The 72,089-nt window shown below is 46.0% G+C and overlaps 1 protein-coding gene and 1 pseudogene across 1 annotated transcript; one reads left to right on the top strand and one right to left on the bottom strand.

The window, feature by feature from the left end:
- Positions 1-29,307: 29,307 nt before the first annotated feature.
- LOC146170833 (uncharacterized) lies at positions 29,308-60,558 on the bottom strand. Its single transcript, XM_084586749.1, has 8 exons — positions 60,448-60,558; positions 59,279-59,370; positions 58,031-58,229; positions 52,618-52,669; positions 36,030-36,127; positions 32,875-32,966; positions 32,466-32,697; positions 29,308-29,331 (listed from the first exon to the last, which is right to left on the bottom strand). The coding sequence occupies exons 1-8, from the start codon at positions 60,556-60,558 to the stop codon at positions 29,308-29,310; spliced, it is 900 nt and encodes a 299-aa protein (XP_084442875.1).
- LOC146170834 (uncharacterized) lies at positions 54,800-55,458 on the top strand (annotated as a pseudogene).
- Positions 60,559-72,089: the final 11,531 nt, after the last annotated feature.

The raw sequence follows: 72,089 nt of genomic DNA, 5'->3' as shown, positions 1-72,089 counted from the left end.
GTTAATCCGCTAACCTTAGGAATCTTACAGGTAGTCCTGAGAGAAAGCAGTCCTGCATTCCATGCCACAGGTGAATAAAAAGACCCGCCATAGTTTCTGTCTAGCGATCGTACGTCTCTGGTTTGGTAGTTTAATTGTAAAGGTTCTAGAAAATAAGATTGACATTTTTACGCAAATAATGACAAGATTATTTGAGTACAGTCTTCGAGAAGGTAAGAACTTTGTTGCAGGCTCCTATACATCTTCCTTAAGTGGGGTAAGGCGAAAGTCTTTACTGCTGTTTTTGCGTTTATTTGCTTTTTTCACTCATTTCCTACCTATTTTGTCTTTATTTTATGCTCCTTTTTCTCTTTCGTGTCTTTTACACTTTTTTTTTCTCTCATAGGCTGTTTTCTCTTTTTTACTTTTCTTTTGCTTTTTCCTCTTTTACTCTTGACTGCATCTTTTCGATGTTGTAACGCAATAGCCAATCCTGATATTAAAGCTTTGCAACGCTTTTGCGCGTTTTTTCCACAGTTTTGACATATTTCGCTCAACTTCGACGTTCGTAGCTGTTTTATTGTATGCACACTATATCGACGTCCTTGGCTACTTTAACGCTGAATTGAATTTTGACGCTGAGGGTTTCACATCGTCATTGTCGAAAAATGAATTGATTGACGAGTTAAAGAATTTATTTATTTATGTATTGCTACCTCAAATGCCCACTAGGGCCGTTACATGAGGGGTGGGCTAACAAATCAAATAATGAATTTTGTGATGAATGACTTGAAAAATTCATGGTCAGGATGGGTTATTTGATATCGCGAGGCCTGACAATAAAGTTTGTGGGCGATTCCTCTACCCACAAGACGCACAGAAAGGCCAAGGTTGGACATAAAATCAAAGGGCGTTTATTCGTCATTCGCTGTCCGTGGCTGAGGTCAGCGGGATTCCGGTCGGCAGCAGCTAGCTCGAAGACCGAAGCGTAGAATAGACCCTTAAGGCGACAGTAGAGAGTTTTAGAATAGGGGGCCCCAAGCTTTGGGGCCCCCAAGGAGCTTGGGGCGTCGAAATGCGCATGCGCAGAACGTAAGGCGCGCTTGGGGTCTTGGGTTAACGCTTGGGGCGGCCCTTATTTTTCCAAAATAGCGTTCGCCCCAAGCCGCCGTTGGGTCGCTTGGGTTACGGCAACATGGCGGCGCTCGGCCAAGCGGCGGCCGCTCGCCTCGGCACACATTCGTCGCCACCGCTTCATGGTGTCACGCGTTCATGGAAAACGAAAGGCCAACGAAGCTTATGCTATGTCTCATGATGCCCGCACAACCAAATTTTAGCGATAAAACGCACTATATTTTCAGATTGCTTCCGGATTTACCGAGCTGTTAGGCTTAGCGAGTTCGCCTCCTTTGGTTGCCATGGGGACCAGACGGCGGAAAGCGAGGAAGGTTCAAATGAGGTTTCCCGGTCTCGGCATGGATTGACAATTGGCCGATTTCGTCTTGTCTGACGAAAACAGTTTATATAACCGGTAGTCTTAAGATAGTTTTTGCACAATAATAGTACTTTTTGATGAATAATATAACGTTATTTGCTTTTATATAATAAAATGCTTTTTCTTGGCTACCATCGTGGCGCTGCAATCGACGAACGCAAGCCCGGCTCCGCTGCGTCGGGAAAACCCCTATTCTAAAACTCGCCGCTCGGCTAGCACGTTGTGCTGCCGCGCGCTATTTCCTTGGGGGCCCAAAGCCTTGGGTCCCCCTATTCTAAAACTCCCTATTTGTGTCTCGCTTTTGTACCCCGCGTGAGGACCGGCTCTCCCAACCCGCGCGGGAGGATGAAGGGGTATTCGGGGGCCGCAATGGGGGGAAGTCCAGGAAATGCGTGCGGGATTTGAATGGGTTTGGCGCGGCCCCACACGCCTTGCAACGTTGTTGCACGTCTTTCGCACCCTTTTCACGTATTTTACACAACTTCGACGTCCGTGGCTGTTTTGACGTCTGCAACACTATATCAACATCCTTGGCTATTTTGACATCGAATTCACTGTTTGCTTCTAATTAACTAATCACTCCAAATGAAGGCAATTTTGCACATAGACACATTTTTGCCCTCTACCTCATAACACCCTTATTTTACTCATCAATAAATTAATTTCTCGACAGGAACGTTGTCATACCCTATACGGAAGCAGAAATCCTGACCACCCCCATCAGCCTACGTGCAATGGTTAAGGCTCTCGGCTACTGTGCCCAAGGATGCGGGATCTAGTCATGGCCGCGGCGACTGATTTTCGATGGAGGCGAAAAGAAAGGTGCCCGCGAGCTGCGCGATGTCAGTGCACTTTAGGGAACGCAAGGTGGTCAAACTTTCCGTCGCCCTCTACTACGGCGTCTCTGAGCCGCTTTGGAAATTTAAACCCTATAAAGTAACCAAACCAACATGAACCTAAAAAGGCTTTCCCCTTAATAGCCGAGTATCTTGAAGAAAGCAGTTGCCCAGGCCTACAATGCGGAGGGTTTGAACCGCCCTGGCAGTTAGGAAGCAATATTTGTGCTAAGCGCTGTAAACATGTTCTTCAAAAAAAATTATTTAAATGAACACACCATAAATAAGTCCTCACAGCATGGCTGCCGGTCTTACGGGTCAATATCGACCGTGGTAATAGAACTAACTTAGTACATCCATTCTTCCTTACACAACTGGACCACAACAATAGTTTCATTCGTGGACTTTAACAAGGCTTTTTGATACAGTTGCATATCCAGCTTTGTTGTAAAGAATGAACTCTAGAGTTCATTTTTTACGACAAAGCTGGATATGCAAAAACAATGATAGCTATGATTATTTTGGCTGGTGGTAATTTAGCATTTTTCGCTAGGCACCTATAACTGCCAGTAGATTGTTCATTTTAACAACGTTTTATCTCGCGCCTAGCATTTTTGACAGGGATTCCCCATGGCATTATGTTTTCACTATACATTAAATACATACCAATAATATCCTGTGTATGCGAAATTAGTATGTACGCTTGTGACGCTGCTATAATTTTTGCTAGAGGAGGAGTGAGAAATGTAAGAGCCATCGTCAATAATGAACGAATACATCTGCATATTTCCGTAATAAATATACACTCACACTTAATAGCTCAAAAGAAATACATGTTTGGCGCTGCATATAATTGTATTCACCTCTAGTTAATAAAAAAGAATTTCAACAACTGCAGATTTGAAGAAGACAGTATATATTTACCTTGTGTTAGATTATAGGATGAATTGGGACGCACGCAATAAAAGCACATATACTCAGTTAGCATTATTATGTTGCGAATTTCTCAGAAGAGACCACTTAGATATACTTATTTTCGGAATGATTTAGTACTCCGTATTTCACTGTGATTTCACATATGATTCGGACTCATGAACTTCGAATTTCAAACCCATTTGAACGCAATCATTCGTCTCCTGACAAGCGTTTTACGCATTATGCCTTTTTGTAACAGAAGACAGAAACGCCATCCACTCTTTCGAGAATTAAAAACAGTTACATTTATGCTTTCGGTATGACTAATGGTGTCTATCACAGTCAGTATCAGTATTTGCAACAATTAGCCCTTAACAGTTGATCTGTTTACTCTGCCAATGAGTAACACCAAATATGCTAACAACCTGAATTTCAGCCTTCCTTTAACACGCAGTGTTTACGGCGAACGGTTATTGCAGCTATAGGGTGCCAAAATGTGAAATAATAATCAGAGTGAAGTCAATGCGTCCAAAAAAACTACGCTATAAATTTTTGTCTTGATAGCGTATAATTATGTGAATTGTTCCCAACTTCACCTTTCCTACCTGAACACAAAAAAGTTCCTTTATTAAATTTTGTAGCGAGAGCTACATTAGCGACCTTCTCGACATTTCGCCGTGCCTGTCCGTGCCTGTCGGGTGCTGGTCCGGTGCCTGTCCGCGCCTGTTCGAAGAGCGAAGAAAGAAGTCGTGGGAGGTGCTAGCTGGAAGCTGACATGGCCAAGCACTAACTGGACGTAGGGCTTTCTGAAGCTACGTTTGGCAGGAGCTGTCAACTTGGGTCTCTCTTTTCATATGGGAAGATGATATCACAATCATCCTGCCAAAACCCTTGCATTCACGTTATCCCTACGCCACGCAGGCACGTTCAGGTAGCTCGGTTGGCTGGTAGCTTACGCTATCGCGTCATCGCAAAGGTGGGAATGAAAACAGAGAGAAAGAGGCGCCGTAGTGAAAGGCTTCGGACCACCGCACGATAGAGGATTTTGCCTCATCGCACTTAGGTGGTCAAAAGTGCCCCTTATGGCATAAATAAAAATGAAACCATAGAGTAAACTACTATGTGTAAAAGCCATGCCTTTACTTTCAAGCCGAACCTAAGCGTAGCCATGCAGATAGCTCTCGCGTAACTCCAAGTTTAACCACAAGCTAAACGACAACTAATTCTTTTCCTTCGGCGTTTTATTCTGCTGCTGAGCGCGTAGGAATTGAGCCCCTACTAGGCTCGGCTATGGTTCTAAAATATTGTGATGTATAGTATAAATTGGGAGCTAATAAAACTGGAAAGAAAGGGAGTGGTCATAAAGCTGGCAGCAAATGTTTACGCATGTACGTGTGCACAATAAACACTACTTCGCTCTTATTACAGAAACTGGCCCCTTGAGACTTCTGTGAGTATGGTGGTCAGCAAATGAAGATATGAAAGAATATGGACGGCTCATTATGAGATAAATACGAAGGGAGCCAACAGCAGCTGACATAAAAAAAAAAAGATTTTTTTAATGAAATAAACCGTTTATGATATCCCTGATGCCAGTCGCTTTCATGGCTCAGTTCATAGGTATGGGATAGCATGCGGGCATCATCGTCTGTTGCCATTAAGGGCTACTGTGTCAATAGGCAGCCCTGGAATAACTTGATTCCAGATCCTTTGCATTTCCCAATAAGTCTGGTAGAGACTTCACCACTACTGCCTGTGGCCGGAGAGTAAACTGAATCCAGTTGGGTGCGTGTTCTTATGGACATGACAACGAGAAAGAGATGGTGTGGATTTTCGATAAATGTACGCAGTGATTGCTCCTTCCTGCTGCTGCCGTTACATTTTGTCCAGCCAAGCCTACATAGTTCGCTGAAGTGATAATATAGCAACGTGCAGATGTGCGTCCTGATGTTTAAATAGGGCCACATTATCGCCTTCATAATCGCGGTGTGTTGTTGGACAATGTTCTTTGTGCTTACCACTGAGTACTGTTCCTATTAAAAGGATACATAACATAGCTTAAAGAGGTATCGATCGGTGAGTACGGACGAAAAAAAATCAACAGCTAGGCTTGTAACGTGTGTAAATCATATCAATGCAACTAACATCAATAACGTAATGCCACTCAATTATAGCAACTCAGGATTCATAGGGATGCAGTGATACTAAGGTTGCTCCCGGACCCATCTGCCCAGAAAATTTATGTGATAGTTGCAATACTTCTCTAACAAATGGTGGACAAAGTATCATAATTCTCATGTTAGTTCATTTATGCCCTATTCGAGATACGGAATGTGCTGGCTTTCGTCAAAGTGAGAGCAGATCGCTTCAGGGCAAGTTGACGTTTTTTCGCTCACTCTCTCGCTGTCCACCATGCAAAAATCAAAAGAAAAGTGCGTCAGTCTTTTATTGTGCCCTATTTCATCTGCACAAAACGTTTTCGGCCCGATATTATTTTTGTAATAGTAAGTACTCGCTTATCCATGCTTGAAAAGATAATTAGACGGTAATCATTGCCGTCATGAGACTATTACATCAAACGATATGAATGTTCAGACGGCAGTAGATTATTTTGTAAAAGTGGAAGCTTCATTCGAGCACTGAGGCCCTTGTCCTCGAAAATTTAACGAGATACATGAGAGGGTGACTTGCATTTTCAACAGTGTTATTGGCACGGTTCGTTCATTGCAAAGAGGAACCCAGCGATCCAGTTTTGGTCAAATGAACTATAGTAGGAAAAAGCAGTAAGCGACTCATGCGTGAGGCTGCTACTCAAGAGGGAGAACTGGGATACCTAATTCAGCAATCGAGGCCGCAGTTCACGCCCCACTTCCTTATCGGAAGAGGAGCCAGCCTTCGTGCAAGTACATTTAAAAATGGTCTTTTGCTCTGTCTTTATTCATTTTACATCATGCTGCCCACATCAGGATATTTGCTTATAGGGCCTTTTAACCCAGTAAAATAATTGGAAGTAACTTTCATTAGTGCCAAATCGTGTTTTTCTTTTCGTCCCTTGTAGAGCTGCTGTGACATCAACTGAGGGCAAAGTGTTCACTGTACTATATTTGCCACATTAGAACTTATTTTATTTCAAGTTTATTCATATACAGCTTCAAATAGGCACGATGTTGTCTCCCATGTCGCCTAGAATGACAGTTTCTTCGTTCAAAAGAGGCCTTTTTCTGGCATGAGTGCGTAGGTGGCGTCATCGCGCGGATTCGGCGCGAACCTACACTCTGATCATAAACGGTTTCGACACGAGGCGGCGCACAGTACTCATAGCATGTCAACCTGTCGGTTCCGTTAAGTATACCTTACGCACGCACATTAGCGCGTAAGTTGACTTTATTAGCAGAGAGGAATTATGAAGAATGACTCTGGTAACAGCTAAAAGCAGCGCATGCTGTTTAAGGCGTTCAACAGGGGAGTTCTGCTGCTCAGAGCAATGTTAAGGAATCGAATCCAGGTTCCTGCGGCTGCCTTTTCAGGGAAGCGAAATACTGAAGCCGATTTTGTGTTGCGCAATACCTGTGAGACATAAGTGGCCGAACTTCGTAAAGAGGCTGCAACTACAGTAACTGTTTATTTTTTAACTCTTCCTTGTAAGCCTTTCTGAAGTAGAGGCAGATTAATCACTGAAAGGGGTTGTTAGTACAGGAAGTCCAACGTGGGTAAGGAGGTTAGGCAACGCTACGTGGCTCATTATGGAAGCCTCGCATATTAATGCTCACAGTGAATTAAGTGTCACTTTCGCTGCTGTTTGCTTCAGAACACTGTTCTCATAGGACGTCGTCGTCCTGGGCCATCCTTTTCATGCACTATCTGAAGCTCCTCACAAAACTCCCAGAATTCAAGGCCACTTCACTGCCATATTCCTAGCACTTTATCGATGATGGTGATGGTGGTTAGTTGAATAGTTGCATTTCCGCCGGCACTAACGTTGTAGCTGGGGTGTACTACTGAGTGAGTCAATTATTGTGAATCAGTTAGTCAATGACTCGTTTGTAGTATTCTTGGATAGGACCTATAAGACTGGGAGCATAATTCGTACAATAATTAGCTTCATCTATGCAGCCAAACTATTTCGTGCTATCTTAAAGGGTCCGGATCAATGCGAACACATCGTCCTACTATAGTGCCTAGAATATACTGGCTAGTGTGCTGAGCGCGCGCCCCGCGCTATGCGAGAGGGTGGCTCCTTCCGTGATGCCTGCCCGCTACTGTCAATAGAGGGCGCTGCTCGTCGGGAGGGTGACACAGTCGCAGCTGCGCTGGCTGCGCAGACTGGTCGCCGCCGGTTTTGACGTGTGTTGCAGCTTTCCACGTGCTTCTTCAGTGATTGTTTTGTAGCTTTGCTACTTTTGTGCTTGTCTTGTGGCTGCTCTGTCATTGGGCGTGAAGTTTCGAGAATTGTTTCGGAAGTTCGCGAAACAAATGCCAGTGGCGCAGGACGATGTCAAAAGCAAAGCGGCAGTGCAAGGAACGAAGTGTTTTGTGCCGCTTTGTCGGAGTGGTTACAAGTCTAGCAAAGGGCGTGTCTCGATGTTTACTGCTCCAACCGACCCTGTGCGGCTCGCGGATTGGGAAAGGAAAATCAAGAGAGCGGACAGAAAGTTGACGCCGTCAGCTGTGGTGTGCGAAAAACACTTCGAAGACATCTGCATCGAGCGCTCGTTCAAGGTAACAGTCAACGGCGTTGTTAATGAGATTCTCCGAGAGAAACCCCGTCTAAAGCCCGATGCTGTCCCGGCTGTTTTTGAGAACTACTCTCCACACCTTGTGCCGAAGACGGCACCAAAAAGGAAGGAAAGAAACATATGCGAGCAGCAACCAGCTCGTAAACGCCATAAGCGGGACGCAGGGACTGGACCCGGCGATTCGGGCTCGGAAATCAACGAGGGCTCCTGTTTTCTCGAAGCTGGCTTTCAAGACTGCAACGACTCCTCCGGCTCCAGTGAAGCGGGCATTGTGGGTGAACAGAGTGCCAGCCAGGCTACACTGCAGGCACCTAACCACCACGGAGGCCGTCATCCGTTTGAGGACATTCTCATTCCGGTTACATGGATGTGGATACCTTCCGTGGATGACAGCCTAGCTTATGCTTGCTGCGAAGCACAAGCAAATAATTTTTTCAAATTTGTTCATGGAAAGAGTGGTCAGCTTTGGAAAGCCTTCAGCTGATGAAAGCTCGGTCGTGGCCACTGTTTATTTGAGAGGCCGAGAGGATGGCAAGAAAGCTGTCAGGACACGGAATGAGGCGGAATCTTTGATTGGAGATGTTAATATGAAATACCTGTGCGGTGGCTGCGGTATGAAGATAACCTCAACAAAGTATGCTTCATACCGGGAAATGTATTTTGCCGAGAGGTGCCTCCTCACAACTGAGTCCAGAGGAGAATCTTGTGCGCAATGCAAATACCAACGCAAGCTTGCCCAAAACCAAATGCGCAGAACAAAGAAAAAAAGTGCGTGCAATGAAAAGAAAAAGTCTAAGAACATCATTCGCAATTTGGCCAGAACAAGAAGGATGCTTACCAGTGCACAGGCACAAATTTCCCAAATGAAAGAACGAAACGAAGCACTAAGTGAACAGGAATTTCAGAAAAGAATCCAGGCACTTCCTCGCAAGCAGCAGCTGGCTGTGAAGAACTGTTTTCTTGCTGCTAATGATAATGGCGGGCTCATTTACCCAAGTCAAGCCTTATCAAGTGCTGTAAAGCTCATGGAAAATAGCTTTACATCATTTTTCAGCAAGAACAAGTTGCATATGGAAAGCTTACTTGAGTTGGCCAGCCTTTTACATTCCCTAACGTTTCCAACTCTTGGGTGCCCCGAGCATCAGAAGCAGACACTGTCAGCTGTGCTAAAGTTTTATGTTCTGTTGAGATTTAGATTCTTTGTCAAGGGACTTAACAAGGAACGAGACGGACAGCGAGAGCGACTGAAACTGTTGAAGTTGCGCCACTGCAATTGAACGCACTTTTCGTAGCTTCTGTTCGCCATAAAAGAATTGCCTTCCACTCGCACTGTCACCTTCGAATAAACATGCTGCCTTCGTCCTATTAAACCGAATCTGTGTTTCGTGACTTGTATTCTTTGAGTTTGAAATCCTCCAAACGCGAAAGCTCTCATGTGCGTTTACCGGGTTAGCCTGTGGCTCATATAAAGATCGAGCTTTCAAGTTCGAGTAATCTGCACAAAGCAATTCGATATTATCATTAGCATGTTAAAACGTTATATCAATCCTAAGCTCCTGAAATAGCTGTAAAACAAAGTATTAAACGTGAGCCAAAGCAACGCGCAGCTCCCTTTCAAACTCTCAGCAGCGCGGCGCAATGTGCGCGAGAAACCGGCTCACACCCTCTCGCACCACAGCGCCGCTATGCGGCCGCCGCCGGCAGGCATCAACTCTGGTGCCACCGCGCCGCCCGCGCTCAGCACACTAGTCAGTATATTCTAGGCGCTATATTTCTACACCCAGGACACACACTTCCGCCAGAACAAGACTTTCCGTCAGTCTGTCTAACGACCATTGATGGTTTTTGCCTGGCCAGGTTGGCTATTTGTGTTGGCGATTTGTTGGCGACATACATCTGGCCACGGTTAGGTCAGTGTGTACCCCTTCAAATACGTTGCACCCGGCTCAACAGGCAACTCATATAGGACCTTTAGCACAACTTGCGAGCTGCGAGGGGTTCATTTATCTTGACCATTTTCATCCGCGTCACAAACTAAAAATTAATGCGAGACTTAATAATAGGTTAAAATAGAAGATAGCGATTACTATTGTAAGCGGTAAGCTGGACTCATGTTTCCATGCAAGTTATGTACGGAAATGCATGCATATTTGACAGGAAGTTATGCATGCATATTGAGCAGGATACTAAAAGGAACAGCGCAAACAAACGGGGACGACAGGAAGAAACAACAGGAACAGGCGCTGATGTTTCTTCCTGTCGTCCCCGTTTGTTTGCGCTGTTTTTTTTGGATGATGTATCACCAACTCGCCCGCTTAACTATCCTACTAAAAGGAACAACGCATAAAAACACCGTGCGCATGCGCCTTGTGGAGAGGACAACGTATGGATGATATTTAATTCAGCAATGGGCGCTTCATTTTCAAGGCTCGCAACTAGCCCGCACCTAGTCAGTTGGCTCTCTCTCAAGATTTTGATCTCTCTTTACCACGCGCTAAAAGCTAACCATATGTGATGCTTTTTTTCCTTACTTAAATTTCTGCCATCTAGTTTATGGAACAACCTCAAAAACGACGAAGCTTCACAAATTATTTTTGCAACAAAAAAAAAGGCAAAAAGACACATTGGTAGATTTCGTTTCAAGGCTGATACCTGTCCTTTCCTGCTTGAGCATAAAACTGTGTCAGTTAATATTATGTACGAGTATCGACTAATGTCTAATCTGAGGTTTTCATCTCCTGTGCTTACTTTGTTTCTCAAATACCTTGTCAAACTGATACTGAAGGGCAAACTTGTACCACAAGATTAGGAGAACAACGATCTGTTACAAGAAACCGAGTATACTATGGAAATGAGTGCATTTCCTCATGCCAACCATTTTAAACAAACATAACCTATGGAACACATATGGTCCCACGTTGAGCCTAAATAATGTAAAATGTATTTTGTTCAGATGAAGAAGTAGAAGTCTACGTATGCGAATTTAAACAATCTGTTGACTCCAAGTGGAGCCATATATATATATATATATATATATATTCATTTCATAGAACTGTCTCAAGCGTGTTTATTGTTTTCATTTCAAGCCCAGTGCTAATGCTTGGTCCGCGTGCCTGGCCACGCACTGTATGCCACGTCTACGTGCGGGACCTCAGGCACTCTCAAGCTGCTGCATTCCAGGTTTTCGTGTGGGGTCCCTTTCCGCTGTATTAGAATGGGAATAAGGTTGCCTTATTAGTATTATTTGCAGTAATGTGTTCATTAAAATATCTTGCAATATCCTGCAGTTGGCTCACAATTAAATGGTATTCCAGAAATCTGGACGTGTTCGAAAGCGCATCAGCTGTTCAAATTTCAAATGCCGTTGGTACATTTGTGAATAAGTTGATTTGATGAGAAGCTTGTGGTTGCCAAAATGGGCAGGAATTCTCGCGCTCAGGTGCGGGCCATGTAAACCAGGCCTGGGTTTGAAAATGACCTTCTCACCTTCTCTCGCTGTACCTAAAGACGTTGAAAAGCATGAATCTCACTGTATGAAGGTGTGTTGAATGTACGATTGAGGAGCAGGTAATGAAAAAAGTAAACCTAAATAAGCTTGTAAGCTTCATGTGTGACAGGGAGCGAATGTATGAAAAGAAATGCCATTTACCTTCGTCAGAGATAAGACATTTCGCACTGCTTTCGGTTCAACGGTTCTTAAGGGATGTTAAATTTCGCTCATGAATTGTCGTAATCAAGGTGGGTCTATGTAAATGTGCTCTAGTCTTTACAAAGTAAAACAGAAGACAAGTAGTACAGCTGGAAACAATTTTAACACATGATGCTGTACCCTTTGTAGATTTCCCAATTAGCTTTTTGCAGTATAAGTTGTCTAAACGCGAGGATCGTTCCTCATGCAGGTCTCTTGGCAAGCTGCCATGGTTTGATACCGGTTGGGACCGGTCAGGCAGCGGCGGTCGAAGTGGTTAACGGCCGAAACCCTCAAGCACTGCACCTCGGCTTCGGCGACGGCGAAGTAAGGAAACCTTAGGTTGTCGCTGTAACAGACCTCAGGAGTGGCCGCCCGGCAAAGCAGCTTTCCAGTCCTGGCACCGCACTTGGCTAAACAGTCTTGCTGGGACTTGAAAACGTCGCTGCGATACGAAGGACACAGGCCGGAGGCGAAATTCCAGGAGCGACACGCATGGCCATCGAAGTGCCACCACTCACTGCGGACGTCTTCCCTGCGTACACAGCGCGCGGCCGCGTTAAACACGAGCAGATGCTGGGATTCAAGCGGTGAGCTGCGCTTCTGCAAATGACCTCACTTAACTGCAGCCTCAGTCACAAGGATCTAATGGCTTTTGGGTGCTCCAACACAAGTCGCATATCTGGAGGATTTGCTATGGCGTGATCATGGATATAAGAGCCACTTAATCTCTATTAGGTTGAGGTAGAATGAAGTTCGCAAAAGTTCCGGGCACATTGTCTAACATAAAATGCCGTTGTTTGAAAAGTCGAGTGGCGCGACAGCCTTCGTTTTAATAATATAACGTAATGCTCATTTTGCATTCTGGAAATATTGGTCAGAGATAAGGACAGCGACAAAAACAAGGAAAAGAGAGCTAGAAGGAAGCACAACATGGTTGGCGGCCGCCATTTGAGAGATAGTTTTATCAAGCACAAAACATGTTCAAGATATGTAACTAGTATCAGATTTTTGTATACCTTGTATTGTGTAAGAAAATAAACTTATACTCGGCTTCGATCAGCGCTCTTGTTCGCTGTCCTTTCGTGCAGCGTCCTTTTCGGTCTGTTTCCAGTGTGTTTACGCCAACACTTTAAACCTGAACCGTCCCGAACGCAGTCTTGTATTTTGTTAAATAGTCTTTACCTATCCAACGGATTAAGGTTAAGAATACCTGTAATTACCTATCCAACGGATTAAGGTTAAGAATACCTGTAATACAAAGCCTCGCTGATGTACCATCCATCTTCGTTGCTTTGGTTAGGGAAATAGGAAGCGCACATTAGGGAAAAACAAAACTCACTGATGTCATTACTGGAGGATGAATGATACTCTCGCTCGCAGTGTGCAAAAGAAATCTCGGCAGCGCAATGCACATGCTGATGGCGCTAACGATTTTTTGCGCTTTCTGCATCTTATATAGCACCTCTCTGACGGGCCTGGTGTTCAGGCGGGGGGGGGGGGGGGGGAAACGCGGGGTAGAGCAAAAGACACGAGTTTGAACCCGTTCTGTTTTTCTCTCTTGGTTCAGGGTTCTTTTATGTCGAATAAATAGCTACACTGACTCTCGTTGCGTCGCATTCAGCTTCGGAAACAGCATACGGCGGTCACGTTGCAAGTTTTCGATGGACAATCGCCCAGCATTTTTGTGGTTCCGGCACAAAGCTGGGCCATTTCTTCATTTTTATGGTGATAAAATAATCTCCACGGTACTTTTTAAGATTATTACACATCTATCACTTATGAAAATGCACTTTACAGACCGCTGCCTTCCTCATAGATCGAACTATTAGGCTACATTCATTGAAATCAACACTAAATCAAGGAATTTATTCCCGTAACTTCATTATTATTGCCCCAAGAAAGGAACAACTTTAAACCGAAACGATGTGCTCACAAAACGACCAAAAGCCAACACTGAGCACCATCCTTTTTTTGTAACGAAATACTCCAATGCCCTGCCAAACATAAACAACATTCTGCGGAAAGACCCCTGCATGCTAACGCGTAATGAACGCCTGAAGAAAATGTTCCCAGAGTAACCAAAGGTAGCATACAAACGTAGCATTACCTAACCTAAGAGATATTTTAGTACATTCTAAACTCGACAACAGGTATCCAACACAACCACATTCTTGGTTTCGCTCGGATGTAAGACGTGCAAACATTTACAAAAAAAAAAGAAAATTGCGGTTAAAATACTGCAAGCGATTTCACTTTTCACATACAATCGGACTTGAGCCTTAAGTTCGAAAAAAAAATATTTATTCTCCAGTCAGGCTTTAAATCGTCAAGAGACAGAAAATATAGAGAAGCATATCTAATTAATAAATTTAGAACATTGGAACCAGCAGAAATAAATATCTCAAAAGGAACAATAGAATCTCTTACATATATTCCCTCTGCGCCATAACTAGTCGGGAAAGCAATCACATATAGCATTAATTGCACAGTTAAGAACGCAGCATGGTTTGTTCAAAGCACATGTACACTCTATTCTCCCTCTGCAATAGCATACGCTGCACGTGGTTTTCCAAGCATGTTTCCGCCTTGTTACTTCCTACTTTGGTTTACCCTTGAACCCTTTTCTTCAGTACCTGGCAGGTGTGCTTCAGTTGACCTGTTATTATTCGGTTTCTTCGTCCTTCTACACTCCTTGTAGAAAGCTTTTGAGAATTGTTCCCCTGCATCTGTACTCTTTATCAGATTGCTTTGGAATGCCTGTCCCCTTTAATAAAAGGCGTGTCAACGTCGAATCTGCTTTAGGTGGTGACTCATCACCGACTACGCATTGTAGTTTTCCTGCTCCTGCCGCTTTTTATTTTCTTTTTCAGGCCACGGGATCACAGGTTCCAGGCTAAGAAATACACACCAGATGAACATTTTTTCACTCATCGCCCTACTTCTGTCTCTCCCACCCAACTCTCTCCCCCCTCCCTAGCTTTTCTTCTTCGGGAGCAAAAGCATATAAAATCCCCGCCAGTGATGATCGCGCCGACGAGACGAAGACAAGGGAGCTTGTCGAAACGATGACTCTGCTTGCGAACTGACGCTTCCCCTCTACCCTTATTCAGTGCTCTTTCAACCTATTCGGTTTCGTCAAAGACACATTTGGCGTGATAGGCATTTTGAATATCAAATTCTTTACTCACCTACCACATTTTTGGAACACAGGTCCCGCCAGACAGTGCTCAGGGCGGATTTTCGTCTCTACGCACGCCTCCCGGCAGCTTCTCTTTGAGGTGAACTTATTGTTCCCGCGACTGCAAAGGCCCACGTGATCGGCAGCCACCGATACGCAGGCGTTCACTGCTTGTTTGTAGTAAAATTCCACCCTTGGAGTCTGGCAGTAGGTGAACACGAATCCACCGCAAGGCGACTGTTCCTGAAGAAGGAAAAAGCTGCCCTTTTAGAGTTCTGACGGTTGTGGTTTCGAGGTTTTCTTGCTATCGTTTTGGCCGATGTTCTTGTTTCGATGGTTTTTCGAGGTGGCATATCTGTTCTCTAGGTTGGCTTAACGTTAAGATGCTACAAATGATCATGGAGCTAATATGACGCCCTGAAAACAGTAAACGAAAAGCTACAAATTGTCTGCTCAGCACAGCTCAGCGCAGTGATTTCTGCATTGTTCAAACCGATACGGCCTTACACTATTGTCGTTAAGTTTAGTGAAGAAAAATAGGCCAATATTTTCGCTGTGCATTCATTCACCGAGAATAAGACCATGGGTTCAAAGTGAGCTATTAAGAATGCAGCTTTTGAAATAAAGGTACCACGCTCAAGTTACGTGTTCTCAAAGGCTGGATCTACGCTAATGTCAAAAAAGAGCTGCTCGAAACATAACTGTGGGTTTGAGAATTGCGCGCAGCTTGAATACCTTTGCCTCGAACCGGCATGCAGATGGCAGCGAAGTTCACCTGCCCAGTAGTGAAGCGACAGCGTGTTTCTCCAAACTGCCGCGTGGGACTTACTCCGCACGCTTATTTGTCATGTCGCCTGAGATGAACAGCACAATGATCTTGTCCAGAATTAAGTAGCCAAAGTACTCGAGTTGTCAACTAGGACAACATAAACTTTATAGTGCCTGTAATACTGTCAAAGCTTCCCAACACGAAAAATGTCACCGTATACCAGACTAGCGTGTGTTCAGGCGATACGGCGTTGCTGTTGAAGAGTCCCTCTCCTAAGTAAGCTCCACCTTAGTGTGCCTAGTGCACGAGAGTAAATTTCATCTAGCGGTTTCTGTAGTCAAACAACTAAAAATGCGTGGTTACAGAAATTGTACTCACAGGAACATTGCTTATGTTAGCCAAGGGTGCGCCGGACCAGTGCTTCAAGCTCCCTGCCATCTTTTCTTGAGTGCGAGGCTTTGCTGGTAAACCTTCGTCTTGAAGAATACCCGCAGTGTCCTCGTTGAGTAATATCTCTCCTTCTTGCATCGGTGCATGTAAAGGGGGCCAATGTGTGCGCATCCCCACCTGTCCCTCCACAGTTCCTGTCGGTTGTGTGGAGACCTCAATGCCCTCCGCTTTTATTCCTGAAAGCCCACTTTTCCCTTCAGGTGATACAGCCCCAGCCGGTTGAGCAGCGGCCCTTCCTGCAGCTTGGGCCTTGTCCTTCTGAAGTATAATTGATGATATTTCTCCATCGCTGCCTCCCAGCGTTTTGCCGACGTCGGCGGCAATGCCCACCAAAAGCGGCACTACTGAGACAGCCAGTACAGCAAGCACCGTGTTTCGAGCTAGGACGATACGACGGAATTCGCGCTCCGTCGATTTGTCCTTGCAATTTGCTGTGGCACTATAAGGCGACAAGGACGGGCCTGCGGATTTGCAGCCGTGGTTGAGGAAGTAGCGCTTGATTTCATCCGGAACCCAGTACAAGGCCATGCTGCTAATGCTGTGCGCTGAAGAGTCATCGTCACTTTTTGCTGTACCGCTGTTGCTGCTATCCATGGCGGTCGCGCAAGAAGCGTCACTGTTCGCGTCGGCATCTTTACGACTTTTGTAGGCCCGGGACGTCGAACATCGCGCACCACGATTGCCGCTTTTGACACTATCTCGCTCATTTTCGGATAGCGAGGCGAGTGCTGACACAGGCATCGGGCAATTAATCTCGCCTGCGTTGTCCGCCCAGGAACTTTGCACATCATAAACCGGCTGCTGCAGTCCATGCACTTGGTAGAAAGGTACCAGGGTAACGAACCTGGAGGTGCCTGGAGGATGTGTTGACAGCTGTGATGGGGGCTGTAGAGAGGCGCTCATGCCATGCTGTTGCCGATTTTCACGGTAGTAATAATCCATGACGAACTGTTCCGATTTCGGATGAAAGCAGGGCGCTATGACTGCTCGTTTTCTTCTCTTCCTGTTGCCTATAGGCACGTGAAAGAGCGCAGAAATGGAATGTTCGAATAGCGTTGGTGAAAAAAAAGAAACAGATTTTGAGGGTATCGTTCGGGCATTGACATAGGTAGAAAACATCTACGCACATAAACTGGTGTTACCTGTAGAGGCATATTTAATTAGGTAGTCATTTTCTTTCGGTAAAACGTACTATGATAATTAGGTTAGGTGATGACACGCTGACTTGTACAATGAATTGTGGCCGCCAGATATGCGTTCAAAGAGTATCGGCACTTAACTATACATGGTGGTTTGCATGATAAGGAGAGCTAGCAGTGAGGCAAACACTAGTAAGTCGTGTTCGCGCTCTGAAGGAACATTCGGTGGCTCTTCGAAAGAATGGGGAGCTTTTTGGGGATTCGTGGAGGCGCTAATGCAGATGGGGTGATTGTTTTTATTACTTAGAAAGGTGTTTTTTATTAGACACCTTCAGTATGCTGTGTACCGCGCTAGCGTTAACGTTATCCGGGTACCGTGAGCAGGCCCGCCATTTGTATCTACGCGCTGTTTGATCTCGATGTACGGCAAAGCTCATTGAAGGTGGCAGATGGCGCCAGGCGCCCGTCAACTCCGGGTACATCTGCCGAGTTGGAACCAATGAGCTCTTGCGCATTGAAGGTGGACCGGCTCCCAGTGGTGCGGTAACGCTAACCATGTACACGCCCTGCTAAAGGTGTCTACTCTCCATACCTGCTATAGGGGAGTGGCCGAAAATTGGGCGTTAACGAAATAGTCTCAGTGAAAATTTAAACCTAAGGCCAAATTAAAGTCTGTGTCAATCGCTGACTGCTACATGCTTACTGCCCGACTCCTATTTATAACACCTATAGTCGCTACTTCTTTCTCATTCTTTTTACTTAGCTGCCGTGAAGCAAAGAGCTCAATTAACTAAGAAGTTCTAGGTATAGCTTATAAAGAAAGTATAATTATGCTTTGTTGGAGACAAAAATCCTTCAGAATCTGAGCGCCTGCTGAATATCGGTAAACGTGCCGCCTGCAAGTCTGCGACCACGGCTGTGCAGGTTACATCAACTTTTCGTGCATTGGTGTCAGCCGACAAAGCCTGAAGTTTTGCTACAATTGTACCAAATGGAAAAGAAAAAGAATAGTAGCACTAGTGAATATCGCTTATCCATCCTTATCCACCCCTTCCATCACGAATCGGCGTACCAAGTCGAATTTGCAGAACACAGCACGAAGCGGCCAGGTCCCACAGTGGTGCACTTTTGTGCGCGAGCGCTCATTCCGGAGATGTTTTGGTTGAAAATCGTACAGGTAATAAACACGGAAGGTTTATTCAGTTTTATTAACGAAACAAATAATGGCAATGATGCTGATGGGAGCCGGGCTCTTTGAAACGATGATGATGACGAGCAGGACGATGATGTACTGTAGCGTGTCATTCTTAACTGGCTGCCGCTGAAGACCTGCGCCCTAGTCGCGGTAAGCTAGAAGGGATAAAAGAAGAGGCTGTAATTCTAAAGCTCAAGAATCAATAAATATTTCACCGCCACCACAAAAGAGCGAGTGAAATATGGAGAAGAAGGGAAACAGATTGCATGCTCAGTACGCGTCGGATCACAGCAGATCACATTCGAAGCCGGGTCTTTGGATGACGACGACGATGGACTGTGTAAGTTAGCCATTTTAACGGTCGCATATAAATGCGTCCTGACCGGTTGATATATAAAGGAAAAACAGGGGATTCCAATTCCAGTCTCAACTGTAATTTAGTACCTCAACTGCTTTCTCCATTCTAGTTTGTCTGTCTATATTTTAAACAGCGATTTCGGCTCAAAAGTACCTCTTAGTACAAATTCTACCCTATTGATTACGACTCGGAATGTACAGTAAGTGGTGAAATAGCCGATTATGATCACATACTGCGGAATAGTAAAGAGGAGCCACACCCGTAATCGCTAACACAAGTTCCTACCCGACAATGGGAGGCCGTGGTGGTTATCCCCGTTAGCCCAGACCAGGGAGTTCAAACCCGGGTTATTGAATAGGCTACTCAGGTCGCTGTCAGTAGTAGAATGATAACCATCCAGGTTGGACCATCTGAACTTTGCCTCTTCTGAGGAAACAATTATTTTTCGCTCTAATATCTCTCCGTATAACCTGAGAAGTGACAGCCACCTAGGAAAGCGCAGGAAACAGGATAATTTAGGCGCTGCTAACTGCGTCTTAATAAAGTGCTGTGCGCCAACATTTGAAATCACCTCTGGGACCTGCTCCAAACTGTTTTGAAGTCTTGAACATCATCATCACCATTATGTGTGCGGCTGTAGTGCTGAGAGAAGAAAATCAAGCCCATCGCAGGGCAAGATTCTGTTCCCTCAGTCACGATGAGAATTGCTCCGACTGCACGGCGGGCTGTCGTGTTGTGGCAAGAGAACGGCTGCTTACTACTTGGTCGGTCTGGAGGCGAGCTAGCGCTTCCTCCCAGACCTGGCGTGGTTTCTTGACAGAAGGGGACCGGCGTCGCCGGGGGCAACACGTGCTGAAGGGGCCATTCTCTCCGCTGATTCTGCTGTTGTTACTAAAGCAACGTCACTCAAGCCGACACTTTGCCACAGAATTCATCATTCTAACACCGCAACCTTAATACATTCCTTTTTTCTCTATTTCGGTTGGTAGAGTCTTGTATGCTTTTTCCAGGGAAAGTAACTTTATTTTCGATCCCAGAGAAGCGCGTCGTCGTCGCAGGGAAAGATTGGTTGTGCACGATGATTCAGTGCAGGCATTCATAGGAGTCGCATTCGATGCTATGTTGTATAGTATGGCCAATCAGAGGCCATTTTGCGATACCACGAGGCCGACAAGAGTCCCTGTATATGTGACTGGTAGTTCGTCTAACGGGCATGGGGGTGTGCGCAAGCATCTCGCGCGTTCCTTTCGGATGAATCAAGATGCATGGTTTTAACCGCAGTTTTAATTATCAGTCTATTACTGTAAAAAACTCCATAACAAACTCCACAATTTAGAAGGCCCTTTCGAGATCCCGAGAACGACACTAGAAAAAGCATAGAGAAAGTTTATTATTCGGAACAACCAGCCCTCCAGTTTGTTTATTATGTGTATGGAATTTATTTCGAGACTGGATGTGGCAGCGGAAGCAGTTTTACATTTGTAAAAATGAGCTGCAGAGCCTTATCAGCAACACAGCACCGCAGGCGAGATTCTATACTCGGGGAGAACTTTCTGTGGCAATGTGGTGGAAGCTACGGAGCCGGAACGCACCAGCTCACTCCGCACAAGCATATAGTGCCTCCAGAAATTTCGCAGTGGATGCTCTAGAATGTTAAACCATTACGGAACTATTAAGCTTATTATTGTATCAGGCTTAAACTACAGTACTGGCCAGTACAGTGGGAGTTTAATAGACAGCGTTCATGTTGATGGCTGTGCGGCCTGTCGACAATCTCGTAAAGCGCAAGAGCGTAGGCGGGTCCGGGTGGGATGCGTCGGCCGCTTTTCTCCGCCCATTTCTGCGCGCGTTCGTATCGCTCGTCTGCTTTTGAGAGCGTACGTCGTGCGCGTTGCCGAAACCGCAGCCGAAGCCAGGTACTTGGAACTGCATGGCGTAGTAATACAGTTAGGAAAGCCCCGCCCTCGTAGCTTTGGCTCCATTGCCACAGAAAGTTGACCCCGGGTATAGTAAACACCACATTGCAATTCCACACCCTGATTCCAAAGGGCATATACCATGGCATCTTCTCTACAATTATGTGGCGTTGAATACGGCACACTCAAGTATCTGGCAGCAGCAAATCGTGTAAATTTAAAACGCTCACGAAGGTACTTTTCTGGCAGCTTAGGTGAAAATATTAACGACAGTGTTGGTTCAAAGGTGATCGCATGAAAGCCAGACCATTTCTTAAGGATTCCACTATCCACATGATATTACAAAACCGACCAAATACGGAGCTGTTTACCGACAGCGTATGCTCGTTGATAGTTGATACGGTATTAGCTTCAAAACCAAATGCTTGCGCACTCTTTCTGATTGTAAAGCCTTGTTCATGGCTGCTTGCTTCTTGCACTGGAGCAATTGAAGCCGTGGCTTGAGGAACACCCTTCGTCTGCTTGACTTTTTCACGCACGACGTCCGCGAGCCTCGCCACCTGGGGGTGTTGGGATGGTGGCAGCAACCGGCGGAGTTCTCGGACAACCTCTCCGTTGCGGTCTGACTGAAAAGTTGGTACGTTGACACTTTGGGCCCTACAGAATCCTTCGCCGCATCGGACAGCTCGACTATGAACTCATTCCCGACGATATACGACAGCATCACAATGACGACGCGTACGCCAAGAAATCCTACATGTTGTTTGTCTGAAGCCATATTACCCGCGTTAAATAATCCGAGGTGTTTACGCTCCTTAATGTTTATGCTTAAGTTGCTTTTTCAAGGGGGGAGTAATGCTGAAAACCATTCAGATGTTTATTGGTTCTTTTTTGACAGCCGCAGGCATGCGGCGTTATCATTGTCAATTTAGCGCGTGAATCACTTCTGTATTCTTGGTTTGTTCGTTGTCGTGGGACACGGCTTCATCATTTCCTTTTTTGCTCTAGATCAAGATGTATCTCGAAGGATTATAGCCACGCGCTTGTATTTCTATAATGTTCCCGCTTATGCTAGTAACTGTCCGCGGCCTTATCTAGATGTGTCTATGCCGCTTTTAAACTGAACGCTGACGACTGAAACCGGCATTTTTTTTTTTCGTCGACGCTGAGCGCGATTTTTGCTATCGCCGAGCCGAGTTGTTCAGTTCTTTTGCGGGCGCAAGTCAGCCCAACAACAATTTGATTCCCGTGACTCATTTGTTGCCAACGCTACTGTCCTCACCACGTGACATTATGCATTCGCGGCGAAGAGCGCTTGCCTGTTAGTTCCGAGCCCTCTCGTGTTTTGGTAACACAGCTTATTTTCATCTGCCATTTTCTAATGAAGTCATAGCACCGTTAGGATAACCTTGCCCGTGAGTACAACAGATTTCAATGGAGAGTGCGAAATACGCAACCTTCAGGCCACACTTCAGGTTTGCGCACAAGTTCATATAAATACTCATCCAGAGAAACGTGGAAGGACAAATGTGTATCTTACTTAGTTTTCCGTTCTGTGCACGTAACACCTTGTCACCCGCCGGGATGGCGCAGTGGCTAGGGCGCTCGACCACTGTGCCCAAGGACGCGGGATCGAATCCCGGTCTCGGCGGCCGCTTTTCGATGGAGGCGAAGACCTAGGCGCCTGAGTGCTGTGCGATGTCAGTGCACGTTAAAGGACCCCAGGTGGTCGAAATTTCCGGAGTCCATCACTACGGCGTCTCTCATAGCCTGAGTCACTTTGGGACACTAAACCCCAAAACCAAACCAAACCAAACCACCTATTTCCGCCAAAGTTCCTGTTTGTCTTACACTATTGTCGTCGGGTACAGGAGAGAAACAAATAGGAGTTTTTTCGCCGGCAGTTTGGACGCTACTTCAAGGCGGTAATATACTCCGACGTACCGCGCGCGCGCGTGCGCGCCGGCACGGCGACGTCACTTCGGCCAAAACGCGACCTGCTACACTCCGGCGGCGCTCGACGCCGGCGCGTTGGGCGGCTTCCGGCGTGGTCCGACTGCGCCCGGCGCCGAATGCATCCGGATGCATCTCGCTCGGGTGTTGCTCGGGGAAGGCCGCACGTGCACCCTCTCCCCTCGGTGCTTCTCGCCTTCTGCGCATGCGCCTGTCCAGCCGCAGGCGTCTCTTCGCGGTGGAACCGGTTTCACTGTAGGGAGCCGGTTTCGTGCCTGGTGCGGCGTCGCCGACTTGACGTATCCGACTTCGACAGGTGCTTGCCTGCGCGCCGAAGACGTCGGAGTATAACTCCGCCTTAAGCATGGACTATGTTGCTCGAGGCCGAAGTGGTTGGATAAGGGCTTTCGCATCGGCCGCCATCTTGGTAGTCCGAGATCTGCAGCCGTGCTAAAGGTTTACCTGCTCTAGCGTAAATCGTTGAACGAAAACAGGTAACGATTTCTTGAAGTTCGAAAACTTGTTAGATTTGGTTTGGTTTGGTTTGTGGGGTTTAACGTCCCAAAGCGACTTAGGCTATGAGAGACGCCTAATTGGAGGACTCCACAAATCTCGACCACCTGGAGTTATTTAACGTGCATTGAGTTTGCACAGCACACGGGCGCCTTGCCTTTCGCCTCCACAAAAATCTGCCGCCGAGGCCGGGATTCGATTCCGCGTCCTTGGACGCAGTAGTTGAGCGCCCTAACCACTGAGTCATTCCGGCGGTACGAATACTTACTATACTCGGGGACAACTTTCTGTGGCATGGCGCGAAAGCTACGAGGGCGGGGATTTCTTCACTGTGTTACTGCACCATATAGGTCCGAGTACCTGGCCTGAAAATTTTACAGTCGCGACCAATCAATACCGCGCACGACAATGTACGCTGTCAAAAATAGACGCCTGTTACGAACGCGTGTTACGAACGCGCATCTGTCACAAACTAACGTGGGTTACGAACGCGCGCAGAAATGGGCGGAGAAAAGCGACAGACGCATCCCACCCGGTCGCGCGTACGCTGCTTGCGCTTTGCGAGATTGTCGGCAGGCCGCGCAGCCATCGACATGAGCGCTACGTATTAAACTGCCGCTGTAATGGCTATTACTGTGGTAGAAGCCCGATACAATAATAAGGTTAATAGTTTCGTAATGGTATAACATTCCAGAGCATCACTTGCGAAATTTCTGGACGCACTATATTCTTGTGCGGAGCTAGCTGGTGTGTTTTGGGTCCGTAGCTTCCACCACATTGCCTCAGAAAGTTGTCCCCGAATATAGATGCCTTCGCCAGAGCATATGGGAGCTGTGGGTATTGTCAGGCTGATGATGATGATAGTTTCCTTCGCCAGAGCATAGGTGCATTTTCCCTGAGCAGGATGTTGCCTTTGAAATAAAAAGCCATGTTATACTTTGTTAGAATGCAGTGAAATATGCCCGTTACTAACGCCAAAGCTACGGTATCCGCTAAAACCAAATACAATGCTTACACTGAAACAGATAGAAACGCGTTGTACACAGTACTTTGAAAAAGCAAATTTGTTTGCGTCTGGTCCCAGGAATTTTCATGCGACCCCTGAAATTCCATAAAAATTCGTTGGACGCTATTAGGCAGTACCTGTTAACTGTTGTAAGCTGCAAGCTCTTATGCGACTCCTTGTACTCATTTGCCTCGTTTGATCATCCAAGCTTGTTCGTTTTTTGCACAAATTGACACCGAATATAGGTCATTTGGTTATTTTCAGAATTAAGTACGCCTAATTAGACATTCTGATCTAACTGAACACAAATCCGGTATTTGTACTTATTTTCTGAGGCCTCACGTTGCCTCGGCGTCTCTTCGCCGGATGTGACGTTATGATTCAAGTTTATTCGTTTTTTTTTTTTCGCACCCAAATATGTGTCATTCGGTGATCTTAAGTTTATATTACGCCTAAGTACACGTTCCTAATGTAATTCAACACAAATCCGCCGTTTCTAATCAATTTTTGACTAGAGGAACAGGTTCATCTTCTTTTCAGACAAGGAGGATTGGCGAAATTAGGACATTGTATCTTCTACCTCATACTCGCGCTAATGCTCTGCAATCGCCGCAGAGCAGTGTAGCGCTAACGCTTCCTGCGTTAACGATCGCACCAGCGCTGCCAGAAAAAAGGTAACGATTTCTTGAAGTTCGAAAACCTGTTAGATTTGCTTTGGTTTGGTGTGTGGGGTGTAACGTCCCAAAGCGACTTAGGCTATGAGGGACGCCGAAGTGGAGGACTCCAGAACTTTCGACCGCCTGGGATTCTTTAACATGCATTGACATCGCACAGCACACGGGCGCTTTGCTTTTCGCCTCCACCGAAAAGCGGCCGCCGAGGCCGGGATTCAATCTCGCGTCCTTGGGCGAAGTAGTTGAGTGCTCTAACCACTAGGCCCTCCCGCCGGTGCGAAAACTTAGATGACTTCGCCAGAGCATGGGTACATTTTCCCCTGATTATTTTTCCCTAGAGAAATTCGTCCGAGATTGCGTGTACAAAGATTGAAGGTCCGTGCTTTATTGTTGTTTACGCAGCCCATACTTCTGCAATGCTTAGTCGCCCTCCGCACTCCGGGCTTAATACACCGCTGATCGGAAGCTTCTGGCTCGGCGGCAAGGATAATTTGTTCTTGTCTACGCGATTTCGAATTTAAGGAGAACCTGTTCACACAAGAAATTCTGCTGCAACTCAAGATGGAAGTTATATATCCACCAACCAAAGCTATGCTATAGCAATCTTAGCCGAATTCAGAATTCAAAAACAAAAATTGTCTTCAGGGCAGGAGAGGTACCATAACCATCTCACTGGAAGGTGGATACAGTACGTCACCGTGAAAAAGGTGGAAAGAAGAAACGGAACCATGGTTGGGGGGGGGGGGGGGCGTCGCCAAGAGGATCAGTGATTCTTAAACGGTATTGATATCGCACACCGTATCAGTCGCTTTTGCATTTCGACTCCATCATAGCGCGGTCATTGCTCTCGGGATTCCGCCAGCGTCTCTTGGCTGCGCTGGCGAGCCCCTCCACTGGTGAGCCACCACGGGGACCCCGTATTTCACGTGCGATTTCGCTTTGACACCAATTTCTACCATGGTTGCACCGCTCTTTCCACTTTCAGTCACACCCTCCCTTTCCTTACGATACGGTTCAGGTGTCCACAGAACAAGTTTGACAGATACTACACCTTTCCGTTTCTGTGAACCAATTAAAAATGGAGAGGCAGCCCAGGCTTGTGCGATGTCACCTTAAACCATCTGGAAGGTCAAAGACATATACTGCGCCTTTCCTTTCTTATAAACCAATGAACAATATACAATAAAAAATATGACGACATGATAAGGTGTAGGTGTCCACAATTCCCAGGCGCCTACTCAAAAGTATAAGGGTTCTTTCTTTCCCCAAAACTTAATTTAAATAAAAAAGATAAAAAAGAACGCGGATTGAAAAGCGGGTGTCAAACAGGCTATCGCTACAACACTCAGCTTTCGCTATATCACTAAGTCGAAGCCATACTTAAACCCCCCTATTTTTTTTTTTCACAGTCCTGACATCTTCGGGAAGCTGTTCAACTAGTACTAAAATTAGGAAAAGTTGATTTTCCAAATCTTCAGGTTCTAAATGACCATTGATCGCATGATCACTGCAGGTGCATCACGCAGCGGAAAGAGGAAGATGATTGCCATAAAGCGTGCGTCACGCGGTGCATTCGAAACGTTGCGAGCGTGATGGAGCTTCTGCGGCGATCACGGATTTAGCAGTATTCTGAAGGGTAAGAAGGCGAGTTTCCAAAGCTACCGGGCGTTTACTGCGTACTAACACCCAACTTTCTGCTCAGGAAGGACATCCATGCCCTTGCACCTGGACGGCCGCTCGGGTGCAGCAACATGGCCATAGGAGACGAGGCGCCGAACATTTCCCACAGCGGTCCGACTGTCATCTCCACCGAGTCTGGCCAGGAGGTATTCTGGGGAGGTCTGAGCACGTCTAGAACATGGAGACCTCGATCCATGCGTCGTACATGGCTCGAAACGGTCGAGTTGAACGAAATGGCTCAGTCGCCGCCCCCAGCTGCCGTGGAGAGCGCCCACGGGGATGTTCCAGTGCCAACGGAGGCAAACACACTCCAGGACCCAAATCAAAGTCGAGAACTGCCAGCAGAGCGGGTAAGATAAGACAGACTAACTTCTGTATTGGCTCTTCTTATTCGCATTTGCACAGGAGGGGAAGAAGATGTGTTTTAACAGCAGTGCTTCTGATGGCCGAAGGCCAACTGTTTTAGACCGTAGCAATTTATTTCCTGTAGACAAGAGAGACGGTGCAAAAAACGGAGCGAGTGAGGGGACATTTCACCTCCGCTTTAAATGCCATCACGCGATAGAGTCAACGCCTCCCGTCCGCGACTCCACATTCGGGTTCGTGTTTGGGTCCATGCACTTCTCCACAGGCTTAATCACTAATCACTTGGAATGCAACGGTACTGAAGGGTTCGATTCGTCTCACCCTTCAGTTTGATTGACAAGCCGGTGTTAGCAGCTGCTGTCAGGTTTGCAGTGTCAAGTGGTCCCTTGACGTGGTTAAACCAAAAGGCTTATCAGTCCCCGACTATATCATAGGCCATAGTCATGCCCATGATGTTTCTCTCACGGGGCCGATGATGACGCTGGCAACACGAACTCCGGAATCTTTCGGAGAGCGTGGTCTTTAACACCACCGTGTTAGGAAGCAGATGCAAGATCTTATGCACGGCTCTTTATGATGCGACAACATTAGCCTGGTTTCCTTGTTTAAGTAGATACGACTATGGGCTCCAGAGATCCGTGTACACATTTCGCGTAAGCAATATTCCATTCACTAAATACAGGCAGTGCTGCTCTCATAACTGGAAACTTCTATTGAACTGTACAGGTCACCCGTAGTAGGTACTGCGCGGCAGGCTGCGGCTATAGTACAATTAACCTTGGAAGCAGGTGAGACGTATACAACTGCACCGACACCTTGAACATCGTAGCTCATGTTTCGATATCTTCTCCCGTACCAACGCGAAAAGCATCGCACGTCAAGACCATAGATCTTCCCAAGAAATAGCTTAGCGGTCACTATCTTGCTGTCCGGGCCTCTTTAGCACTACCGAGAAAGCATGACTGTGTACACATGGACTTTAAGACATACAACAATAGACGCATCCTTGCAACTTACAATTCATGCCGACTAATACAGCGTTTACTGCACGTGATAGATGTGTTAGCTGCGCTGCCCAAAACTAAGGAGATCAGTTAACCACGAGCGAGAAAATCACAGTTTCTTTAGGACGCTAAACACTAAAAACCAACCAACCAACCGAGGATGCTCGCCCTAAAAAGTAGGTATAGCCCGTGATTCGCGACGTGGTTTTCCCAAGACGATGGATTTCTTAATTCATTCAACGGAGCTAAAATCTTCAATTTCTCCAAGTCGAAAATTGCCACATCAGTGTGTCAAAAATACGACAAAATATTTTTTGGTTCTGTCGTAAGCATCGGATTTTCCGATAGTTTTGTGGTACTTTCCTGTAGTTGTTTTTTTTTCTTCCTTACAAATGTGTTGTCTGTAGTTCTGAAATAATTATCTGTTGTAACTACAGAAAATTCACTCGTTAGTACAGATATTTCTGTTATTACAACAGGTTGACTTTCAAAAACCGCACAGAAAATCTGTTGTTTGTTATTTTAGACGGCGGGCCGCGTTAGTTATGTACTTTATGCAACAGTAAAATTACGCCATATTATTAAGAATTCAGAAAGGAATATATATTGGTGTAGTGATTGTCACACACAAAGCTTACCGCAATAAAGGATGAGAGGACGAGATAGGGTAGGACAAGAGCTTCTATCAAAAGACGTTTATAGCGGTCATATCTATAGGTTTGCGAACCGAACAGAGCTCGAGAGGAGCACAGAAGCTGACGAGTGGTTTGTGACGGCGACGTGTAGGTGGCTGCTAGCGTCACGTGCCAAAGAACAACTTCACGAACCACGCCGCCGACGACGACGACGTCGGCACGCCGGATGCTGCCGCAGCATCAGGGCGCCGGGGCACCCTGGTAAGCGTGGGCTTGATCTTCTACCCGGTGCTTGTGGTGTTGTGGCTCCAGCGATGGCTGTGCACCCGGGGGGACGGTTCCGAAGCGATGCCGGCCGCCAGTAGGGAATGCTATGCGAGCCTGCTGATCCGGCAGAAGCAACACCACAAAGGCCTTCGACTTCATCTCCAAGGCTCTTAAATACGACGACGATAATGACGATCATAAGGAGCAAGCAGTTGACCTCTACCCGACCAGTCGGCCGCCAGTTACACTATAAGCTCTGGGTGACTAATGTGCCGAACACTAAGCTTCGCTCTACCTAAGTTTTTGTAACGTGTAAAACGAATTAAAACTATCCACGACACATTAAATCTTAAGCAATAACTCCTCCTTATTTTAAAACATGTCATGCTGAAAGCCACGCGGAGACATGACGCGGAAACTTCTTTATTAAATTTTTAATGTGAATACCAGCATTGTGTCCTCTCAAAATATCGCACGTGGTAAACGACCATATCTTGTTCTCAAAATGAATATTCGGTGAATTCGAAAAGCTTCGTATAATTCTTCTGTTCGCTAGGAAGTAAACGTGCTCCACTCCTGAAAAGAAAAAAAACAAGCGCAGATCAGAATTCTGTTTCACATAAGTCGCGCTGCCGATACATACAAGTGACGACGAGCGCTGACGTAAATCGTAGAGCAATCAGAATTTACAACCATAGCGATGCACACAAATGCGCAACGTTGTTTGCAGAACGGCGTGCGGCGCTTCACTTCTCCGGCATTCATCAGAAATGCATGGCTGAGTATGATAATGGTGAAGGCATCCGACTTATGGACACCCTATTAATTCCATATGGATGAAAGTGCTGGTTAGAAGATAACCTATCCGTCCCATAAAGGTGAAATGGCAGAGGCGGAAGAAAACAGCTCTAAACGTCAAACGCTCTGAAAGCATTTCGGTAACTCTTCCCAGAACCCTCCACTTATGTATCGACAATGGTCACATTGGCAAGGATAATGACTGTGCATTTAGTTGCTAATGATAAAGAGGTCAAACGTGATGCACATTGTACACGAGCAGCACTTAGGCTTTCGCATTTCCGCAGTGTAGATCAGGGCTCTCGGGATTTTTTAATCCTTCACGCCGCACACGCGGCGTAAACCCGCTTTTCCGCGGCTAGTTAAGACTACCCTCTGATGACACGGGAACATCAAAGTCGTCATAGTGCTTAGATGGATGGAAACAAGCACTGCATATTGCGGGTACCTAGAGTGCGGTTGACCACCCCACGGAATTTGGGCGCAGTCTCATTTCGATGGTTATTGGTCAGAATGTAGTGGCCCATAATCAATTTAGTTTCGCTTTAGGCGTCCAGAAGCCATCAAAAACGGTCTTATGACGTGATATCTGGTTTGTACGAACCTGCACAGAACGACTACAGCGGCAGGCCATCTTCCCTCATCTATATTTAAAATATATAAAACTGCATTTGTGCATTCAGAGTACTATACTACCAGTGTCTTATCACAAGATGTGAAGCATCTCTGCGTGTAACCCGCGCAACATTGCAGTTTAATTGAAATATTTTGCTTAGAGGTGAAAAAGCCCTGTGTGCCTGTTTTTCTATGCTGCCTCAGCAAATGGCGAACATAATGAAATTCCGTGCATTAAGGTGATATCAAGGTACAAAATACAATGTAGAACTCAACGTGCACAACTTCACTAACGCAAGGCAGGGGTTCTTCCCTCTTTAGCAATTGGCTGTAGCACACGTTTTCCCCGCCGGGCTGGCGCAGTGGTTACGGCGCTCGACTACTGTTCCCAAGAATGCTGGATCGAATCCCTGCCTCAGCGGCCGCTTTTCCCTCGAGACGAAAAGCACGGCACCCGTGGACTGTGTGATGACAGTGCACGATAAAGGATCCCAGGTGGTCGAAAATTCCGGAGTCCTCCACTACGGCGTCTCTCGTAGTCTTAGTCGCTTTAGAACGTTAAACCCCAAAAACCTACACATGTTTTCGAAGTTAGCAATGTTATTGGTAGCTTGAGCTGCTGAGATACCCATGCATGCACTACGTGCAATCTGTTTAACGCTCGTGAAACGCTTTTTATCGGAATGCCTCGAGATGCGATGCATGCCGCGTGGCTGAATCTTGAAAATGAGTTAGCGCAGCGCTCTTTTCTCGAATGGTTGCCAACCCTATGGGCAGAAGTACCATTAGAGACTGAGTTGATAAATGAGAAAAGGAACTAAGGGAAACAACTAGCACAACCGGTGACGAAAAAAGGTGCGGTACATGATCGCCCTTGAAAATTACGCTAGTATTGCCGCGTTCCTGCAGACCGGAACTTCGAGTGTTGGATATGCGCATTTCAACGAATATTAAATGCTCTGAGTGGTTGCATGTTTATGGGAGCGACTCGCAACCAACCATAGGAACTCCAGGCAAAGTGCCGCTTAAAATCTGTTATATTCCGCTCTTGAGACTCATATATTTACCACCGTCATACGGCGAACAAGAGCCAAGTTTCTTTCGCTCTTTTGAAACTGTGCAGATTGGGGATTATTTCCGATTCATTGTTTTCCTCTGCGTCACCTCTGGCTGCGTTTGGTTATGGTAAGAACTAGGAAAAAACAGCAGGTGCTGTCTTTCGGCCATGGCATACATGTCGAGTGTAATACTCTGCTGAATACTAAACGGAATCAGTTTTATTTTTGAGAAAATCGGAAAAAGCAAAAGGCATGGAAATTTAATAGCATATATTTTGGCCTGATATTTAGCTGTGTAGTTAGGTGACAAGAAAGCTTTTAAAAGCGGAATACTTTCTGTCGCGGAGTAGTTGAGTGTGGCAGTTACTGCAGGCTTGAGTTGTATTCGTCTATATCATCCTCCATTCCACGTGTATTGCTAGCTCCAGGTTCATACGCAAGTCTCGGTGTAGTGAAAGCGGCCCCGACGACATCACATAAAGGGGGAGAGAGGGGCAGGGGGGGGGCTTGAACTTTTCGAGCTGCCGTATCGTACTAACTTCTTGTTACAATCACTACGTTGAAAAGATAGTTTGGTCTAGTTTATAGGTTTTAATGCCTCAAAGCAACTCTGCTGTGAGAGACGCGAGAAGAGCGAAAGCGTCAGAACCATTAGCAGGAAGCAGCCGCTACTGCCTTCCCGCCCCCGGCTCGAGCGTTTTATTTCCCGTCATATAGCCCTAGCACATGCACTCCTGACCCATTCCAAGGTCCTACCACAGCATCTCCAATGTATTTGCAAGTGCCAAGAATGACTGTGGAATTCGATTAGGGTTGTTTCTTACATGGGCTTCCCATCGAGCTCGGCGCCGTTTTGTTTTTTTTGCAGCGTATGCTTCCTGACTTGACATACTGTTTTTTGTGCACCAACAATTCAGTTGCTCGCGCGTTGTTATGTTATGAAGCGCAACCTCCTATCCCGTATACCATCCCGGCATTCTCCGCGTAGCACTTTGGACGGCTTTTTAGTGAGTCGTATTAAGGTTAATGCTTTGTCTCTCGTGAACAAGTGTTCCCCATCAGCAAGTGGAGCACCGCGAATTCAGTTATCCAGATGGCGTAGTCTTCACCATAACTGAAAGCTGTAGACTAGACGGAATTAAGAGGACATTACTTTATCATATTAAGTTTAGTAAAGGCGCATGATACTTTGTGAACATTATTTTATGACGAATCGCAAAGCAAACAGGGCGCACTTACGACATAGACGTTCAAAAGTCGGAAACTGTCGCTGAACTCCGGCTTGATCTCTCCGCTCTTGTACGGCTCGTCTCGGGGCGTTACTCTTTTGGCGTTCTCGTTTGCAAAATCTGTTAGAACCAGAAACGACTCTTCCGTCCTTTTTACCAGGAAAGCGATGGTTTTACCCACGTACCAACTTCCGGAATTGTACGCAAGGTTCATGTCGGGATGGCCAAAGTTCGCTTCAATGCTGCAAAATAAAAGTAATGCAAGTAAGAATGCATACTTGTTCACGATATAGAAACCAGAGCTGATGTCAAAGGGGCGTGTGTATAGCAAAAAACTCAAAGTTCATATACCATGGAGTCTATTATGTTTGCTTTGTTCGACCTGGAGAGGAGTTCGGACAATAGAAATTATTGCTTACATGTCTGCCTCGTTGAACCGGACGACTTCGCCCTGGAATTTTACTGATGTACCGACTTTGAGCTTTAACCCCGGGAACCAGAACGATGGTCCCTGCGGGAAACAACGAGGTTGTCAAGCGTAAGTTGGCATGTTCCGCACCTTTTTGATTCATGCCAAGCGAGAGCTTGGTCTGTAGAATGAAAAGTTGATGGTTGCTAGAGAGAAGAAAATCTCCACAAATTTTGTTGCGCTGAGCTTTACCGCGTGTCTCATTTAGGAGGGTAAAGAAGAAAGCGTTCAATGGCGTGTCGAATAGGCTTAGGGGCGCCGAGTTGTTCATGCAAAGAAAAAACTTTAGCTGGCTGAAATTCTGTGCAGTGAAAATAATGTTGCCCTTCTGAACGTGGTCAAATTAGCAAGCCCCTTTTTTCCTTCATTACAAGTAGAGCTGCCCTCAGAATGGGGCCAGGGCTCTTCTCGCTCTCTAGGGGGAGTTACAAAATAAGAATGGAAGCGTCTACTGCCTGAACCAAGGCGACCAAAGCTTCGTATCTCTTTGATCACGTATAAAAGGAGAGAGAACACACTGACACGTGTTTAAAGGCTTTGCTGGCTTTCAGTGCATTATGTTAATAGTGAAGACAACAGAGAGGCAAAGCTTTTTTTTTCTTGTCGCGCATTACTCTGTCTCGTAATGTTTTTTTTTTTTTCACTCGACTGCACCGATATTTCATGCTGTCGAATGGAACCTTTAACTGAGCCTCTAAAATTATGCAGTTCGCTCTGCAATCGTAAAAAGCGTAAACATTAGCGAGCTCTCGATCTTGATGCAGAACGTTTGGGCAGCATGATAGGAACCAAAGCTTGAATGCGGCTGTTGAACTAGATTAAAATTATGATTTAATTTTAATTAGGGAGAACCGGCTGTGTTTTACCAGCTCGCTAGGGCTGCTTTCCTTTTTCCTCCAATAATAAGTCCAGGCTAAACAAATAAACAGTTTCAAAACATATATAATTTAGGTATGTGGTATATCATCGTGTGGTTCTTTAAGGACGCCATAGAGGATATTCCGGAGGTTGGAACAATCTCCATACAGGTCGGCATTAAATCGTTTGCCCCGCACCGCAAAAACGGTTAATGTGCATTATCAGCACCGGAAACATCGCCGATTAAACATGATGCATCTCTGCCCTCCTCTTAAAGAGTGAGTTACATGTGATAAAAAAAAAAAGAGAGCGACGCAACGAGCGGCCCGGCGAAAGCGATCATGGTTCGCTCCGTCGCCTACTGGACAAGACACATGCACGCGACAGCGCCAACTGACGGCAACGCGAAACGGCGACGGCGCTCAATGTTGCTGGCATAGTACACCGCAGAACTATTGCAAATGCAAAAACAGTCATAACAATTTCAAGAATTGAAGTATTTTGCGAAAACATGCAAAATAAAATGGATTTGAAGCGTCTAACTTGTGTTATTTTGCACTATACGAGTAGTCACGTCATCTCATGCTTTTTTGTTTTTTTTTTTGGTTGCGATCAGACGGTCCTTCGAATACTTGGTCATTCACCATTGTTCGTACGAAGCGAAACATTTACACGGTAATGCATAATCACAATGCAACACTGCAAAAGAACAAAACCGTGCGAAATAAGCGGCAGTGACGAACGCTTCGTGATTGGCTAATGGGGCATGCACTTCCGGCCGAGAACGCGAAATTTTCTATTTCGGCATGTCCGAGCGACGAGCCAAACGACACATGCATATCTGTTCGCGCGAAGGCTTCGCGCGACGCGTGCCGCCGTCGCTTTCGCGTTCGCGTGAGCTTTCACGTACATGTAGCTCAGCCTTTACTCAGACACACCCATGCGAGAAAAAAAATTAAGAAAAAGGACAGCCTCTAGGCAGTTATAATCTTCGCCCCACAGGGCCTCGCCCTAGTTACTTGGGCACGGCCAGGTCTAAAGGTTCATCCAGATCTCAACCACTACGTACAAAGCGCAGAGGCGCCTGTGAAGTCGTGGTGAGGTGGACGACACCGTATCGGCCGCCGAACAGCCGTTTTTCAATAATTGTTTATTAGTTACAAACTCCACACAATGCTTTAAACTTCACTCTTTTACTACATTCTATACAGATCCATTGCACTAGAATATTATTTCGTGTACTCTCACATGAACAATGGCAATAAATTATATTTCGCATTTAACGAGAAACTACCGCGTTTATAGAAACAGGCGTATTTGACTCAAAAGATTGCTGAAGTAATTCTCGCCCCTCCCCACCATAAGTTAAAATAGCGGTATCGCCAAAAACTGGCTGGTCTCTCAAGTCGAAAGTGGTGGCGTAGATGCTGATTTAGAATACGCACTCTGATGATACGCCACACCTACAATCACTGCCAAAGGGCGCTCACGGTGTCCTATTGGATATTTATTTCACAACTTTGAACCGAGTGGTGGAAAAGTAACTTTCCAGTTTAAAACTCGACTCACTCAGAACTGGATGCAGCTTTCGGTTGCAAAGAACCTTTGCGGAACGTTAAGGATCTCAGTCAGCGCATGAATTCTGGAACCGATTGTTGCATCCTCGCTTAATGGATGTGCAATTTTCTTGCCCTAATTTAGCAACGGAAAGTTTACCCTCAGCAGTGGTTAAGTCGTTCAGCTACTGATCCCAAGTCTCCAGGTTCGAACTCGACAGTGGCTGCTCCATTTTGATGGAGGCAAAGCACAAAGGCTGCCGTGTGCTGTGCGATGTCAGTGCACGTTAAAGATCCCCAGGTGGTCGAAATTCTTGCAGAGCCCCAGCACTGCGGCACCTTTTCGGCCTTCCTACTTTCACTCCTTAGCCCTTACGGCTAACATTATGTGTTCACCGAGAAGTGTTAGAGACACTGCGCCTTTCCTTTCCTATAAGCGAATTTACAATTTTCATTTAATAAACCAAACAATCAAATTTTTAAACCACAAAAACAGACGAAGTTGTCCTCAGTATATGTTTATAGCGAAGCCTGTACGGAAAAATTAGTCTGTGGCAGCAGTTCATTCACAGTATAAAAGCTTGGAGGAACGTAAGGTGGTGCATGCACTATGCATTGGGAGTATACGTTATCTTTACAAACACACAGTTTTTAGCAATGAATCAGTAAAAGAGAAAATAAAATGGCTTACCAGTCCGTTTGCTGGAAAGAATTTCTTGTTTTCGTCAGTGTAGTGCAGCGACCATACGACGTGATCTCCAACAGAAAACCTGACTTTCCAGGTTCGTCCTGTAAAAGCCACATCAGGACAAAGGTACAGGGCATTTTAAAGTCAGTGCAGTACATCGTTCAGCTGACACAAAGCGCCGAGTGTATGGAGGCTCTATAACCGATTAGTGGACACATCGCAAAAAAAGTATGCGCTTGAATTTTTTTTTTTTAATATTGCATCCCGCTAGCGTCCCGCTTAATTACTTTGCCGAAACTGCTTGTGTAAAGCAGTTAAGTTGAGGATTTGAGGATCCAGGGTAGAACTAGAGAAAGAATATGGCTACACAGTATGAAAGAGGCTCTGAACAAGGGTTGAGGGAGAGCCTCAGTTCTAGACCCGAGCCAACGTTTCGGCAAATAGACTTGTCTCCATCAGGGCAGCGCGATCATGATTTTGCTTCTGAAGAACCGCCATGGGGGTGGGAGGGAAGAGGGACGAGGAGTAAGAAGTAGGGAAAGGAGAGAAAGAGTGTTTAAGGGGTATACCTTTCTAAGCCTGGAACCGGGGATCCCGTGGGCCGGAAAAATAACATAAAAAGCGGCAGCAGAAAAAAAAAATTCCAATGCATGGTCGATGAGGAGTCAACACCTATAACAGGTTCGATGCTGACACGCCTTTCTTGTGAAGGGAAAGGCATTTCAAATGGTCCTGATAAGAATGCAGCTGCAGGGGAACAGTTATCAAAAGCTTTCGGCAAGGAGTTATCTGAAGAGAAGGATTCAAGGGGGCACGAAAGTAAGAAGTGACAAGAAAGAAACATATTTGGAAAAACACATGCAGTGTATGCTATTCCGGAGCAGGGATAGAGTGTACACAAGCTGTGAACAAACTGTATAATTAACGCTATATAGGATTGTTTTCCCCAGCTTGTTATGGCGCAGAGGGAATATATTTGAAGGATTGTAATATTATTTTCGAGATCTTTATTCCTGTTGGTTCTAATATTCCAAATGTGTGGATTGATATGCCTCCCCATATATTCTGTCCCTTGAAGATTTATAGCCTAAGGGAAAAATAATTAAATGTCTTTGAACATATGATCTTTCTGATTGAAATGCTCAGAAAATGCTTTCGTGAGGTTTTTGCCTGTGTCTGCCCGATGACCATTTAGCCCTATGTTCAAAGATTCTTGTCACACGTACGGACTGCTTATGACTAAATGAGCATTCTAGAAGGTAAATAACGTTTGTCGATGTGCGAATAAAGCATGAATTTACGTGAAAAGTGAAATTGCTTGCACTAATTTTAACCATTATGTCTTTTTCTAAATGATTGCACGTCTTACATTTCATTTTGCAAGCCACGCCCTTGAGTACTTTGCCGAAACTGCCTGTGTAACACACTTACGTTGAGGGGTTGAAATAGCTGATGGTCACACCTGGCACCTGGACTGCGTTATTTCGAATTCGTGATCCTAGGGGTGCGATCCAGAGGACCATAGACTCGTAGCAGGTTAACTAAAACGTTAACTCCTGTAATTGATCACTGGCTGGCATTTTGCAGTAGGTTTTTTTACTAAGTGCTTGCGCCAAAGTGTCAACATTTGTCGTCACGTTAATGCGCCACAGCTCACCGCAGCGACTGCCTCCTGTCCCGACTTTCAACGATGGTGTTATGACTATGACACGACACACGATTTGTTGAATACATTTATCCCTTGTCGGCCGGGCGGCTGAATGCACCAGCGCAACAAAAGTGAAGGAAGCTAGAATGGTTCACTTTAACAAAACACCCCCTATTTTTTTTTAAAGTAGCGACAACTACACGAGCGCCCTCTCGAGGTGTCCGGGGAGCAGCGCTAGCAGATGAAGCGCCGCACTCTTTCGTGCATACCGCGTCCTCATGAAGCCGCGATCGGTGCACACATAAACCTGTTAATTCAACAGATTTGTGTCCTATCCTGCTCAAGAAGCTTCAAAAGACCGGGACAATAACTTAAACATGCGTGTGCAGCATAAACCTCAAAAAACAAAAACAAAACGCGTGCGTTAAACGAGCCAGTTCATTCTTCTGAACCATTCCCCTCCGTATAGCGGTTAGGAAACTGTTCATTAATTATGCTTTGAAATTAGTAGCGAACTTGAAGTAGAAACGATACATCAGTAAACTTATTGGGCTCGTTTCCTTACTAAACAATAAGTAGACTGCGAGTTTTGTGCAACTTTTGGGAACGTCGTTGCGCACAGAGCTCTAATGCAATATGGGCGTCATTGCGTTTGTAACCGTTCAGGTACACTCCGTTTTACACACTTTTTTGGCGTGAGTTTATTTCGTTTACACAGTAGTCCAATAGGTTTATTTTTTAGAAAAGCCAGTTTCTCTACAGCTGTACATTACCAACGCAAGTATATCTTCCAACAACTACACAAAAAAAAAACAATCGGGTGTAATGCGATACAAAGCTCACAAATAATGCTTCCTCCCTTTTTTTATTATTTATTTGCTTCATATCGTTTTCCTTATAGGCTGCCGGGCAATAATGTCACCAGTAAGCCTGGATGCCACCTCTTTAAACTTGACGAGTCCCTGTTCGCGTTCAGCGGAGCTTTTTGCATTCCATGCAACGTCGCGGGACTCCTCCGTTAAAACAATGGCTCAATAGCGTTTCACACACACGGTTGTTTTCACACTTTTTATGGTACAATGTTTTTTTATATTATACACCCATATTTAGCATAGACAAATAATGGCTCTCCATTTCGATAATTTTGACACATTTGCAACCTCCTCTTGTTCCAATGTTTCCTTTACATCAATTAACTGACGAATTCTATGGACTAAATTTTCATAATACGCATTACCAAGCACTGCCTTTCCATTATGAGCAGCTTGATAGCATTGATTCCACGCGTTATATTGCAGTCCTGGTCTGTTAGGGGAAAGTAAGGGGGCGCAAAATGGCAGTGGCTTTTTACTAGACATCTACAGTACAAGTAATGGCTACGCAGTCATAGCGTCATTGATATTTTGCTCATGAAACAGCATATGCCCAAACAAAGGCCATCCAGGGCAATCGAGCCGCTTTTTAAGCAGACAGAAATCCCTTTGCATAGTCGGGTGTTTTCCGTGGCCATGAAAATCTTGTGCCCGATCTCATGAGGCCATAGCTTCCTTCTGTTGCTATTATCGTCACCGCGAGGAATGAAAAATGACTTTTTCGCATCTTCCGCACGGTTCCAGCAGCCAAAAGCACCACAGCCCGGCGCAGCCACATGTCACGCGTACGCTTCAAAATTTCAGTTCAGAGATGCAATTCTTGCGTCCACTTAAACATTAAGTACTTCCCTTCATGGATCACTGCCTTGTCGTGGCGGAGGGGGTTGCGAAACTCGATGAAGTCGTGAGCTCTGCTGTGTAGGGCCACCCAAGATAGACAGGTCACGGCAGAGAGTTCTGACAAAATGTGATTCACTGGAGAAGGTAATGGCAACCCACTCCAGTATTTCCTGCCAAGAAAACCCTATGGCCAGTCACAATACCATTAATGATATGGCGCCGGAAGATGAGCCCCCAGGTTGGAAGGCGTCCCACATGTTACTGGGGATGAACAAAGGGCGATTCCTAGTAGCTCCAGGACGAATGAAGCAGGTGGGCTAAAGCCAAAAGGACGCTCAGTTGTGGATGTGTCGGGAAGCGACCGGAAAGTCCGATGTTGCAAGGAGATATATCATATAGCAACATGGAATGTAATATCTATGACGCAAGGTAAACTGGATGTCGTCAAGCGAGAAATGGACAGATTGAACATTGATATCTTGGGTATCAGCGAGCTCAAGTGGACCGGAATGGGGGAATTTACTCCGGCGACCATTATGTCTTTTATTGTGGGCACGAATCCAAGAGAAGGAATGGGGTCGCTCTCATAGTAAACAGAAGAATGGGCAAAACAGTGCTAGGGTACAACCCCAAATACGACCAAATGATTTCACTTCAGATCCAAGGTCACACTTTCAACATAACAGTTATCCAAGTTTATGCGCCGACCACTACTGCTGAAGAAGCTGACGTTGAGAGATTTTATGCGGACCTACAATGCCTTTTAGACCGCACCCCATTATCAGACGTCGTTTTGCTCATAGGAGACTGGAATGCTAAGGTCAGGAGTGAACAAATATCCGGAATTATAGGCAAGTTCGATCTTGGCGAGCCAAATGAAGCTGGGCAGAGGCTATGTAGAGTTTTGTCAAGAAAACAACCTGTCCATAGCGAATACTCATTTTCAACAGCACAAGAGGCGCCTGAACACATGGACTTCACCGTACGGTCTGTACAGGAATCAGATCGATTATATTCTTTGCCGGCAGAGATGGAGAAGCTCTATACAAGCAGTAAAAACAAGGCCTGGGGCCGATTGTGGCACCGATCATCAGCTTCTTGTTGCCAAAATTAGGCTTCGATTGAGGAAAACGCAGAAAACTAGAAGGCCTTTCAGGTATGATCTGGATCAAATTCCATTAGAATATGCTGTGGAAGTGAGGAATCGATTTCAAGAATTAGATTTAGAAGACAGAGAGCCCGAAGAGATGTGGACTGATGTTCGTTATATAATACAAGAAGTTGCTACTAAGGTAGTTCCAAAGAAAAAGAAATGCAAGAAAGCAAACTGGTTATCTGAAGAGGCTTTGTAAATAGCTGAGGAAAGGAGGATGACAAAAGTTATGGGGAAAGAGAAAGATACATGGTTCTCAATGCAGATTTTCAGAAAACAGCAAGGAGAGATAAGAATGCCTTCCTGAACATACAGTGCCAAGCAGTTGAGGACAACGGCCAATTAAGGAACACAAGAGCTCTGTATAAGACAATCTATGATATGAAAGGAAGCTTCTGTGCTAAGCTGGGCGTGATAAAGGACAAACGAGGCAAGGACCTCACTGAAGCCTCAGAGATAAAGAAGAGGTGGCAGGAATACACAGAAGAACTGTACAAGAAGGACCCGAATGTGCAAACCCAAAATAAGACGGTTGTGATTAGTGATCTTGAGCATCCTGAAGAGTGAAGTCGAATGGGCCTTAGCCAGCCTTGCTCAGAACAAAGCAAGCGGAATTGATGACATTCCAGCTGAGTTGCTTCAAAACCTCAACCATGACGCTGTTAACATTCTGCATACATTATGTCAGAAGATTTGGACAACCCTGCAATGGCCACAGGATTGGAGAAGGTCAGTTTACATCCCCATTCCAAAGAAAGGCAGTGCCAAAGATTGTTCCAACTATCGCACAATCGCGCTTATTTCGCATGCTAGCAAGGTGATGTTGAAAATCCTCCAAGGTAGGCTGCAGCAGTATGTGGATCGGGAGCTTCCGGACGTGCAAGTTGGGTTTCGCAAGGGCAGAGGAACTAGAGACCAAATTGCCAACCTTCGCTGGATCATAGAAAAAGCAAGAGAGTTCCAGAAACCCATCTACTTCTGCTTTATTGATTATGCGAAAGTGTTTGACTGCGTAGATCACAGCAGATTGTGGCAAGCTCTCCAAGAGATGGGAGTTCCAATTCACCTCATCTGTCTCCTCAGGAACCTGTATGAAGGGCAAGAGGCCACAGTCAGAACTGGGCATGGTCTTAGTGATTGGTTTCCGATTGAGAAAGGAGTGAGGCAAGGCTGCATACTGTCGCCCTGCCTATTTAACCTATATGCAGAGTGCATCATGAGGAAGGCCGGTCTGGACGAGTCCTCAGCTGGAGTGAAGATTGCTGGAAAACGTATCAACAACCTTAGATATGCGGATGATACCACTTTAATGGCAGAAAGTGAAGTGGAACTCAAGAGACTTCTTATGCGCGTACAAGAAGAGAGTGAGAAGTTTGGGCTTAAACTGAACATTAAAAAGACAAAGATCATGGCGTCTTGTCCTATCAAGTCCTGGAGCATCAATGGACAAGAAGTGGAAGCTGTGACAGATTTTCTCTTCTTGGGCTCCAAGATTACCTCGGAAGGAGATTGCAGCCATGAAATTAGGAGACGCCTGCTTCTGGGAAAGAGAGCAAAGGTTAGCCTTGACCGCCTACTAAAGAGCAGATACATTAGTCTGCCAACCAAGATCCATATAACTCGTGCTATGGTCTTTCCAGTTGTGATGTATGGATGCGAGAGTTGGACTGTGAAAAAGGCTGACCGCCGAAGAATTGACGCGTTTGAATTGTGGTGCTGGAGAAGACTCTTGAGAGTTCCTTGGACTGCCAGAAGATCAAATCTGTCCATATTGTCGACCGTAAACCCTGACTGCTCATTGGAGGGTCAAATTCTAAAGTTAAAGCTCAGCTACTTTGGTCATCTGATGAGAAGAGAGGAGTCGCTGGAGAAAGATTTGATATTGGGAAAGGTTGAGGGTCGCCGGAGAAGGGGTAGGCAGCGAACGCGATGGTTAGATGGCATCCTCGAGGCACTGCAGATGAAGTTATGTGATGTTAGGAAGATAGTGAGAAACCGGAAACGTGGCGTGACATGGTCCATAGGGTCACGAAGAGTCAGACACGACTGAACAACTGAACTGAACTGACTACATAAACACTCCTAAAAATACAATAGAGGCATGTGAAGTATTTTTTGCTTAGCTAATCGGCCAATATCACGCTGGCAAGCGGAGATCGCGTGTATTTTTGCTGCGCAGCGATCACCACTGAACCCTTTGGGCGGAGCTTGGCGGCGAACACGCCACCCCATGGCGGACAAAAACCCTAGGGCTTTTTTTACCAGTGTCCGCCCGTTCCAGCAGATGACGCCACAGACTTTAAATCTTTTTGCTAAAAAGTGAGGCGGCTTTGAACACAATCCAACTTTTTTTTTATGGCTTTGGAACAAACTTTTGCTTTTTTCCTTCTCAGTAATGCTTCAAAATCAATGTGCACCAACTTTCAACCTGACAAGTAGATACCGTTTTCCCGCAATTTTTTCCTCTTCTTTAGCTTCTTAAAGGGACAGAACACTGGCCCAAATATGTCATGCCATTATGGTGGAAATGAAAAGATCTTGCCTCATATAGTACAGATCGAGCACTATAATATCAAAGAAAAGAGGCTTTACAATTTTAATTTGCCATTGAAAATCGCATAAAAACAACCGAGGCGCTATCTAGCGGAGAAACCCTAGTAGTTTGAGTGTAGCCCTCCACGTGACATGTTAGCAAAATATCGCTGATCTTCGTAGCTGCACATTGTTCTTTTTTATTCTAGGAGTGCTTGCGATAATTTATTATATTTTGCGCTCTCTCCAGTGCGTCCTTAAATAAAAACCACCCCCCTTTCGCACCGCGAGAGGTATGCTTTCAGGTTTTGCCACTAGATGGCGCCACAATGTTTGCAATTTCGTGAATGAAGCAATGACAGTGCCCACTAAAACTTTCGTCGAGGAGGGCTTGCGTTATTGTGTCATAACAGCATTGGGTGTGAAACTGAAACGGACGTTACTCTACGCAAAAAATGTCGAATTAATTCCTGCCGACTGAAATTTATATTTGTTTTCGGTACGTCTTTTTTGTCGACCACCAGTCGTCATCGCGGTCGATGCTCATGGTTCCCAGCATCGGACTACATAAAAACGGGCGCACGCCTTGATCGAAAAATTCCCGGTAAAATTTTCTACAGCGTTTCTAACAAAACCGTTATGGAATCGAACATTTTAGACATCAATCTTTCCACTGCGGCGAAAAAAAGTCGAGACCTAAATTCCAGTGTTCTGTCCCTTTAAAAGCCTGCAGGCTCGAAAAAATACGGTAAAAGACTTATTTCATATGATTTGCAATTGTGAATGTATGCTGCTCTTCATGACAATCTGTTTTTTTTCCTACTAAACATATTTGGTGACAACGTTTCGTGGTGTAGCATTTGAACGTACGATACAACATATCCATAGTGAAAAAACCCTATGAGTCACAATAACCTCACAAATTCTCATACCAAATTCGTACTGAACTCATCCAAATCTCTTATAATCTTATGCTAAACTCATTCATCGTATGAAAATTATATGAGAAATAATGAGATTTGTATTAGATTAGTGTTAGAAATCTTTATGAGGTTATTGTGACTCATGCGATCTTTTTTTCACCAGGGATTGCACCAAAAATTCAGAAATCATCATTCTGAGCAAAAAAAAAAAGCTTTCCAGTCAATTTATTTGACCTCAGGCTGTGCAAAACACAGCGGAGAGTCAAAGTCAATCCTCTCACAGTAAACAGATTGTTACTGAAGAAAGCACTGACAAACCAGTTATATTTGGTTTTGCTCAACTTGCGGGGTTTAAACGTCACAAAGCGACCTAGGCAATGAGAAAGGGCGTAATGTAGGACTCCGGCATTGTCGACCACTTGAGCTTATTTAACGTGCATTGACATTGCGCAGCACATGGCAGCCTTGATGTCCGCCTGTATCAAAAAGCGGCCGTCATGGTTGGTATTCGATTACGCGTCCCTAGACACAGTAGTCGAGCGGCCTAACCGCTGCACCGCCACGGCGGAGCAAACCACTGATGTCAAAGAGGAAAATTGCTCAAGTAATAAATATATTTAAGAAATCGTTTCCACTATGTCATTAGCAGGCTAGGAAGACAGTTTTGAGAAAAATGCACTCACATTTGAGCACCAGTTTTGTTCTTCTCAAGGCACCATCACTGTAGCAGTTTATGATCTTTGAGTGCAGGACTCACGAAAAGCCCACGGACTTAGTGACTCCTTACTATACATGATATGGTTTCTTTCAGGACCATGTATTATATTATTGCGCAATAAAAGTAGTGATTGCAGTATAGGCTGCACTGCTATGATATTCGCCCCGTGGATTGCATCGCTCATCAGGTATACTCTCAGAAGAATGGCTACCAGCGCAACCTGAATCGCTGGGATACGCGTCTATGACGCTATCCGCCATAAATTCACTCGCGAAAACCCGGAGAAGCGTTTTCTGATGTTTCTTGCTTGTAGCCGCTTCTCTTGTCGCTTCTCCAACAATGCGCAGTTTCGTACTAGGTTTTCAATTGAGTATCATTCAATCATGACCTTGGTGTCGATGAGCTGCGATTACAAAGCAATACACCGTGAGGCGAGTAAGCCTACCTGACCAGGTGGGAGAGCAGGCACCGCGGTATCAGCCTCCGCGTGAACTACACTGCTTGCTGGATGCACCACAGATACCGCTATGGTGTTTATCAAGAGAGTGCCTAACCGCAACATGCCAGAAAATGGCTGCCTGCGGACGGAATGATCTCTCGACTGAAGTGGCGACGCGACCATCATCGACCAAGGACAATTCATAATCGTACCTATTCGAAAAACGACATTAATCAAAAAAGCTGCTGAGGATAATAATAATGCCCACTCGGGTAGTCAGATGAAGAAAACGTCGAACTTCGGTATTTATGTGTATAATTTTGGGCGAAGTACCGAGTTAAACTTCCAGTCTTGACGATAACGCAACATGCACTTCGACACGCACATCAAGTAAAGACACCTGGGCTGAAAAATAAAAAAACTTGTCTTCCAACTAATTAAAGCACTAGTGCGGCTGATGAAATATGTTTGGAATACTTCCAGGTGTATTGCCGAAGTAACACTTCGAGGGTGCTCACAAAACGAGTTTTACAAGTGGATGGCTTGCCTTGCTGAAGAGCCGATTTTGCGCGATTTGAAACGCCTTCACCTTCAAAAGGAGTCGAATGTAAAAACATATTTATGAGAGGTATATAGGAGAATATTTCAATATAAAAAAAGAATATTTTATCAACCATATGTAAGTTTATTACCATATATTAAACTTGTAATCTACCATGCTCTGTTTGAATGTCATGTTAAGCATTGCCATCTGGTCTGGGGTACAACGACGCAAACTAATATTTAGAAAGTTTCAGTATAGCAAAAAATGTAGTGAGCGCAATGGCAGATGCTTCATATTTCCGCGAACTATTCAAGTGAACATTTGTTCTTTTTCTGCAGCCGCAGCCAAGCGGCCTTAGACTCTTATTCTAGCGTACGAATAAATTCTGTATTCTTTCTGCTTGTTCGTGCTCGTTGTCGCGATACGCGGCTTTATAATTTCCCGTGTTGCGGCAGATCATTCCTCGAAAGATTCCAGCCATGCGCTTGTATTTCTACGCTAGTCCAGGTTATGTTAGTCTCCGTTCGCGGTATTATCTATATGTTTCTCAGCCGCTTTTAGATTGAGCTCTGACAATTGAAATGGGCATTCGCATTTCGAAGACCATATAGCACGTTTGCTGTTATCGCTGCCGCCGCCCATACAAAAATTTCCTATGGTCAGCTCTAGAAAATCTTTTGTATGGTCGGCTATACATATTTGGCCCAAAAAACTGCAGCAGTTCTTATGGTAGTCTTTAGGTTTTGCTATAGGCTGTGCTATAGAAGTTTTTAACCATTTCTATGGGCTTATAGTTGCCTATGTACTGTAGTCTAACATTTTCTATGGTCGCGTACGAACTGTTATGGTCCACACTAGTCCCTTGTATGATCGGCTATAGTAATATTATTTGGCCCAAAACGTTATACCCTGCTTAGAACTCTATAACCTGTGGACTACTTCTGGTGTCTTAATGTATTGCAGTCTTTAGCATTTTCTGTGGTCAGCAATGGAAAATTTACGTGCGCGCATGTGTGTGTATGTGCGTGCGTTCTGTGTGTCTGCGTGTGCATGCGCATGTGTGTATATGTATGTGTGTCATGCGCTACATCTTCAAGTGTTCATTTTCAATTCGATGCCTAAATAACTGAAAATTGACCACCACTCCCCACGACTAAATCCAACGTGGGTCGGAGGCAGAGTCGCATACAGCGACAGTGCTCCCACCAGTTATACCAATAATGTGACGCAATCCATTTGACGTAGAGCATTGCAGTTCACGACATGCGGTTTCTCGTTGCATGCAGCCCACAACTCTTGATCAAGCTAGAGCACAAGTCGCACGAGGGGCTCGAACCGACGATATATGTAACTTCATATAAGGGGGTATGACTACTGGTCTATAGCTTTTGCTATATACAATATTCTATAGCCAGCTAAGAAGCTTATATGGCTTGCTGTCTAGATTCAGTGGCATTCACATTTCTATAGAAAGCTAAAGATAACTGCATGACTATACTAGTCTATAGCTTTAGGAGCGTGCACTGTTCTATAGCCAGCTAAGAAGCTTATATGGCTTGCTGTCTAGATTCAGTGGCATTCACATTTCTATAGAAAGCTAAAGATAACTGCATGACTATACTAGTCTATAGCTTTAGGAGCGTGCACTGTTCTATAGCCAGCTAAGAAGCTTATATGGCTTGCTGTCTAGATTCAGAGGCATTCACATTTCTATAGAAAGCTAAAGATAACTGCATGACTATACTAGTCTATAGCTTTAGGAGCGTGCACTGTTCTATAGCCAGCTAAGAAGCTTATATGGCTTGCTGTCTAGATTCAGAGGCATTCACATTTCTATAGAAAGCTAAAGATAACTGCATGACTATACTAGTCTATAGCTTTAGGAGCGTGCACTGTTCTATAGCCAGCTAAGAAGCTTATATGGCTTGCTGTCTAGATTCAGTGGCATTCACATTTCTATAGAAAGCTAAAGATAACTGCATGACTATACTAGTCTATAGCTTTAGGAGCGTGCACTGTTCTATAGCCAGCTAAGAAGCTTATATGGCTTGCTGTCTAGATTCAGTGGCATTCACATTTCTATAGAAAGCTAAAGATAACTGCATGACTATACTAGTCTATAGCTTTAGGAGCGTGCACTGTTCTATAGCCAGCTAAGAAGCTTATATGGCTTGCTGTCTAGATTCAGTGGCATTCACATTTCTATAGAAAGCTAAAGATAACTGCATGACTATACTAGTCTATAGCTTTAGGAGCGTGCACTGTTCTATAGCCAGCTAAGAAGCTTATATGGCTTGCTGTCTAGATTCAGAGGCATTCACATTTCTATAGAAAGCTAAAGATAACTGCATGACTATACTAGTCTATAGCTTTAGGAGCGTGCACTGTTCTATAGCCAGCTAAGAAGCTTATATGGCTTGCTGTCTAGATTCAGAGGCATTCACATTTCTATAGAAAGCTAAAGATAACTGCATGACTATACTAGTCTATAGCTTTAGGAGCGTGCACTGTTCTATAGCCAGCTAAGAAGCTTATATGGCTTGCTGTCTAGATTCAGTGGCATTCACATTTCTATAGAAAGCTAAAGATAACTGCATGACTATACTAGTCTATAGCTTTAGGAGCGTGCACTGTTCTATAGCCAGCTAAGAAGCTTATATGGCTTGCTGTCTAGATTCAGTGGCATTCACATTTCTATAGAAAGCTAAAGATAACTGCATGACTATACTAGTCTATAGCTTTAGGAGCGTGCACTGTTCTATAGCCAGCTAAGAAGCTTATATGGCTTGCTGTCTAGATTCAGTGGCATTCACATTTCTATAGAAAGCTAAAGATAACTGCATGACTATACTAGTCTATAGCTTTAGGAGCGTGCACTGTTCTATAGCCAGCTAAGAAGCTTATATGGCTTGCTGTCTAGATTCAGTGGCATTCACATTTCTATAGAAAGCTAAAGATAACTGCATGACTATACTAGTCTATAGCTTTAGGAGCGTGCACTGTTCTATAGCCAGCTAAGAAGCTTATATGGCTTGCTGTCTAGATTCAGTGGCATTCACATTTCTATAGAAAGCTAAAGATAACTGCATGACTATACTAGTCTATAGCTTTAGGAGCGTGCACTGTTCTATAGCCAGCTAAGAAGCTTATATGGCTTGCTGTCTAGATTCAGTGGCATTCACATTTCTATAGAAAGCTAAAGATAACTGCATGACTATACTAGTCTATAGCTTTAGGAGCGTGCACTGTTCTATAGCCAGCTAAGAAGCTTATATGGCTTGCTGTCTAGATTCAGAGGCATTCACATTTCTATAGAAAGCTAAAGATAACTGCATGACTATACTAGTCTATAGCTTTAGGAGCGTGCACTGTTCTATAGCCAGCTAAGAAGCTTATATGGCTTGCTGTCTAGATTCAGTGGCATTCACATTTCTATAGAAAGCTAAAGATAACTGCATGACTATACTAGTCTATAGCTTTAGGAGCGTGCACTGTTCTATAGCCAGCTAAGAAGCTTATATGGCTTGCTGTCTAGATTCAGTGGCATTCACATTTCTATAGAAAGCTAAAGATAACTGCATGACTATACTAGTCTATAGCTTTAGGAGCGTGCACTGTTCTATAGCCAGCTAAGAAGCTTATATGGCTTGCTGTCTAGATTCAGTGGCATTCACATTTCTATAGAAAGCTAAAGATAACTGCATGACTATACTAGTCTATAGCTTTAGGAGCGTGCACTGTTCTATAGCCAGCTAAGAAGCTTATATGGCTTGCTGTCTAGATTCAGAGGCATTCACATTTCTATAGAAAGCTAAAGATAACTGCATGACTATACTAGTCTATAGCTTTAGGAGCGTGCACTGTTCTATAGCCAGCTAAGAAGCTTATATGGCTTGCTGTCTAGATTCAGAGGCATTCACATTTCTATAGAAAGCTAAAGATAACTGCATGACTATACTAGTCTATAGCTTTAGGAGCGTGCACTGAAGAAGCTTAAATGGTTTGCTGTCTAGCTTCAGAAGCATTCACATTTCTATAGACAGCTAAAGATAACTATATGACTAATAATCTATAGCTTCATGGACTTATGGTTTTCTATAATTAGCTAAAGAGATTTTATGGTTCAGAAGCTACAGACAAAGTGGTATAGAATTTTCTATAGCTGTCTGTACATGTTGCAATGAGACGTTATAGCTGACCATAAAAGTCCATAGATATACATAGCTGACCATAACCTTTTCCATTGAAGCATATAGACCATTTCAGTAAGGGCGATTCGCTTATTTCTTTTGCAGGCGCAAGTCATCCCAATAAGAGTTTCATTCAGGTGCAACGCCAGTGTCTGAATTTGTGCCTACCGGGCTTGTCACTATTACGTGAAATCGGGTGGTTCACCTCCGGCCTACCTCTTCAAGCGAAGACCTCGGCATCACTCCTGTTGCCCTGAGGGACCAGCCTACCGGTCATCGAGCAAGCCGCCCACTTCAAGGGCTCCAACCCGAACACGGTCTGCGGCCGGACCCCTTTCGACCCCGAAAGAAGGTGCCAACGTCGACAATGGGCCAGTCTACTGCACCGCTCGCCTTTGTTTAGCCACAGGAGCCCCCACTTTCCAAGGACTGCCCAAACAAGATGCGGAAGACTGGATGAACCTTTTCGACCTGGTGGCATCATTCAATTTCTAGAACAAGGCCTTGAAACTCAGGCAAACCTACTTTGCTTTTCAAGCACCTGCACGAACCTGGTTCCAAAATAATGAGACTTCATTGAAGGACAGGCAAAAATTCAAAGCAGCGTTTTTGGCGGCCTTTGCAAGTTCTGTACCGAAAGAAAGAGCGAAGGCTCTCCCCTAATCAAGAATTCAGCTCTCAAATGAGCCAGTCCTGGCATGCGTTGAGGAAACGAAGTGCCTCTTCGGCCGCGCAGATCCCTACATGAATGAGGAAACCAAGGAGAACCTGTTGATGCGCATTCAGCTATTTGCAGGTCTACTTCGCCAGCCATCAAGCAGCCAATACAGAAAGAACATTAGAAGCAACGACGCGACTCTACAGCCGGCCTCTTGAAGCGCTATCTGCCAGCCACTATGAAACTACACCTACAAGCGGAGATGACCTCCATGCGACCATCCATCAAGTAGTTCGTGAACTGCGCTGACTCCTGTCATTCGAAGCGCGGCCCCAGTTTGCCTGACAAAGAAGTTCTTTATTTTCAAAATGCCGCATTATGAATGCAAGGGTCAGCCATCAGTATCGTGTGATTCCGCTATATAAATCCCAGGCACAGAGTAAAATTAAATTTCTAACTGACCTTGCTAATCTACAGGAAAATTCTCCACAATACAGGACGTAAGAATACATGTGTGTACCTTGCCCACGCACAAACTACCGATTTCAAACATTAAGATATATACTGCCGTCATTCCTAACCAATACAATTTCACTTACCCACTCATTCTCTCAGTTTTTTATAACATCCGAAATATGCTCCTACATAGCAATGAAGAGTATGTGACCCTAAGAAATACAAAGTAACCATGCGGTATGAAGCTGCTATCTTTTTTATTTTGTATGCAACTGCAAATAAACTATAATGTGTTCTGTCGGAAAATACTGTATAGAATATTTATTTCCATGTCTACTCTTGTTTTTGTTTTTTGCTGTTATCGGCAACCGCCCTGTGGAACCACTGCGGGAGATTGGAGCTTTGTCGAGCCGCGTGCGCGGCTTTTTTTCCTTTCTCCTCAGCCATTGTAAATGATTGGAATAAACTGAGAACTGAAACTGAAACTGAAACGCTTTTTGAGTCATTTTGTATATAATGTATGAGGTGTAATATATCTTGGAGGTGACATCAGATTTGCAGAACTAAAATTGAACTAACTCTGAAGCCCTCTCCGTGCTAATAGTAAAGAAAAAAAAAACAGAACACCATTCCCAACATATGTTTCATATCATTAAGTGGATAAGCGGTACAAATACATGTCACTTGGACTTCCATTCGATCAGGACTAACAGGGACAATGAAACAATCACCGTTGAACATATCCTTTTTCTCTTTTTTTCGAGCCTTCAGAGTATTAGGCTAGTTGTTTTCATACTCCTATCATTAGGTGAAAGCTTCCCGAAGACTGGCATGGTTATACGCGGCTGTTCAATTACTGGCTGTGTCATGCTTTCGGGCGCATATTTAACAAAACGTTATGTTGGCCTAATGGCCATGGTGTTCCGTTAGCTTCAAAATGAAGTCATCAAAAGAGACATTAACAATCCCCCAGCAGCGATACGGGGTTCAGTAGGCCAGACAGAGGCCAGCAGATGAGACAAAACGTTAGAACAAGAACCTTGCGCAGAGGCGGGAAAAGGAAGCGAAGGTAGGACAGGCGCTGCAGCTGCAACTGAATCCAATGAAATTTAAGTGCGTCTCGCAATGAGCGTGTATGCGCAAAGCTTCCTGTTCTGTCTCTGAGTGGTACGATCTCCTTTTCAACACGATATATATTCATTAGGTAAAGAACTAAACATTCTTTCCAACCGATATTGAAATTTCGTGCCAAAACCTTTCACGGTGATATGATGAGCTCCAGCTCCAGTTCTTGGACTGTAGCTGTGGACTGTGGCTAAGAGTCGGCAATATATGGTATGCCATTTTAGTTAATGATTTGCAGTCTCTGAGCTGATTGGTTGGTTTGTGGGGTTTAACGTCCCAAAGCGACTCAGGCTATGCGAGACGCCGTAGTAGAGGATTCCGGAAATTTAGACCACCTGGGGATCTTTAACGTGCACTGACATCGCACAGCACACGGGCGCCTTGCTTTTCACCTCCAGCAAAAAATGGCCGCCGAGGCCGGAATTCGGTCCCGCATCCTCGGGAACATTAGTCGAGCGCTTTAACCACTGCACCACCCAGGCGGGTCTCTTACCTGATATTTTGTCCATATTAGCACTGTATTTCTCCTCGTCGTTGAAAAATAGCTGTAAAATAAAGAAGCCTATTACTGATTTGCGCGCAATTGAAGTTTGTCGCAGTAAATCAAACACATTTTAAAGCGAGGATACCCCTGAATGTCACAACTCACGAACATTGCTCGCCGCTTAGAGATCTGCTAGGGAAACCAACGATTCCGGTTTGGTATAGTATAAGCGCGCTTGTTTTCCCTTGATCATCAAACGACATCTCTGTTCTCGACTGCTCGTGATGACCTCGTGCGAATGAAGAATAACGGAAAAAATAGCCCAAAAAGATTGTTTCTTCATTCCAGTTAACATGAATTCTCTCTGGAAAATATGTGCAGTGTAACTCATTCCTCTAGATGAGCAGACGACATGTCCAGTGAAGTAAGTTGTGGATAAAATCAGCCCTCGAAGAATGTGATCATGATCGTTTGATCAAAACTTCTAACTTGGGGCGATTTTCCCCTTTTCAGCAATCGTCAACTTACATTCTGTCATCCATTTAATGCCTCATGAGTCATGAGCGTTTTGTGATCACGTGCTTTTATTTTGTAGGTGCGCTATCACTTGCACCTAAATTTGTCATTTACATTACAGTAATAGTCCAGCCCACTTATAACAGCCGCATATATTACGAACGCTCGCTTAGTACGAACGAGGGCGGTGCTACCGTCAAAATATATATTGGGGCAATGGCACAGTGTCTCACATAGAACGAACTGTTGTGGCCTCAACACTCGGTTAGAGCGAACGCGAAGCTGGCGGGCCCCTGTAGTTGACCGAGCCGGCGGTGTTTGGCGCGGTTTGGCTCGACTGCGAACCCGCGGCAGGCGAATTTCGCGCACTTTGCGTTCCCGACACGACGCGAACACAAAGCGCACAAAGCATCCCCCGGCGCTCCTTTGCGGGTAAAATAAAGTAAAAAAAAGAAAAAGCGCGCTTTGAAAAACGAAAACGAAAAAGCGCGCGCACGCGGTGACGAAAGTGAAAGTGGTGCCGCCCGCGTCGCTGTGATGCATCCACGTGATCTACGTCGGCCAATCCGGAAAGTCAGGCGCCTGCTCTACCGGCTCAAACCGGTTCTCCATTTGTTGCTCCGGTGCCACCCCGCACTGAGTGCATTGCGCCGTCGATTCTTTCTGTGCGATGGCACTGCGTTGACATCGTTGCCGCATCCGTGCCTTTCCCAGATCGGGAAGTTGAAGGCTGCCTCAACGCGCGAGCCCAAGGGCTTGACTTGCGCCTGGTGCGATGGAGGACTGCACGCCAACCTCTTCAGCTGCTAAAGGGAAAGCTGTCGACATCGCAACGAAGATGGCCATTGTTAATGAACTTGCTCAAGGTGCAAAAACCTGCGAACTGGTCAAAAAGTACGGACTGTCGAAATCGACCATTTCAACCATTGCTAAGGGCTAGGAAAAGATTCTTAGTGCTACCGTGAATGCCGACCCGACGACTAGAAAGCGCCTTCGGAAGGCGACCTACGCGGACGTTGAGGACGCACTGCTGAAGTGGTTCGCTGACGCCCGGTCTCGCAACGTTCCGATCAGTGGACCGCTGATGCTCTCCAAGGCTAAAGACTTCGCCTTCCTTTTGGACTTTCCCGATTTCAGCCCAGGCAATGGGCGGCTCCACTGGTTTAAGGCTCGCCACGGAATTGTTTTCAAGGCGGTCGTCGGCGAGGCCGCGTCTGTGAACAACGAGGACGTCGATGCGTGGCTTTCCGGCAAACTCCCAACAATCACGAGCTATGCTCCACGGGACGTTTACAATGCCGATTAGACTGCGTTGTTTTATCAGATGTTGCCATCTAAAACGCATGCCTTGAAAGGCGACAAATGCACAGGAGGGAAGAACAGCAAGTTGCGCATAACTGTTCTTCTGTGTGTCAATATGGACGGCAGTGACCGGCGGCTGCCTTTTGTCATTGGCAAGTGACGTAAGCCGCGATGCTTTGGAAGCTACGTGCCCGTACGCTACAGGAACAATACAAAAGCCTGGATGAGTCGTGACTTATTTGCCAAGTGACTTGTCGAGTTCGACCGCGACATGGCACGAAAAAACAGGAAGGCCCTGCTCGTGCTGGATGGCTGTGCGGCGCACCATGTGCAGCTTCCTTGAGTGCTTTTACAGTGCTCTTCTTGCTGCCCAATGCAATCTGCAAAATTCAGCCGCTGCATATGGGCATCATTCATGCGTTCAAGGTGTGCTACCGGCGGCGCGTCATCCAACGTTTGTTGATAGCGATTGATGCTGTCATGCCAGTTCGCATAAGCTTGCTTGCCGCCGTGGAGATGTTGAAAGCGGCGTGGATGGAACTCACCGCGGAGTGCATAGCAAACTGCTTCAGCAAGGCGGGTTTTATGGGCCCAGGCACCGAGGACACCATAGATCACCCACCGGAAAGCCGGTCGCACGAGTACTTGTGGCAACGCGCCGTTGACACGCAGCTGGCCGCACCTGACGTTGCCTGGGACGATTTCGTTTCTGCTGATGACAACGCCGACATTGCGGAGCCATGCACTGACGAAGCTATTGTGCGTGAAGTGAGAGCCCTTCCTGACTGCCCAGATACCGACGAGGACGATGACGAGGATGCTGCTCTACCGCCGGTCGCTGTGAACGCTTCAACCGCGATCGGTTACATCGCGTCGCTTAAGGAACTCGTGTGCAGGAGAGGCCTTGGCGATGAACATATTACCGCGCTGGAAAAATTAGAAACGGCAGTGATGCGATCAGTTTTGAAGAAGCAGACATGCATCACGGACTTTTTTCAAAAATAAAGTTAACTTTCACCTCGCTTGCTCTTTTTGCCCGTATTATAGGTGGTCCACTTACTACGAACTTTGGATACAACGAACAAATGCCGCGTGACGATCAAGTTCGTTATAAATGGAGCTGGACTGTATCGCAGATGATTGTACGCATCTGTAACAGATTGTTGCCCTCGGTAATTAAACCATAGTGTTAAAGAGGCTTTGAAATGGCTAGAAAGGCAATATAATAAACGTTTTGAATGTGTAGAAGGAACGCTTCTGAGCATTTTCCCAAAGTACAACCCCTAGGAACAAAGCAAGCGATTTATTATTAATTTGTAAGAACGGCGTTTTTTGAAATTCGCTGGCTGCACGGTTCTCGCATGGCGGTGAGATTTTGACTATTCTACGTTACGGAATCCCTTCCGGCAGCTGCGGTAGTCATTTGCGTGGGTGCTGCGTGCACTGAATGCGTGTGGCCCTGAGGTTGGCGCTTCGGTTCGCGACGTTAACCGAGAGGTAGTGGCATTTGATTGAAAGTAATCGTCAGTGTACGAGTGCCAAAAGGGCACGAGCTGGTCCGATTCTACGTCGTTCTTACTGTATACTTCTGCTTCAGACTATATCTCAGAAGCAGTCCATAAAATAGACGGCGTCAACCTTCGAGTACCGACCGACGGCGCAGCAACAGCATTCAGTAGTCCCGTTTCGTCTTTGCTGCATCGATTTGTGCGGCTTGTTGATAATTAAATGAAACGTGTGGCAAAAGGCCTGCCCTTAGCTGCATTGCGAAAGTACAGAAATCCGAGCCGGTTAAGTGCAGCACCGGATACCGCCAGATTATCGGAGAGATACCATCCGCTAGTGCTGCGGCCGACGACACTGCTGCCGTGCACTGCCCTGGTCGTCGCTAGGCCTTGTTTGTTTGGCGTCGAACCCATGGCGGACGGCCCTTTTGAAATTGGCTGCTTTGCTGCCTCTCTAGCGTAGCCGCTCGCGTGCTCCTGTCAGTGATTCTTGCGTGTAGTCGCGGAAAGCGCTGACAACCGGCGCTGCCGAACTGCATGTGCCGAGCTGCTTTTCTGATGTTTTGCTTCGTCAATTCTGGCCCGGACGACGCGTACACATGAGATAAAACACGCATGCACGTTACGTATTGGCACTTCATAAACGATTTGCGAAGGGATAAAAAAAAAACACTGCACTACCCCTTTGTTAATCTCAATTCTTAAGATTCGCGGATAAGTAATTCGTGCTCACTTATAATCCGATATTCAAACATTGTAGCGATCTCTTAAATTATCAGTCATGCATGCTCACGCCGATAATACGTACATGCATTCCATTCGTTATGCACCACAAGAGACACCTTTCCCCGACGGTCGTGAAAGGGCCTGTCCTGATTAAAAAGGAGGACGGCATGTTTTCGCGCGTTAAACTCGCACGCTCGTGTGCAAGCATCCATGCAGAGTCGTTTCTATCGCATCAACTCTGGTAGGAGACCGGCCGCTGTTGGTCAAACCGCAGAAGACGGTACGAAAGCTACAGACACGGGAGATTAAGCGGCAGTGCGGAAGAAGAAAGGGGTCTTGTAGAAGGACGTACTCGGTGGGACTTCACACTAATTTGCGCTCAATGGGGCAGGTATATGAATGGAAGCGCTTCTCCGCGGTGGCCGCTGGAGTCGACAGCAGCTGCAGGCATGCGCTCGCGAACGACCCGGGTCATTCGGGCTGCTTTCGCACACAATTCCAAGAGGTCAAGAAATTGCCCAAGCAGGTGGCCGCGGAAGACACAAGACAAGGTTCAAAGCTATTCAAGCGCAGACGGGAAGGGAAAGGCAGAGACCGTTGAATGCGTAGGCTACGCTCGGGAAAACGGTCGCAAAAACCAATAGTCTGCGGACCCAGCGTCACCCGATGACTTTTCACTGGCGGGGCGGAGTTCCCGAGCTGCTTTCTCTTCGTTTGTTTCTGGTGTCTGGGAGTGTTGAGTTGAGGGGGGAGAGGAGCAGTGCCATTTTTAATAGCCGATATCTCATGGGTTAATGAAGATAGCTGAAAAATTCTTGCGATGAATGGATTCTGAGGGAGTACCTATCACTCGACCGATTTGCTTTACCTCATTTTAGGCATCTCATGGTCTTTTTAATTGTTTCGCTGGGCATGGACGTATGGAAAAGTAACGGTGCGCACAGCACTGGGCCGACGTAATGGATGGCAAGTAGGCAGTCGGCAGGGTATGATGTCGGAAGGAAGGGCCTCAACGCATGCCAAGGACGTGTGAGGTAAGGGTAATGGCGCATGGTGTCCGTCATCTTTTCATGCGAGTAACGATGAAAACAGGGAAAATTAAAAGTGTTACATGAAGACGGGGCGTTATAATCTCTCCAAAAAAACCGCTTAACTATCCTGTTATAACCGCTGCATGGCGGGTTATTACACGAGGGAACGTGGGACCTGTCATGAGTCAACTCCTTCCCTACAATGTTTCATAACTAAATAAAACTTGGCGCTTAGCGGGGATTCCACATGAGGGTAATGATCTGTGTGCGTGCGTGTGCGTCTTTGAGTGGGAAGGAGAACGGCATATGTGCAGCTCCCATACCCTGCGTGCGTTTACGAACCTTAAACATCCTGTCTTCAAACATCTGGATAGCGATGCTGTAGTAGCTGCCAATTGGCGCAATGGCGGCTGCATAGACTCGCTTCTTGCCTCGCGGGCCCTCCAACACCGAGTAGTACACGTAGCCTCCGGTGACGTCCAGTCCGACGTTCCACTCCTGCTCGTGACCTTCTTCGTACACCAGGATATTGACTTGCTTCCTGTGCAGTTGAGAAGTAGAAGCCATCCCTTTGTTCAGTCGTAAATAATTTTGTATCAGTTGCTTTTAATATAACGCCACTAGCGCTGACTTCGTATCTTTTTCTAGTAATTGCTTGTTTTAATTTTTGGTAACAACTTCAACTCGCTTTAACAGCCAGTACAACGTACTGAGACAGATTATTGCAGGTGCTTGAAGAATTCTAAGCAGCACGGCTATTTGATTTTTTTTTATTACAATCCGTGGGATAAAAACGAGGCAATTTTCACGTCAAAGCCATTTCTCGAACAGCCAGTATGCATTTAGGTTTTCCCGCTAAACCTGCCATTTCATCTTTCTCTTCACTCTGACTATTTATTTCTGCTCGGTATCATACGCACCACCAAAATCTATTCAAATTCATGGCCTGAATTACTGCACGCTATGGTGTATGTGGGGTTTAATGCCCCAAAACGATGTGGGCAATAAGGCCGCCGTAGTCGAGGCCACAAGTTTTGATTTCATGATCTAGGTTATTTTTACACGCACTGACATCAGACGCTACATGGCCAACTTGTTTAAATTGTGTGTAATCTCTGTGGAGACGACGCATGGTGCCGCTGGTTTGAGCCCGCAACCCTGGTCTCAGCTGTAAAGTATTCTAAACGCTGACCCACAGAGGCAGGCCGGAGTTAGTGCGGTGCATAAAGCAAGATACATGTAATACGGTGATCCGCATATATGTGAAAGCTTTAATACTACAGCAGGAAGAATAAATAACACTGACAAAAGGAATATATCAGTTTTCATAACAAACTGTACAGTAGCGAAGAAACTTAAATTAAAATCAATATAGCACTCGAAATTTAAGAACCGGTAGTACCAGTGGCTATGGCCCAATTAGGTCTCTAAGGGCAGAGTCCATCACATGTGTTTACGGGGCTCTGAGGACGTAAAGTGAAAATATCAGGCCTGTGGTGCGGGTATCTACTGACAACTGTTATGCTCTAGCGCACGAAATGCAGTTATCCTTGAAAACGCGGATACAGAGATGGAAAAGACAAAGCTTACACGAGGCTCGGAACGAAGCAGAACATTCTTGCTGTCATACCATGGAAATATGGTGTTGGAAGAGTTGTCTCAAAATCTTTCGTCCAGCCAAACTGTGAGGCAAAAGTAAAACCATTTTTTATCAAAAAAAAACGGTGGCCTCCACCATTGTTCATATATATTTGCATTATGAAAACAGAGAACATATTTATGAACCAGTTGTGAGAAAAGTTAGAAAAGAAGGGCGGTAGCATAAAAGCAGTCAAGAAACTAGGAGTTGATAGAAATGAGATGTATGCACTGAGTGACAAGGAGGGCAAAGTCAATACGGATTCGATAGTCATTGTAGCCGAGTTCTACACTGTTTTGAACGGTAGGCGAAGAAATCAGGGTGATGTCTGTTTGGTTTGGTTCATGGGATTTAACGTCTCGAAGAGACTCAGGTTATGAGAGACGCAGCAGAGGCGGGCACCGGAAATTCCGACCAATGTCGCGTTTAGAACTTTTTAAGATATAAGGTAGGGCTTTAATGCCAGGCTTAAAGTAAAAATCGTCAAAATGTGTGACTGCGGGACATTAGTGGCAGTGTTCTATAACATTTTGGAACCGATCAGACAAACAGGGGCCTTTATCTGACACCGGTGCGGCCAGCTTTGTCCCCACCTATATATCTTGCGCTGTGACCAGGGCCAATATAGAAAAATAAAAAAGGGAGATATAATACAGTAAAAATTGCGAGAGCAGTGTGGAAAATACGCTGCAGAAATGCGAATGGTGGGGTTTGCTGCTGCACCCGGTGCAACACGTTCGCTCTCATGGTTTCCAAATTCTGCAATTAGGCAGGCAAGTGAGCCCCTAGAATATTTAGTGATCCCAATAAAGGGATTTAGATATTGTACGTGGCAGTCACTTTTAAATGAAGGCGAAAAGCAAGGCCCCTCTTAACTGTGCGACGTCATTACACGTTAAAAAACCCCCAAGTAGCCAAAATTTACGCATCTTCCCAAAACGGAGCCCCTCGTAGCTGGAGTCACTTTTATGGCGTTTTTCCTTCTAGGCAATGCTAACCGTTTAACTGTTCTGTTGCCTAATCTAGCGATGTTTCTTCACAACTCCATAGTCGCACGGAGACAGCTAGAAATAGCAAGGACTTGTAGAAATGCTTCTTTGTCGATGAGATTCATACTCACAGGGTAGAAGATGTGAATGCCTCTGTTGGCTTTTACGTCGATAAAAAGTTTGAGAAGTGGCAACGGCAGTGGCCTGTGCGGGTCCCAGACGTTTGAAGGAGCGACTCCCATGATTCTAACTGCAGTTTTTCTGCTCTATGACGAGCGAGTGTGAAGATGATCAAGGAAGTGGCGTTAGATGCCGTCCTCTTCTCGGTCCTTTAGGTGCTTAAAGCGTGACTGCTCGAAACGGCCAGCACTGCGAAAATGGAGCGCAGTGCGAGGCAAATCACCAATGTATAGGTTGGATTTTTTGTTGATGGAATATATAGTGCCAATGAAGCAGTTTGACTCTGCGCTGGCAGCCGCTCTCCCATTCACACATCGAAAGAGTGACGCAAGCTTGCCATTCAGTGGCTTCCCAATGTTGTTCGTCATGGCTACGGTGTGTGGTTTATGACCGCATTGAGCCGCTGCCTGCGCTCTATGTGCCTGTTGAGGCTTAGCAATATAACTTTCCAAGTGCGAGGCACCGGGAAGAAACTGTGACTAACAACTCTAAAGCATGCGGCTGATTGAAGATACTTAATATTTGATCCTACAGGAGGAACGTGGAACGAGCTGATAGAAAAGTAGTTGCTTCTGCGATAATAAAATATGCATTTACAACTGAGTACAGCGATGCAATGTGCTTTGCTCAAATTCCATTAGTAGATATGCGAAATTGAGAATATATGGGTTGTCGCAGGCTCGCGTTGCAGTAAGGACGCATCAGAGGGAACATAATTCTAGTGTTAAGTATTTTGACAGACTACTTTAATAGGTAAGACCACAAAGATACTTCTACCTGACTTAGAGGGCCACTGTCCAGGGAAGGACCTTTTAAGCAAAGGAGCCCAGTGCTTGGATCAGGTACCGGAGATAGTCCGTGCAAAATGCTACAGCGATACGTACGCCGCAAAGCAGCAAAAATACAAATCAAAGCTCTCTCATCCTCGCCGTTGGGAAGCCAGCTTTCCCGTTCTCTACGAGCCGCAAGGCTGACGTCGCAGTCGAAATCGACATCCATAGGTCCGTCTCGCTGTCTGACGTGTGAATGATGGGCGCTCTTTTCCCTCGCCACGGCCGGACTGAATGCAGCGGCGCGCGCTCCCTCCCCGTTTTTTTTTTTTTCTTTTTCTTTTTTTTTTTGCGCACCTCGACTACCACTTCCCACCTCCCGCCAAACGCAGAGGAGCAAGGGAAATTTGTCTTGCGGAGGCTAGACGACCGGGGAGGAGAGTTAAAAACCTTTGCGAGGGAATGGGAGGAGAAAAACACGACAGAATCGGGTGATCGCGGTGGCTGTAACTGCTTTAATAATTACTCTTTTCAAAAAAATTTTGAGGCTTTGCGTTCTGGGGGCGAAGTCTCGCGGTAACCGGGGAAGAAAATACTTTCGACTAGAAGGTGGACAATGGGCCTTTATTAGATGGGTTCAAACAGTTCTTAAATACACATGCCTGGTGGGGAAAGGCGCACCTGAGCAGGAAACATTTTTATGTCACTGTAATGAAAAAAAAAAAACAGGTATAAGAAATAAATAGCGTTTTATCAGTTAGGTGCGCGTTTCGCTAACACATACGAACGTCGATTCCCAACTCCCATGAGCACCTGACCCACAGTGCCACAGATCCCCACTTCTTTTTATCGTTGACCAAGCATATTCATTGATCAGAAGGTCTTTTCGTAGCGAATAGTTTTGCAATTTTGAACAGACTTAACGTGGCAGGTCGAAAGTACCAACGGCCATTGGCGAGAATGCCACCTTTGCACGTGTAAATGCAGAAAACATTGCTTGTGAAACAAGTCTGCGACGGAAGCATCTCTATTCCAGAAGCCCCAAGCATCATCGACCTCCACACTCTCCTGCAGCGAAGTCGGCAGTACACGATCCGCCAGTCGAGTGGGCCTCTCAGCATGCGATCGCAGCCCATATGCAACAGCCATGTTGCTCCTGGAATGTGGACATACATCGCTCTCAGGTTTCGCACCTGTCTGCTGCTTCCCAAAAAACGGAATCTTCTGTGGGCTGGCAAACGTCTTTTTCCTTCCTTTTTTGTTTATTGAATAAAAACCACTTACTACTACCATGAGTTATGAGTCCGTCAGAATAAACACTGCGAGCGGCGGGAAATGTCCTCGTGGTCTCTCCTGTCTGCAGCGTTAAACCAAATGGTACACGGCTCGTAAAACAGAGAGAGGGCACGCTTCCCGTCGGGACGATATGCTGTTGTGGGGAGGGAACTGGAATGAGAACAGAAGCGCGACTGTCAGCAGTCGCGTGGTTTGAAGCTCTCATGGTCGTACGGCAGCTCGACATATTTACGAGCAGTCGTGCGCGCCTTGCCCGGCTTTTAACGACTTGGGAGACTTGATTGTGCCGTGCGCTGTACGACCAGAGCTTTGCAACGAGCTGGGTAAACGCAAGAGAGATTTTTTTAGTTTTTTACTGAAGACAAGTGATATATATCTTTTGCACTACGTTTACCTGCAACGTCTGCTGAGTGCCTTCCTAAATGTCACTCCCATCTACGAGGGGACACCCAACCCTTCGAAAAGAACATTACTCCCCCAGTGTGTTCACTAAGCACACCCTGCCTCTCTTGGAGTGCAGTGGTCTGTTCACTTGTCTGCCGTTCATACATACATACATACATGCATACATACATACATACATACATACATACATACATACATACATACATACATACATACATACATACATACATACATACATACATACATACATACATACATACATACATACATACATACATACATACATACATACATACATACATACATACATACATACATACATACATACATACATACATACATACATACATACATACATACATACATACATACATACATACATACATACATACATACATACATACATACATACATACTGTGAAAGAAGGCCAAGTCCAGACGGCAAGGTCGTGAAGGCAAGGCAAGGTATGCCGTGTCAGCGTTTAATCTGATGGAGAAAACCCAAGCGCGCGCCAGAGCCGGCGCCGCGGGACGATGATGATGGTATGTACAAGAGGAAGAAGAAGATCATGGTATGTACAAATGAAAGAAGATCCGTGGAGAGCTCACACAATCTGTCCGGGGGGGCGGAAGCGGCCAGCCTGGCCGCTCCTAACCAACCGATGTACCACGGCGCACAAACGGCTTCAAGCGAGATACATGAACAATTTCAGTTCCACGGTGGCGTCGGTCAGCTGGGGGATCAACAGGTGTGACTTGGTAGTTTACTGGGGAAGTTTGGTTGATTACCTTGTAGGGACCAAGATAGCGGTGCTGAAATTTATCACTAAGGCCAGGGGTGCGCAGTGGTGTATAGAGCAGTACTTCGTCACCAGGACGAAAAGAGACGACGCGATGCTTCAAATCGTAGCGACTCTTGCGGTCTTGCTGGCACGCTTCTGTGTTGAGGCGGGCAAGATGACGGCATCTGGCCACACGGGATAAGAACTGGGCTGATAATGATGAGGAGTAGTCGGGCGTAGAGAAGAAGGAAGTGTCGAGGATTGTAGTGGGAGGACGGCCGAAAACGAGGAAAAATGGGGAGTAACCGGTTGTCCGCTGTACTGCAGTATTATAGGCGAATGTGACGAATGGTAGAACAGTATCCCAATTTCGATGATCCGGTGTGATGTACATGGATAGCATATCCGATAGGGTGCGGTGAAATCGCTCAGTCAGACCGTTAGTCTGGGAATGGTAGCTTGAGGTTGTCTTATGGAGGGTCGGTGACGCACGAAGAACTTCGGATACGACTGTCGATAAGAAGGCCGTTCCTCGGTCACTTAGAAGCACCCGAGGAGCGCCATGACGCAATAGAATTGACCGCAAAAAGAAATTAGCTACCTCTTCAGCGGAACCAGTTGGTACAGGGGCCGTCTCAGCATAGCGTGTAAGGTGGTCGACAGCTGTTATAATCCAATGGTTACCACCATTGGAGAGAGGTAGGGGACCATATAAGTCGATGCCGACTACGTCGAATGGTGTGGCGGGCTGTAGAAGACCAGCGGGGGAAGAAGTCGGCCGCTTGCGACGTTGGCACAGGTGGCAGGAAGCAACGTATTTAGCTACGTAGAATCCAGCGGCCAAGTCTGAATGTCAAATTTTTCAACGAAGATAACCAACAAAGAGCATGGTGATTGGTCACAACTGTGAAATGCCGACCATATAGGTAAGGGCGAAACTTTTGAACAGCCCAGACGACGGCGAGACATTCCTGCTCGGTAATGGTGTAGTTTTTCTCAGCTGGAGTCATGGTCCGACTGGCGAAGGCAATCACTTTCTGACGTGAAGTTGCATCGCGCTGCAGAAGTACAGCGCCAAGACCGTGACCACTGGCATCAGTGTGCAGGATGGTAGGAGCGCTGTCGCTGAAGTGGCCAAACTGGATTTGATGTGAGGGCGTGCTTTAGGTCGTTAAAAGCAGTGTTGCACTGTTCAGTCCACACGAAAGGGCTGTGCGCTTTAAGTAGTTCATGAAGTGGCGCAGCAATAGTTGCAAAATGTCTTATAAATCGCCGGAAATAGGACGCCAGGCCGAGGAAACTGCGCAAATCTGTAGTCCGTTGCGGACGAGGAAAGTTCAAGACCGCGGTTATTTTTTCAGGGTCTGGGCGAATGCCGTCATGGCTAACCAGATGTCCTAATATTTTAATTTCCTTCTCTGCAAAGTGGCACTTCTTGGTGTTGAGCTGAAGGCCCGCTGAAGCAAGACACGTGAGGACTTCATTCAGGCGCGTGAGATGGTCTGTAAAAGTTGACGAAAAGATAACAATGTCATCCAAGTAACATAAACAGGTTCTCCATTTGAGACCACGAAGTACAATATCGATCATTCTTTCAAATGTTGCGGGTGCGTTACAAAGGCCGAAGGGCATAACATTAAACTCGTAAAGTCCGTCGGGAGTTGCGAAAGCGGTTTTTTCTTTGTCGTCCTCATGCATAGGTATTTGCCAATAACCTGAGCGGAGGTCCAATGTCGAGAAATATTCGGCACCTTGGAGAGAGTCAAGGGCATCATCAATACGCGGCATCGGGTAGACGTCTTTGCGGGTAATTCTGTTTAGTGCGCGATAATCAACACAAAATTGCACCGATCCGTCCTTTTTGTTAACCAATACTACTGGGGAGGACCATGGGCTTGTTGATGGACTAATAATATCGCGACGGAGCATGTCATTGACATTTTCTTCAATTACTTTTCTTTCCGAGAGAGAAACTCGATAAGGTCGTCGGCGTACAATTGAGTTACCTTCGGTAAGGATGCGGTGATGTGCAACACTAGTCCGTCCCAGTGGTGGGGAAGTGGCATCAAAAATGGCTTGGTGGGCTTGAAGCAATTGCAGCAATTCTTGTCGTTGGTGTGGCATGAGGTTCGGATTGATTGTCTTCGACAGCATGGAAAGAGAGACTTGCGATGAATCACGTTGCGGAGGTAGCGGGGCAGTGAGCACCATCATGGATATAGGGTGAGCATCCATTATGCATGGCAGGGAAGTTCCTTTAGTCAGCACGAGGGATTCACGGGAAGTGTTCGTGGCAGCTACTATTGCTGAGCTGCTGCGGAATCGTACAAGACTTGATGGGAAGGCGATTCCACGTGCAAGATGACGATGAGATGGTGCGATGAGTACATCCCCGTCACTGATGTGTTCGGAAACAACGGTAATAAGTGTTTCGCACTGTGGAGGCAATACAGTATCAGCTGCGGCAATGAGGAAATGGTGCCGTGCAGGTATGGCAGATGAAAAATCACTGTCTGTCATATGCATGACACGGTCGCCACAAGAAATTAACGCTGAAGTGGTTGACAAAAAATCCCATCCTAAAATCATCAAATGCGCACACGGTGAAAGCACAGCAAACTGCACATGGTGGCGGACGCCGTCTATAACAACTCGAACTGTACATTTTGCTGAAGGGTGCAGAGGGACGCCATTTGCTCCACGAAGTTCAGGTCCATTATATGGTGTCGTTACTTTCCGCAAACGGTGGCACAAATCAGCATGAATAACAGAAAGTGCAGCTCCTGTGTCAATCAAAGCTTCGACCGGGAATCCTTCAGCTAAAACGGAAATCATATTGTACGGGCGATGAGGAGGACTTTTTGTAAGTTCGCAAAGTGCAGTTTCTCCTCCGGAAACTGCATCGCTTAGTTTTCCGAATTACGGACAGGAACAGTTGTTGCTGGCCGAAGTGGCGAAATAGAGCGGCGGTATGGGGAAGGGGACCGGCGTCGGGATACATGAGCCCCACTTGGTTCAGACGAGGATACCGGCGGTGGAGAGAATCGACGAGGTTGGTTGGGAATTGGTCGTCGCTGATAATATGCAGGTATGTCACTTTCGAAGGCGTCATAACCACGTCGCTCGTTCTGAATGCGTCGGCGACAAAAGCGAGATATATGTCCTCGAATTCCACAATAATAGCACACTGGGCGAGAGGGGCGCCAAGGTGCGTAATAGGGTGGCGTCGGTTGAGCCGTCGTCATGGCGTTGACGTGGTTGTAGGGTGGTGCTTGGGGTGGGGGAACAAAAGGAGGAGGGGATGCAGCGACGTGAGCGTAAGTCGGTGCTGGGCGAGGTGCAGAAGGATCAGGTGTGACAGGGTGGTTGATAGTGGCCAACTCTTCTTTAATGATGTGGCGGAGGCCGGCGTCGTTAGGAGGACACGAATGATCGCACCCGTGCCGGCAGAAAGGGCTGAGGGCTTGGAGCTCCTCGCGGATTATCGCTCGAATCATGGCTCGTAGATCGAGGTCAGTAGAGGTCGGGGCAGTAGTGAAGCCGGGCTGCAATCGGGAGGACTGTAGCTGGTCGAGGCGTTGGCAGGTCGTTATAATGGAATCAACACTTGATGGATTTTGGGCAACTAGGGTGGTATAAGCCATTGAATTGATTCCCTTCAAGACATGGTGTACACGTTCAGATTCCGGCATGGTGGGACTGATACGCCGACAGAGTGCCAGCACGGCCTCTATGTATGACGCACAGGACTCATCGGGACCTTGACGGCGGGTAGCGAGCTTGTTCCTTGCGATCTCCGTCCGAACAGCCGGGTCGGCGAAGTACTGACGGAACTGCTGCTTGAAAGTGGGCCAGTTTGTGGTGTGGGGCTCGCGGTTAATAAACCAATTTCTGGCGACCTCAATAAGGTAGAAAGATACGTTCAAAAATTTCAAAGCATCATCCCACCGGTTGTAGGCACTGCAGCGTTCATAAGTGTCAAGCCAGTCATCGACGTCTTCGTCGCGACGACTAGCGAACAGCGGCGGGTCGCGTTATCGTGTGGGCACCATCGGAGACGGCGGTGTAGCCGAGGTAGAGGGTCCGGCCGGGTCGGGACTGCTCTCGGTTCACATGACGATGGTAGTTGTTAAACGGCGACCGGAACGTAGCTCCAGCGAGAGGCAGGACACAAGGCAGCAAGGGGATCAAATTTCACCTCCACCACTTGTGAAAGAAGGCCAGGTCCAGACGGCAAGGTCGTGAAGGCAAGGCAAGGTATGCCGTGTCAGCGTTTAATCTGATGGAGAAAACCCAAGCGCGCGCCAGAGCCGGCGCCGCGGGACGATGATGATGGTATGTACAAGAGGAAGAAGATCATGGTATGTACAAATGAAAGAAGATCCGTGGAGAGCTCACAATACATACATACATACATACATACATACATACATACATACATACATACATACATACATACATACATACATACATACATACATACATACATACATACATACATACATACATACATACATACATACATACATACATACATACATACATACATACATACATACATACATACATACATACATACATACATACACACACACATACACACACACATACACCCCGCCGGGGTGGCGCAGTGGTTACGGCGCTTGACTACTGTTCCCAAGGACGCGGGATCGAATCCCGGCCTCGGCGGCAGCTTTTCGATGGAGGCGAAAAGCAAGGCGCCCGTGTGCTGTGAGATGTCAGTGCACGTTAAAGAACCCCAGGTGGTCGAAATTTCCGGAGTCCTCCACTACGGCGTCTCTCATAGCCTGAGTTGCTTTGGGACGTTAAACCCTACAAACCAACCAACCAACACACACACATACATACATACATACATACATACATACATACATACATACATACATACATACATACATACATACATACATACATACATACATACATACATACATACATACATACATACATACATACATCAGCGAGGGTTCTAAGGTCTTCGGGCTTTACTCAGGGCCAAAAGCCACGCCGCTCGCTCGGGCCACATCCGTGGCAGGGAAGAACGACACACCGAGGTACAGCCAGCGAACCAAGCTGTTTATTTGGAGTTCCCAATGATTTTCTTGGTCGTTGCAACATCGGCACGCTCCGACGTCGCTGCGTCGTCTCCCTACCTTTGCTGCCGAGGGTGTCAATAGAGCTGAGCGAGGAGGGCGAAGGAGGGCCGACCGGGGCGCCACTGCTACGCCAGTCTTTTCTCTCCTCAGCAGCTCCACGGTAAAGAGGCCAGGAAGGGAAGTATTAAAGCTTACCTCGAGAGAGAGAGAGGGGAAAAGTTCTCGCCGCGTCTTGCGAGTAAACGGAATGTTAAATCCCCATACCCTGAGAACCACAGTCGTGACCTCTGACCGGGCGCCGGTTGAAACATTGGGGCTCCTCGGCTGGCCCATCAGCATGTGCAGGACTGGAGTCGGAACTCGGGGCCGGTAGGCTCCGCCTCTGCGCCGCAGCCAACGCGAGGATGGCAGCCCAGCGTCGGGTCCCGGCACAGCGTGCAGGCCGTACATCCTCGTATCAGAGAAAAATCTGCTGGTGCAGTCACGGGGATGATTAAGAGGCGAAGCCCTCTGGCCCGTTACCTGGAGAGGAACCGCCGGTAAGTTCCGAGTGCGCTGCTCTCAAACGCCTGCGCCGGCATCTCGCAGGTGGTAAATCAGGGCAGCAGGCTCCGTCTCTCCATGCACCAGGTGTCTTGCAGAACTCCATGTACAGGAACCATGCCTGCCGGCGTATATACACGCGCCATGTCCTTCGGCACGATTACTCTCGCACCATCTGTCTCGGGGGTGGCCAGTGTTGATATTTGGGGAGCTCGCTAGTTTCGGATATTGTGCCTCCGGTTGCGAATATATCGTCGCATTATAACTGTCTTTGCGTGAACTCGTACATATGGCGTTTCTATATCATGGACACGGTCTTCAAGTTGTATAGGCAGCCAAATCAACCAGCGCTGTGCGTTATTTCACGCTCGAAGCGTTCCAACGTCTTTACGAGATCTCGCTGGCTTAACGTTCTCTGCGCGTGACCTCACATGCGCAGCATTTAAAGACCCTTAAGCGATTTCCCGTGCTGGGGGTGTTACTGAGCCGCTGTTTGCGCGATTTAACGCGCGGGACATTTTCACGTTGTCGCAGTGAGTTCGCTGGTTTCGAGTGTGGCAGCAATGTCTCTTTGGGCTTCGCTGGCTTTCGAGCTATTCAGCACGTGCAGTTTCCGCTTCCACGGCCAATTTTTTTGGAAAGTACTTTAGGCATAGTTCCGCAGATTCGGCCCGACCTCGGGTCTTCCAGCTTGCAGCTGGGAAAGCATCTCAGAAACCTAAAATGGCTAACATCGATCTGGGCGCATGACTCGTAGCAGTATCACGGTCCCGTCACTTAATGCATAGTTGCGCTTGAGGACCGAGTCGTTGTCTCTGTGCGCAGAATCATAGCTAGCCATCTCAGTGGCAGTGTTCCTACTACTCTGCTGTTCACCTTCCTATTTACATTGGTCATAGTCTCGAGCAATCGCTTTACCTTGTTGTGGACATCATCAGGGACCTTGCGTTCATGCGCAGAGCGAAGGAAAGGGCGTGCCATTGCACATTCCGGTAGTTATAGGCGATCTCGTGCAAGTGGCATGATTTAAACCCCGCTCTCGGCATTCGCTCCTTTCATCTTAGGCGTCGTTAAAGGCGCCATTGCCTAGCCCTTATTGTATCTAAGGCTAATGATAGAGCAGCAGGAATTCAACAACTTACCTGTAGCAATACAGCAGCACTAGAGGTAATCAACGCCAACCAAGCTAATTCTGGCTTCACAGTGCCTTTGGGACTGACTAGTCGGAGGGTTTTGTCTCTTAAGTGAGACTTGCGACCCTCTTATGACAGAAACTGAGCCTCCCGTTTAACCCATGACTAGCTTTCAACTGCCATCATGTATTTATACTGATATGCTGCCACAAGCACGCACTCACAAACCCACGAGCGCACAAAAGCAGTCATATCTGGAATTGATACCGGACAGATATTTACACTCCTCAACTCCAGCCGGAACGATCATGAAGCTCAACCAAAATAACCATGCCAGAGCATGCCAGTCCGCTAAATAAGCATGAATCTAAACAAATTATAGGTTACAAATTGTCTGTATATGTGAATTACGCTTTGCTAAATAAATACCTCTGAAGATATGAAGCCGTCGAAGTGTGCGTTACCAATTACACGCGTGCATCGCGCCGCCTTTGTGCGTGCAACTGTCACTGCAGCTCGTACGAGAAAGTGGGGTGCAACTTCAACTCTACGACTAAACATCTTCTCCAAGCTTCGACGCGAAAATGCTAGCAAGAAGGGAGCGTTCCGTTAGTGAGACAAAAATATACTCGAGGATAAATAAAACACATCGCTTATCATCGAAATATACCCAGGGAGCCGAATATCACGCGACGCTTCCTCGAGTGCTTACATATGCAAAATTCTTAATCGGAAGTGTATCATTACCTCGCTGCTCCGCTGGCAGCAGGTGAAGCCAAAAATCACATTATTACAGGCATATTAGCGCACTGGATATCTTGGTATGCAGCAAAATTTACATTCATACGAAGGAGATGACAAAACACATCAGCACTAGTAAATTACGATACACTGAGGTTTGCCTGCAAGAAAGCAATGCATATAAAGGTTCGGAATATCGGTGACCCCTCGTGATAGCCAGAAAAAGTTTCAGCGCATTGAAAAAGCAGTCGGTGAATTACGACCACAAATCCTACTCCCGAGAAAGATATATACAAAGTACGAAAGACCAAAGTTATCTTATAAGCAAGCGTATAGCCACTAGCACCTTACCCGGGCGTGGAGTAGTTCTGGGTACGGTTCTAATGGAGGACAATAAAGAAAAAAAGCTGTGGAGTGGTTCCAGATAGTAGCAGAGAAAAAGGACACCCTTGTCTTAGATGTCTGCACAAGCACTCTTTGTGCAAGGCATTTATTAGTTACAAGCTGTGTTGTGCAATCCCGATAGACCATCGTTACTTCATTCACTATTGGGTTTCCAAGATTCGTAAGACTTAGCATGCTGAATAAGACTTCCCGTGACATCTTATCGAAGGCTTTCGCCAAGTCGAGTTGGAGCATGACAACTTGGCCTTCAATCCATATCATCACAGCACTCTGAAACGTTTTGGCTATATGCGTGTTGGTAAAGCTTAGATGCGGCCCAACTATGTGCCTAATTGCTTCCTTTACACGAGCACTTTCATGAATGGTTTGTACCGGGTGGCGCAGTGGTTACGGCGCTCGAC

This window comes from Amblyomma maculatum, unplaced genomic scaffold (genome assembly GCF_055883805.1).
Source record: "Amblyomma maculatum isolate TAMU_Amacu unplaced genomic scaffold, ASM5588380v1 scaffold_37, whole genome shotgun sequence".
Lineage (NCBI taxonomy): Eukaryota > Metazoa > Arthropoda > Arachnida > Ixodida > Ixodidae > Amblyomma > Amblyomma maculatum.
Note: the sequence above shows the minus strand (reverse complement) of the source record. Positions and strands in the feature narration are given on the sequence as shown.

Coding starts and splice junctions, on each gene's coding strand:
- LOC146170833 (XM_084586749.1), bottom strand. CDS start 60,558: ATGGGAGTCGCTCCTTCAAACGTCTGGGACCCGCACAGGCCACTGCCG. Junction 58,230..59,278: donor TGCTTCGTTCCGAGCCTCGT/GTAAGCTTTGTC, acceptor TCAACTGCACAG/GAAGCAAGTCAATATCCTGG. Junction 52,670..58,030: donor TTGAAGACAGGATGTTTAAG/GTTCGTAAACGC, acceptor TTTATTTTACAG/CTATTTTTCAACGACGAGGA.